The 70,956-nt window shown below is 40.1% G+C and overlaps 3 protein-coding genes across 8 annotated transcripts; 2 read left to right on the top strand and 1 right to left on the bottom strand.

The window, feature by feature from the left end:
* The first annotated feature begins 29,470 nt into the window (after positions 1 to 29,470).
* On the top strand, positions 29,471 to 38,289 carry LOC104595232 (uncharacterized). Of its 4 annotated transcripts, none has more exons than XM_088898456.1 (3): positions 29,471 to 29,731; positions 29,818 to 31,313; positions 33,372 to 37,944. In XM_088898456.1, exon 2 carries the CDS (start codon positions 30,128 to 30,130, stop codon positions 31,310 to 31,312), a length of 1,185 nt encoding a protein of 394 aa, XP_088754582.1. In that variant the 5' UTR covers positions 29,471 to 29,731; positions 29,818 to 30,127; the 3' UTR covers position 31,313; positions 33,372 to 37,944. The 4 variants fall into 4 exon arrangements, with proteins under 4 accessions (XP_088754582.1, XP_010254159.1, XP_010254158.1 ...); XM_010255857.3 differs by lacking the exon at positions 33,372 to 37,944 and adding an exon at positions 37,954 to 38,289 and having other exon boundaries at positions 29,472 to 29,731; XM_010255856.3 differs by lacking the exon at positions 33,372 to 37,944 and adding an exon at positions 37,951 to 38,289 and having other exon boundaries at positions 29,474 to 29,731.
* Positions 38,290 to 45,958: 7,669 nt separating this feature from the next.
* Positions 45,959 to 65,595, top strand: LOC104595230 (potassium channel KAT3-like). Of its 3 annotated transcripts, none has more exons than XM_088899399.1 (13): positions 45,959 to 46,266; positions 51,883 to 52,098; positions 53,136 to 53,297; positions 53,412 to 53,469; positions 53,560 to 53,877; positions 57,500 to 57,739; positions 58,442 to 58,540; positions 58,618 to 58,650; positions 60,325 to 60,510; positions 60,987 to 61,055; positions 61,799 to 61,874; positions 62,990 to 63,145; positions 65,198 to 65,595. In XM_088899399.1, exons 1-13 carry the CDS (start codon positions 46,076 to 46,078, stop codon positions 65,299 to 65,301), a joined length of 1,908 nt encoding a protein of 635 aa, XP_088755525.1. In that variant the 5' UTR covers positions 45,959 to 46,075; the 3' UTR covers positions 65,302 to 65,595. The 3 variants fall into 3 exon arrangements, with proteins under 3 accessions (XP_088755525.1, XP_010254156.1, XP_010254155.1); XM_010255853.3 differs by having other exon boundaries at positions 45,960 to 46,266; positions 60,978 to 61,055; XM_010255854.3 differs by lacking the exon at positions 57,500 to 57,739 and having other exon boundaries at positions 60,978 to 61,055.
* On the bottom strand, positions 58,371 to 67,665 carry LOC104595231 (polyamine-modulated factor 1-binding protein). The gene is made up of 4 exons (XM_010255855.3): positions 67,338 to 67,665; positions 66,274 to 66,325; positions 65,670 to 65,831; positions 58,371 to 58,628 (listed from the first exon to the last, which is right to left on the bottom strand). Exons 1-3 carry the CDS (start codon positions 67,438 to 67,440, stop codon positions 65,675 to 65,677), a joined length of 312 nt encoding a protein of 103 aa, XP_010254157.1. The 5' UTR covers positions 67,441 to 67,665; the 3' UTR covers positions 58,371 to 58,628; positions 65,670 to 65,674.
* Between the last annotated feature and the right edge of the window lie 3,291 nt (positions 67,666 to 70,956).

Below are 70,956 nucleotides of genomic sequence, written 5' to 3'. Positions count from 1 at the left end.
CCAGGTCGGCGCCTTTGCCAGGTTGCCAGTTCGGGGCCTGTGCCAGGTCGACAGTTCGGGACACCATCATCTTGGCTAAGTTGCCTAAGTGGTTTCGAGTGTCACCTAGTTGTTCTGAGATGCCATGTGTCACAATGTCATTGGAGGGCCAAATCCGCCCTCATCAATTGCCCCCCACGCCTGAGCTGAAAGTAACTCGACGAAGGGAGTGGATTGCTCCTTTTGGCATGGAATGACTAATTTGATGAGCTCGTAAGCGTCGATCCAATTTGCTTCTCAAGTCGGAAGAGTCCAAGTGTTTGCGGCCTTGGGCTCTGGGAGCGACTCGCAGTTCACTCTCATTACCCTTGATTTTTCCCATGCCAAAGAGGCGACTGGGTCTTATGTGGCGCCGAGGTCTTTTGTTAGCTCGGTACCTTAGCCCTTAGGCTCTAGGAGCAACTCGCAGTCCACTCTCCTTACCCTTGATTTTGCCCATGCCGAAGAGGTGACTGGGTCTTATGTGGTGCCAAGGTCTTTTGTCAGTTTAGCACTTTAGAATTGCAGTTGCACTGCATCAGCCTCGTTAGTGACGCCGGTCACCCACTCCTACAAAAAGCTACTAGGAGCTCGACTTACGGGGGCAACACTATTGACTTTAGGTCACCAGCTCGCGCGAGAGCCCTTGAAGGCTCGACCAGCAAGGGTGTCCATGCATTTTGTTGGCTGCCAACTCCCGCGGAAGCCACGAAGAGCTCATCTTGAAGAGGGTACCTCCCGAAGAGGACTGATGAGGCTTTATCCGAATTGAAATAAAGTCGGCAGAGCTGCTTAGTCTATTGGCCATCAACTTCCTGCTTAGTCTTTGAGTTCATAAAAAATGTAAATTAGAAAGTGAGAGCTTTAGTTTCTAAAATGTGAGAACTTAGCTTTCTGGAAGAAGAGGACCTAGCCTTTCAAAAGATGAGAACTTAGCTTTTTGTAGCGTTTCCTATAGACGGCGCCAATTGATGAATCAATTTTTTGGCTAAGTACCTCGTCATTTGGTCTGCATCCAAATGGCCGATGACTTAGAGGCCGAAGTGGAGAACTTTTGTTGGATGAGGACCTGGATGTCGAGCTGACCAGGCCGAGCTGGGCAAGTTGGGTGTCGAACTAACTAGGCTAAGCTGGGCAGGTTAGGTGCCGAACTAACTAGGCCGAGCTGGGCAGGCTAGGTGCCGAACTGACTGGGGGGCCGAGCTGGATTGATTGTTGAGCTTCGTAGTTCTTTAGAGACCTGCAAGGAATCAATGTCAGAGGACCCAGGGTGGCTAACCCGGCGAGGTCGCTCCAATGCTTAAGTCAGTACTCTCATAATAGACTGCGAGCTAAAAATCACAAAGTATGAGAGCTATAATATGTTTACTTGCCCCCCCTCTATGCCATTGGGGTTGGTGCCTTTATATAGGCGTTGTTTGGCATGGGCTTCACGCACCGCATCCGAGATTTCTGAGAGGTCGTCTAAGTGGTCCGAGATTCTCAAAGGCAACCACCATGCACATTGACCACCCTCCGGATCGTTCGGTGCGTGGGCGAACTTCCAAGGATCGTGCAAGTGTTAGGATATGCATGTCGAATTTGTCGGCGAGCACGTCTCACAGGTCGCCAAGTTGGCGCCTGTGCCAGGCCGCCAGGTCGGCGCCTATGCCAGGTCACCAATTCCGGACACCATCATCTTGGCTAAGTTGCCTAAGTGGTTCCGGGTGTCACCCAGTTGTTCCGAGATGCCACGTGTCACAATGTCATTGGAGGGCCAAATCCGCCCTCATCAATTGCCCCCCACTCCCTAGCTGAAAGTAACTCAACAAAGGGAGTAGGTTGCTCCTTTTGGCCTGGATTGACTAGTTCGAAGAGCTCGTAAGCGTCAATCCAATTTGCTTCTCAAGTCGGAAGAGTCCAAGTGTTTGCGGCCATGAGCTTTGGGAGCGACTCACAATCCACACTCCTTACCCTTGATTTTGCCCATGCCAAAGAGGCGACTGGGTCTTATGTGGTGCCGAGGTCTTTTGTCAGCTCGGTACCTTAACCCTTAGGCTCTAGGAGTGACTCGCAGTCCACTCTTCTTACCCTTGATTTTGCCCATGCCGAAGAGGCGACTGGGTCTTATGTGGTGCCAAGGTCTTTTGTCAGTTTGGCACTTTAGAGTTGTGGCTGCGCTGCATCACCCTCGTTAGTGACGTCGGTCACCCACTCCTACAAAAAGCTACTGGGAGCTCGACCTACGGGGGCAACACTACTGACTTTAGGTCACCAGCTCGCGCGGGAGCCCTTAATGGCTCGACCAGCAAGGGTGTTCATGCAGTTTGTTGGCTGCCAACTCCCGCGGAAGCCACGAAGAGCTCATCTTGTAGAGGGTACCTCGCTGATGAGGCTTTATCCGAGTTGAAATAAAGTCGGCAGAGCTACTTAGTCTGTTGGCCATCAACTTCCTGCTTAGTCTTTGGGTTCATAAAAAATGGAAATTAGAAAGTGAGAGCTTTAGTTTCTAAAAGGTGAGAACTTAACTTTCTAGAAGAAGAGGACTTTGCCTTTCAAAAGATGAGAACTTAACTTTTTATAGCGTTTCCCACAGACGACGCCAATTGATGAATCAATTTTTTGGCTAAGTACCTCGTCATTTGGTCTGCTTCCAAGTGGCCGATGACTCAGAGGCCAAAGTGGAGAACTTTTGCTGGATGAGGACCTGGATGTCGAGCTGACCAGGCCGAGCTGACTGAGCTGTGCTGGGCAGGTTAGGTACCGAACTGAATGTGGGGCTGAGCTAGATTGATTGTTGAGCTTCATAGTTCTTTAGAGACCTGCAAGGAATCAATGTTAGAGGACCCGGGGTGGCTAACCCGACGAGGTCCCTCCGATGCTTAAGTCAGTACTCTCATAATAGATTGCGAGCTAAAAATCACAAAATATGAGAGCTAGAATATGTTTATTTGCCCCCCTATGCCATTGGGGTTGGTGCCTTTATATAGGCATTGTTTGGCATGGGTTTCATGCACCGCATCCAAGATTTCCGAGAGGTCGTCGAAGTGGTCCGAGATTCCCGAAGGCAACCGCCATGCACGTTGACCACCCTCTGGATCGTTCGGTACGTGGGCCAACATCCAAGGATCGTGGGAGTGTTGGGATAAGCATGCCGAATTTGTTGACGAGCACGTCTTGCAGGTCGCTAGTTCGGCACCTGTGCCAGGCCACCAGGTCAGCACGCCAGGTCGGCGCCTGTGCCAAGTCGCCATTTCGGGACACCATCTTAGCTAAATTGCCTAAGTGGTTCCGGATATCACCCAGTTGTTCCAAGATGCCACGTGTTACAATATCGTTGGAGGGCCAAATCCGCCCTCATCACATCCCATGGCCCCTAGTTTGATCAAAGGATCCACAGACCTTATTGGGGTCACCGACGATGGCCGGCCATCGTTGGTTACTCTCAATGGTTCGAATTTCATTGCCAACGGGCACCCATCCTCACCGGTGTCCCTTTGGATATTGTAGCGGCTCCATCTACGGACAGGGAAACAAACACGGTCGGTTGTTATGTGGGTTTTGATGCCTAAGAATCGAAGAGTAGGCACGTCGTCTCTCTAGGCAAGCTCAAGGGAATTAAGTCCTGAGCATCTTTAAATTCAAAGTTGGTGGACAACGCATTGGGTGGGAGACAAAGGCAGCGACGTCGAACACGAGACCCAGATCATAATTCTGGAGAAGTCGGACTTCGGCCGTCCTTATGTTCTGTTGCTTCCCCTCATTGAAGGTTCATTCCATGCTTCTCTCCACCCAGGCGACGACGACAACTTGGGCCTTTGTGTAGAGAGCGGGTCGACACACACAAGTGACAAGCTCAAGCTTCAGGAGCTCACTGTACATGCATGTCGGAGATGATCCGTATAGTCTTGTTAAAGACGCAATGAAGGAGGTGAGGGTTCACCTAGGAACCTTCGAACTCCTGGACGAGAAGGCTCCTCCAGGAATAGTAGACAAGTTTGGTTGGTGCACCTGGGATGCCTTTTATCTTAACGTACATCCTGGTGGAGTGTGGGAGGGGGTGAAGGGTCTGGTGGAGGGCGGTTGCCCGCTGGGACTGGTGCTCATCGACGACGGATGGCAATCCATTTGCCACGATGATGACCCATCTTTGTCGCCGCTGCTGTTTCTATATCGCGAGGTTAGAGAAGAGAAACAGTACTTTTCTCCCTTCCAATATTTATTAAAAGGGTATTATGGGGATTAAAACGGTAGATTTAAACGAAAAATTAACGGAAAGGGGTCTTTGTCTCACGGTCAAAGTAAAGGAGGTTTTATCGCAAAGCAAAGTACAGCGGGTTCTTTATCACAGACCCCATAGTACAGGGGTGTCTTTGTAATTTACCCTTACTATAAATATTATTTATTGAAAATAACTAATTACTGCTTTCAGTATTTAATATTATTTAATTATATTATTAAAAATATTAATTACTGAATGTAATGATTAATAACTGATAATATTATAAAACATCTGAAAATAAAAGTAAATAAAATAACTAAAATTATTAGAAATACTGAATTTTTTAATTACTAAGTATACTAATTACCAAAAATATCAATTAATTAAAAAAATAAAAAATATTAAAATTATTGAAAATAATTTAATTAGTGAACATAACTAAAATACGATAGTTAGTTAAAATATATAATTATTATAAATATTAATTACTGAAATCTATAGTTTCGGTGGAAATTTACTGATTTAATTAATTTTCTGGATTTTTATGACTTGACCCATTAACCGAAATGTGGCCATCATCTTCACCCCGTTATAAAGAAATGGAGAGCCACGACAGTATAACTATTAGAGGAGTTGATGGTCAAATTCAAATCATGAAAAGTCTGTTTTCATTTACCAATACTAAAACACACATATACCATATTCTCTCAATGAGCACGAAATTTGGGAGACTTATTCATAGATATACCTGTTCATGGGTCGGGCCAGGCCGGGTTTTGTATATGTATCATAGAATACACTCAGGCCCGAGCTCGAGTCTGGCCTAACAGTCGGGCCTAGGTCTTGAGCTCGAGCCTGGGCCTAAGCCCAAGTCTGGCCAGAAATTTGAAAACAGAAATTTTTTTTTTATTCAATAAAAAAATATTTTATTTATATTAAAAATCTTCAAAACTAAAAACTAATAAACATCTCACTATTACTTGGAAAAAAAGAGAAGAACAACAAAAAAAAATATTGTATATATATATATATATATATTTATTAAATAAAATATATTTTTATTATTTAATATAAAGTATCAAGTTGGGCTCGGGCCGAGCTTTTTTGAGAAAGCTCAAGCCCAGTTCGGAAAAAGTCAAGCCTGGTGCTTTAGGCCCGAGCCTGAACCCGCAGGCCTAAAATTATGACCAAGCCCGACTTATAACAGGCTGGGCCGGGCCAGACCGTCGGGCTTATCTAGTCCATGAACAGGCCTATTCACAAATAAACCTGTTCACGGGTTGGGCCAGGCTGGGTTTGGGCTGGGCTTTGCCTCTTTATCAACAGAAAATGTCCAGACCTGAACTCGAGCCTGGCCTGACCTTCGGGCCTAGATCTTGAGCCCAAGCTCAGCCCTTATATAAAGCCCGAAGCCCAATCTGCACATAAAATGTCCTATTTTTTATGTAATTAATTCATATTTCCTGAATAAAAAATTAATATTTGATAATAATTTTATAAATAAATGCATATTATATATAAAAATGTATATTTCTATTATATATAATAGTATCAGGTCGGGTTAGACTTACTTGAAAAAGCCCGAGCCCGAGTTCATGGGCCTAAAATTTTGTCTAAACCCGAAAAATATCAGACCGGGCCATGGGGGGCTATCTAGCCCATGAATTGGTCTATTCACAAAGAGGTCTTCACAGTGCGTCCAAAAAACTGAATGGAGGTCTTTACAGGGAGGTCTTCACAGGTCTACATAGTGCATCCAAAAAAGACTAATGTAACCTTCATCCAAGAACGATAGGAACGATCGGACTGTGTCAATAGACTGGGTAATGTACCCCCTGTTAGTAGAGAAGAAAAAGATGGTTAAAAGCGATGCTAAGAAGGCTAATAGACTCCATCGTCTCTTGAACTATGGCAGAAAACAAAGGTAAAGTACCGCCGGTTTCTGGGAATGGAAGAGTGTCGATTTCTAGGAATGCAAGAGTGGGTAGTGTTTTATGGGAAGAAGAATGTGACAATGGCAAGATTATTGAATCCTACCGACCTACGCTACTTACTAAACATCGATTTCTTTTTATCATTACATTGATTTTGGATTTATATAAATCAGGATCTTTATTCCCTTTTCCATATATATTACGATTCTTAAAGATGCCTTTCTCTGGAACGTGAAACGTGAAGTTAGATATCTTAATAACTTGGAACGTGAAACGTGAATATAAGTTGAGATGTATAATGGGGTTGCTGATTTGGCCGTTTGAGAGTGATGGGAAAGGGGAGGAGAGAGAGCCAAAGAGAATGCATAATAAGGATAATAGAACAAGGAGATGCATGATAACGTGGACCGTCTTATAATATATATAGATAAATAGATAAGATAATCTAGGACCAGCCCCGTAGATGTTTAGGTTGGAGCGTATTTGTGTGGACTGGCCCATGGGTCCGAGAGTTTGATCTAACCCAAAATCAGTTTCTTTCTCCTTTGATTAAGCAAGATTGCAACTATAATGCATAGGCCACGAGTTTAATATATGGAATGGGGCTGCAAATAGATTGACGAATTCGGATAGGTATATCCAAATTCGATGTTCTACCAAAAGAGAATATGGAAACTCGATCTACAAAATTTGATTCATTAATTTATGTATTCAATTATAATTTAACAAAAATTAACAATTCTCGAAATTTACAAATACTTGAGTAAAATTTATTTACCAAAAAATAATAATTTGTTTTGGTAACTTTGCACATATAATTTCGGTAATATCGGTAATTTTGATACTTAAGCGTGGTACATAGTACATTATATTTTTTTTGTAAGTTTTATCATTAATTTTGAAACTATTGTAATCTATTTTTATTTAATTAATTATTGACAATTACAAAAAAAAATATCAATAAATTCTCATTATTCAATTTTAGAAATTAAAAAATTACTGCAGTTTACTATTAATTGATATTGTTGTTGTTTAACCTTTAATTTTTATTTACTGTTATTTTTTTATTTGTAATCACTAATTTTTGAAAATCATCAGAAATTAGTGAAATTTATTGTTATTTAATTAACATATATTGTTTTCTTCTTCTTTTTTTCAATTAACAGAAATTATTGTTATTTTCATTTACTATAATTATTTATTTATAATTTTGTTAAATGATCTATTTATCAAAAGTTAATAATTACCAAAAATTAGTTTAAGTAAAATTTTTACCTAAAAATAATAATTTGCTTTGACAATTTTGCAAAGATATTTTTGGTAATATTGGTAATGAATTTTGGTAATTTTGATCATTAATTGTGGTAAATTATTTTTGGTAAATTTCATAACTTTTATTTAGAAATGTCATAAACCTTTTGTATAATTTGTTTATTTAAAAATATTAATGTAGTGAAAATTCAACCAATAACTAAATATGCAAGTTTACTGAAAATTAATAGTTTGTTTTGATAATTTTGCAAAATTAATTTTGCTAATCATTTGTGGTAAATTATTTTTTCTAAATCTTGTAATTAATTTTGAAACTATTGTAATTTATTGTTATTCAATTAATATTGAAAATGTCATAAAATATCAATAAATTATTGTTATTTAATTTTCTAAAATTAACAAAATTTACTATAATGAATTTTTATATGTTATTGCATAACAAAACCTGTGTATCTTATGGGCTCCACTAATTTTTAGGAATTTTTTTGTTTTAATAATTAAATAACATAAAGATGGTCATACATTAAAATTTTGAGAAAAAAAAAACTAAAACAATAAAAGTGTTAAATTTAGTATAAGTACACCTGTTCCAATGTATCGAAACTAGACCTGGCAATTGGGTTGAGTGGGTTAGGTTCGGGTTGGGTCAAGACACTTCGGGTTGATTTCGGGTTGGGTTATCAAATGCTAGACCCTAACCCTAAATGTTCAAGTTATGGTTGACCCATGGGTCAATTTGGGTCATCCCAAAAAATAACTGAAATTTAAAAAATAAAGAAAAACTACATGAAAATTGCCAAAATTAAAGAAATTAATCTTAAAATTCCAAATTTAAAATAAAAAAAAAGTTGAACATTTAACAAGTTAAAGAGTAAAGACTAAATTGAAAAAATTAAAGAGTGGAAACTTCTAACAATGCATAAATAGTCCCAATTAGACTTGACAATCGGGCCAACGAGTTGAACCATGACCCAACCCAGTTTTTTTTGGGTTGGATTGGGTCAGGTCATTCTCACATTCAGATAGCTAACACATGAGACCCTAACCCTATTTTTTGGGGTTGGATCAATTTTTTGCCAGGTCTAATCGAAACGCAACAATCAAAAGATAACCGTTTGAGAATAATTGCCATTGATTATTGAAATGAGATGGCTTACAAGAATGATAAAAGTGTACAAACAATTTAGAATGAACCAACCAAAGATAACATTTTCACACAGTGCTTTACAAACAACTTTGGTGTTTAGAAAGGTACAAAGGGCACAAATAGAGAGATTACATAAGTTACGTGGATTTAATGCATTTGATGAATGAAAGAAAAGCAAATTACTAGCATTGCAAGTCTTAAGGTTGCTTGGTCTCTCCACTCAAGATTGCTCCACTGGTTCCACCGCCGCTGCCGCCACTGCCACTGCCACCACCTCCACTTCCACCAATTCCAACACCTACACTAATTCCTCCACCTCTTGGACCACCTACTCCCACTCCTCCACCACCTCCTGCACCTCCTCCTCCGATGCCACCACCTGCTCCTCCTCCACCACCTCCACCACTGCCTCCAATGCCAATACCAATTCCACCACCAACACCAATTCCAACACCAATTCCTCCACCAGCACCTATTCCCCCACCAATTCCTTTGCCAATACCTCCCCCGATTCCTTCACCTCCACCAATTCCTCCGCCAATACCTCCTCCAGCGCCACCACCTCCACCAATTCCTCCGCCAATACCCCCTCCAGCACCACCACCTCCACCAATTCCTCCGAAACCCCCTCCGGCGCCACCACCTCCACCAATTCCTCCGCCAATAGCCCCTCCAGCACCACCACCCCCACCAATGCCACCACCGCCACTACCACCAAAACCAATTCCCACCCCACCACCACCAGTATACTTTCTCCCTTTTTTCTCGTGACCTTTTCCGCCATTACCACCACCACCTTTTCCTATGCAGTCAGGTTTTCTTAAAATGGTCCCAAGTTTTCTAGCGCCAAAGGTTGAATCCCTACCCTTACCGGCGGCACTGAGCAAATGTTCGAAATTCAACCCATTCCACCCACCACCACCCACTCCACTACCTTCAACCCAATTCATAGTTCCTTCAAATGGCAACCCCGCCGGTTTCTTGATTTTAGCGTCGATTTTCTCCTCCAAACTTTTACATTGAGTACCGCCGAGTATACACTGCAGAACCACCCACAATACCAGCCAAAACCGCTTACCCTCTACAATTAACTCCATCGTTACTGAAAAGATGTGAGATGAGATCCTGATAGACTCCCCTATTGATTTATATAGAACAGCTAGCTACCGCCCTATTTTACTATTTTATCTTTATATTTTCGTCTGCAATTACCCCACCTTTCCAACAAGTTCGGATATGCAGACCACAACACGCTGCTGGCCACGCTCATCCAACCGTGCATTGAAAATATCAGTGACCACAACACAACTGATGTTCCATATATGTGGCTGAGTGAACGTAATCAGCAATGTGTTGTAATCAACAGATCCCGACTCCTTTCCAACATTCTTCCAGCCTGATCACCTGCATGCTCATGTTCTACGTGACAGTTCACCTGCATTCATGGCCGCCGTGATTGGCTTTCTCTTTATTAAGTTTGGGAAGAGTCAGAGAATTCATGGACATGAATGAGAATTGATGAACTAAAGGGCCATTCAATCAATAAAATTTGGATCTGGGCATGAATGGATCGATTATTAGGTATTATCATCACTAGAATAATTAATCCTGAACCAATTTTTTTGGTTGATTAATTGGCTGTTTGAAACATTTATATGAATGGTTCAATGAGATGGATCCCTCATTAGGCCACGAGTTATTGAACCCTCGGATTAGCAGTCTTTTGCTAGTCAACCACTCATGCCAATCCAAGATCGCAGCTGATCCCCAAGACAACATTCATTGAATGTTCCAATAACTGTATAACCCGTGAAGTTGGGCACTTTCAGTTAAAGGGATTTATGTTTTTTTTTTTCCTTTTACACTTAACCAATGAATGATAATGCAAGAATATTGTTAAGGGGGTTCGACTACGAGTGGGTTAGGCTTTTGAGTTTCGAGAACAAACAGTTGCAAGAGAAGGAGGTTAGCTCACGGGCTGTATTCAAAGGCTCCAAGTATCACGAGCTCTCCCAAATGATTTCATATTTTACAGTTGAGATGAGCTTGCCACATTTTACAGTTGAGATGAGCTTGCCACATTTTCCACTCGCAGCTTCTCTTCTTCTGTGGCAGTGGCAGCCCAAAAGTGTTGTCTGTGTGTTTTATTCATCATCTGTCTAGCGAGTTACGGACTTACACCCTAATATATACAAGATGGGGACATTTGGGACTTTGATCAAACGTGTGGACGCCATTGGCATTTCAGCTGCCTTCTCAGGTTTTTTTTTTTAGGCAAAAGCATAACAATTCAATTATCTCGAATCAGTAATATCAGAGGATACAAGAGGGGTAGCCACTTCAGGACAAAGAGACCAAGTACGTGGTCTATTACAAGATAAAGCCCAACGTGCTAAGCAATGGGCCACTTTGTTAGCAGTCCTCCTAACTAAAGATACCGAGATAGTTGGAAGGCGTGAAACATAGCTTCTGCAGTCAGCAATTATAGAGCTGATTTGCCACAGTGGTTGTACTGATTCCACCAACAGAAGCTAAACTATAACTGAAGCATCGCCTTCTATAACCACATGGTGAAGATTTAATTCCATTGCGAATTCCAGTCCATGGAGGAAAGCCAAAGCTTCCGCTTCAAGTGGTGTGCATGGCTGCAAGGGAATTGCTCGTGAAAACAAGTGAGAACCATTGTGGTCACGGAGCACAATACCAACACCAGCAGCCTTAGTGCTCGTAGCTCCATTTACATTAATTTTTATGCAGTTCTGGGGAGGTTTAATCCATCGACTTGAGACATTATCAGTCAGCTGCCTCTCATTCAATGGGGGAGGTGATCTTCTACTTGACTGAAGAATGGAGATGGTATAGGCTTGCGCTCTGATGAGAACCGACTGGGGATTGAAAGGTTGATGTTCAAACACCTTCTTATTTTGATGCCACCATATAAACCACATCAACACAACAGCATTGAAAAGGACATGTCGTCCTTGTTGAGTTCGATCCAATTTCCACCAATCAGATAACCTCTGCGCTATACTTTTGCTCGAGTTACAGTCCATACGCAAACCTAAGGTGGAGCCAAACCAGATTGGCAAGACAGCAGGGCAGGAGATCAGAACATGTTCCAAGCTCTCCTCATGATCACCACAAAGAGGGCACTCTGTCTCATTTACAACCCGATGCTTAGCTAAACTAACCTTAGTGGGTAATGAATCATGTAACACCCTCCAAATAAAGAGCTCCACACGGGGAGGAGTAGTATTCTGTTTCTACCAGTGCTTCCAATACAATTCTCCATCTTTCACACCCATGTTAGATGTATCTGGGTTTTCAGCTTCTAGTAATTTTAAGCATGAAGAAGTTGTAAATTCTCCATGGGGGGTGGCCGTCCAAACTAGGTTATCTTGAGCTGCAGTACCTGGTTTTGGGAGCCAAATTCTAACTATACGCCTGACAGTATCATCATCAAAAACTGAGTTTAACTCATCTCTTTTCCATGACATTGAGGAGTGATGGATAAAATTTGCCACTCGGCCAAGTCCAGGTTTCACTTTAATGCCTTCCGGATCCCCAATAACTGAAGGTATCCAAGGGTCACATCCAGCACCTACATCCCACCCATCACCTATAATCCATCTGCAGGCTTTCAACAGAATTTTTCTGCACTCAAGCATACTAGACCAGATTGGATAGATAGTACCCTTCCTTGTAGAGCTCCAAAAGGTTCCATGTTGTAAGTACTTCGCATGGAGAATCTTCACCCATAAAGAATTTGGGTTTTTACAAAAGCGCCAACACAACTTTGTTATAAGAGCTTTATTTCTCTGTGCCACATCGACCAAGCCTAATCCTCCTAACTCTTTAGGTTTAAGAATACTAGCCCAGGATTTGAGATAGTATCCCTTCTCAGTTGCCAATATGATGTTTAAGCCTATTGAATGCATAGCATACCTCTAGTCACTTAATTTCATAGAAATTAAATCTATCTTGAAATCATAGACTAATAAAAAGAAGGCAAATGTCAAATGGATCTTACATTCCAATGGGCACAGAAGATTGCCACCCACGATCCACCATTGTAATAGAATCTTCTGCTGGGAATATCAAGAAACATCTATGATGCAAATTCACAAACATTTGCCATCATTTCCATGCATCTCTCTCTGGCCCAATCCGAGACTAGCCGGGCCTAGCCCAATTATGCTTTGGAAGGGACCCAGGTCTAGAACCATTTTTATCTTTGCTCTCTCTCTCTCTCTCTCAAAAATTCCTGATATATAATTCTTGTTTAACTAAAACTCAACAAAACTAATCTAATTAAATCATTAAGTGTTTATAAGATGCATACACGATAATCATTGCTCGACACAAGGCCTTCCTAGTAGAAGGACCACTATAAAATAATTAAATAAATAAATAGTGAAAAAAAGACTTCACGCCTTTTAAGGTCCACTTGACTGGCTGAATCTATCTTGGATTTGTTAAAATTTAGGGGGTGTTATGTAGTGTGGATGAGAAATTTGTGGGTGTTGAGTAGTCCACACCACACTCAGTGGTAGGGACTAATCCACACATCACAGTTCATAGTTATTCTAAATTGTGGATAAATTGTGTGATCAGACCAGTCCACACCCACAGTGGCGTTCTATACCACACTTTTTGATTCCATGTATCTCATATACATTTTATGGGAGATCTACACAATTGATTATAAATGTCTAATTTTTGCATTTTATATGGTAAATAAATTGAAAAGGGCATCAATATGTAGGCAACAATTGCATCTTTTAAACAATTAAAAAATATTATTTTAAATATTAAAAAAAATAAAAGACTTAATATTTTAAATATTATTTTATTGATAAAAATATTAAAAGTTAATATTTAAATAATGAAAAAATTGTTGAGAAGGAGAACCGTCGGACTTGTGCCAGAATTATCATTAAAAATTATTATTTTATTGATAAAATATTAAAAAATTAAAATTTAAAATTTATTAAAAGATTATCCACACCATAGTATGGACCATCCACGAGAAAATACTATGGATGATAAATTGCGGTGTGGCCCATCCCTATCCACACTATTTTGTAGATGGGGACCATCAATACATAACAGAACACCATATCTTACCGTGGACCAAAACGGTCCTGTCTACAATATTTACACACTACCAAACGCCACCTTAGCTTTGGGGAGGGATGTTAGTTTCCTTTGTTCTAGTTAAGACCTAATTTGTTTGCAATGTAATTCCATTTGCACTAATGCAAAAGTACACACTCATTGGATGCAAGTTTTGATTTATTTTTGTTTAGAATTTTACTTTGTTTTGTTTGTTTGTAGTGTAAATCAATGAAAATAAAACAAGCAAATTAAGTTAGATTTGAAGCAAAAGTAAAATATAATTTATACTCTTCTAATTTGTACTCCCATGCATTTTTATTAGTGCAGATGAAATTGAATTACAAACAACTGGAGCCTTGAAAATTTTTTTGGTCCATGGAAAGAAACAATGGACAATATGGTTTTCCTTTTCTGGTATTCAATATAATTTTCATTGTTCATAATTTGTAGCTTCAAATGTTTTTTTTTTTTTTTAATTATCGGAAAACCCAGTTTCAAATGTTAAGTTTATGTGCAGTCAAAGACAGTTCCATCAATATAATGAGAGTTAAGAAGTTTAGTAGGGCGCTTTGAAGAGAAAAAAGTTAAGCTGTGTTTGGTTTGAAAGAAAAGGAGGGGAAAGGTTTTTTTTTTTACTTCAAATTAATTTCGTAAGAAAAAAATTAAGATAACTAGAATTTGTAGATAGATCCATGCATATGTACCAAAATGTGTAGCTATAATATAACGCATCAGGTTTAGCTTGGAAGTTGGAACGGGTTCCCAAAGGCCTCAGCCCAACACAAACCAACCTTAAATCAAGCCTGAAAATTTCCAACTCTAGCCCTAAACCAATGTTTCTTTTTAATGATATTTTTTAAAGGGCTATACAACGGAGGTAACTCATCCCCCAATCCAAATGCAAGCGAGATTCGACCCTAAGTGTCACTATACGACCGGCAGGAGACCTTAGCAACTTGCCCGCTGGTTGGCACCTTGCGCCCTAAATCAGTGTTCAATCCAAACCAAATTATTCTTCTTTCTCTGAGTTGGGCTGGGTTGGACCCACCATTTCCACCCTGTACTTTCTACGTACTCAAATCAATTATTTAATAATATCCCCTCTATTTTCCACGTATTCAATTCAATTATTTAATGAGTGTTTAACTATTTATTCAATTCATTCAGCCTAGTGCCAATCTTACAAATAAATAAAATAAAAAAGCAAAGAACTTAGTGCTAATTGACTACATTAATTTCTTAATTGGGTATTTATTAAAATTGTGTAGAGTTTTACAAACCATCTTCCCATAACAATCCAACTACATTAACTTAATTAAAGCAGTAGGACCCTTCTTAGTTCTTAATTAAAAAAAAAAAAAAAACTGCTCAAATTTTACTCCACTAGCTACTATATATATTTGTCAGTCTCTCCCCTATATGGGATCTTAGAATTTTTCTATAATCAATTAGTACACTTGAATTTTTGCACAGAAAAAGGATCAATCATACAAGGGCCCCCCATGGATGGGTGTCAGATGATTTCTACCTGACATTGGAAAGAGCAATCGCTCATATAAAGGGCCCCCATGGAATCCAAATCCTTTGATATTTATCTACTGGTCTGAAAAAAGGAGAAATTACTTGAACCTCCGCTTGTTTTCTCGCAAGCACTTAAACCTCTCCTATATTTTGAATTAAACGTCTTTTCATGTTTCAATTAAATACGTAAACATAGGCTTTTTTTATGGAAAATGCTGACGTAATAAATCTCGTTTTTGCCCATGAAAAAACTTTATTAGAATGAAGATTTAATGAATTACTCCAAAGAGGGAATTTTACTTAAACCCTCCATTTTTTTGATAAATACTTAAACCTCCTCTCCTCTGTTTTGAATTCCGCAAAAGCTTTTTGTTGTGTTTCAAATAAGTATGCAGATACATGCCTTTCACTTAGGCTGTGTTTGGTTTGAAGGAAAATGTAGGAAAATTGTGACATAGTGCTATAATAAAATCTCAGTTTTGCCCATAAAAAAAAAATTATTGGGTTGAAGTTTTTTTAATCAAATTACACCCAATAAAGTGATTTACTTTATTTAAGTAGGCTCCATTGTTAATACTTAATTTCATCGAGTGAATAAGTGAAAGGTAAATAGTTTTGGGGCAATTACACCTTCCATTAGTGCACTGTTAATGTTTCTTAGCAGAGGTGTCTATATCAGCATAAATAATAATTTTTATGACCAAATTACCCTTAAATAGTGAGTTAGAGGAAAAATTGTCTTTTTTTAGTTTTCAATTTTCTTGTTTTCTCCGCATTTTTAGTGTTTTGTTATAATTTTCAATGTTTTTTATAACTTCTGTTTTTTTACATTTTCTATTTTCTACAACCTATAAATTTTCATGTATTTTTTGTTATTTATTTGTAATTTCTGTGTTTTTCTATATTTTTGGTGTTTTCTCTATAATTTTTATTTTTTGATTTTTTTTCAATTTTTATAGTTTCTATAATTTGAAAATAATTTTTTTTTATTTTGTTTGCAATTTCGATAATTTTTTATAATTTCTATATTTTTATGTATTTTATATTTGAAAATATTTTTGAATTTTTCCTCTTTTTTCATGTCTAAATATTAAAATGATAATTGATGAAGGGTAATTTGGCCCGACCTAGTAATAGGGGGACACGTGGACACGACCTAAACTAGCAGGCTGACAGCTCACTCTGACACGCCAAGTCCGCAACGGATCGAGCTCAGATAACCAGACCACCTTGGGACAAGTCCACCTCGGGACAAGACTATCTCGGGACGGGTATGCCTCGGTGCAAGGTTACATCAGGACCACCTCGGTCCCAAGGCGCTTCGGCATTCATATTAGGTCGGATCTAATGAGCATGAGCTCGGGCAATGCTAACCAACCACCGCATGGCAACCCCGGAGATCTCGTCACCGTATTCCGCGTCTTACGGGATCATGCCTTGTAACAGTTATATTAGCTCACCCACTCCCCAATTCAGGCGAAAATGGGCAACCTTACCGGTTGGTGGCGTTATCCCCACCTAACACGGAAACGGATCCCATCATAGTGGGGATCCAGGAACTACTCCACCAAACCCGTGAGGACTCCAGTATATAAAGACCTCACCCCCCAGGGGCGAAAAAAGGCTTAATCTCTGCTCTCTAGCTCTCTCACAATCTATTATCATCTTCAAGCTCACTACTAAGTGCTAACTTAACCATCAGAGTGTCCTCGCCGAGTAAACCACCTCAGGTTCTCTGATTCATCTCTTGTAGGTTCCTCAGTTCCTGTCGTTGTTGGTAGCCAGATCACCTCCAGCTAGGAGCAGCTGGATTGCGCTACATCATTTGGCGCTGTCTATGGGAAATCGCTACTAAAAGCCTTTGTCTCCATTTCAAAAGTCTCAAACTCAGAATCAAATCCATGGCTTTCTCCAGCAACGTCGGACAAAACAACGAAGTGAACGTCTCCGGGGGGCAACCTCAATTCTCGTCTATCTGCATAGGTCAGTTCACCATACCGCTCTCCGCAGGTGGGATCCCAGCACTGACTGTGCCTTAAGCAACTATGCCCGTGAATGCCCCACTTCAGCATTACCAGCAGTGGGTGCAACTCTTGCTGAACTAGTTGTGGTTCCCCCTGGAGTCGGACAGAGCCAACTGAATGACTTGGCACACTGTATGCGGGCTATTCAAGCCCAAATGCAACAGGTCCAACAATTTCAGCATTACCAGCAGCAGGGTATGCACAACATCTACTAGCAGCAGTTCCCACTGCTGCAGCAGAATCAACAGCCAACCCCACCTCAGTGTCCGATCACACCAAACAAGCCTCGGTGTCAGAACAGTCGTCCTCCTCGCCGGGGAGAGACTTCCCAGGTCTCGTCCCACAGCAGGAGGGAAAGGCAAGTTGTTCCTCCAGTCTCCCAGCAAGTAAACAGATCGGGAGATACTCGATCCACCAGAGGTAGTCCACCCCGGCCCTCACAACCTGAAGGTTTATTTACAGGGAACCGGTTCGAGGTCTTGGTCGCGAACTCCAAACAAGGCCTTTCTGTCCACAGTAGCCAATGTCAACAGTCCGAATCACTTCAAGCTAAGACACTACTTGACGTCACGGAAGTCAGTAGCACCACTGTGGAACCAGTCAAGAAGCAGCGAAGGCGAAGTGCCACGGCACATCGAACAGCAGATCCAAGCCAGCTCGCGGGACCTAGCCGACTTGGGCAGCCTAAAGGCAAGGTGGAGGTAAGCTCGGAAATCACAAAAACCGCTCCCCTCCTCTCTGTGCCCTCTCCTTTGTCCTCCGAGCTCCTAGCCACTCCAATGCCGAAGGACTTCAGGGTGCCTCCCCTGGAAAAGTATGACAGGTCGTTCGACCCAAATGATCATGTAGACTCTTTTCAGTCCCAGATGCACCTCGTTGGGGCTGACAAAGTTTGCATGTGCATTGCCTTTTCCATGACCTTCAAAGGGGTAGCGCGCACATGGTACAGAAACCTCGCACCCGGGACAATTAAGAGTTGGACGTAGCTCGTGCAAATGTTCACCTCGCACTTCATCACCAGCAAGAAGAGTCCGAGGTCACAAGAAAGCCTCCTCAGCATAGTCCAAAGGGAAGGAGAGTCGAATCGAACCTACATCAAACGCTTTAACGACACCTGTTTGTTGATCCCAGACTTAGATCCTGTTGTAAGACTCGCGGCAACAACGAAGGGCATCACCCACAGGGAATTCAAGTGGCATGTGGTGGCAAACAAGCCTAAAGACATCACTGAATTCCTCAAGCTCGCCGACCAGTTCATCGGGACTGAAGAGGAGATGAATCAAAAGATTGAAGCCCCGACGGAAAAAAGAAAGAGGGAAGACAACAGTTCAAACAGTGGTGGTAGCAAAAGGAGGAAAAGCAAGTCCCCAACCAGGGGAGGGAACAGGTCAGATTTACGTTCCCGAACTCCCCCAGTTGAAAGAACGAACTTCATACCCCTCAACGCAAAGCAGGGAGAAATCTTCATGGCAGTCAAAGATGCCCCTTACGTAAAGTGGCCATCTCGGTTGAAGGGGAACCTGCCACAAGGAATAAAAATGTATATTGTCACTTCCATAGAGACCACGGTCACAGTACCGAAAGTTGTAGAACCCTCCGCAACGAGATAGAAGAACTCATCCGTCGCGGATACTTAAAAAAACTTTTTACAAAAAGACAGTAAGAACCAGGTAGATCGGCAAGGGGAGCAAAGGAGAGATACTCCCGAGTCCAGCAATAGACACAATGAGCAACCGCAAAGACAGTTGCCCGAGGAGAGACCAATCCACAGGATGATCAACACGATTACTGGCGGATCCATAGTCGCGGGCTGCACCTTGACAGCAGGGAAGGCCTCAGTTCGCGAACTGGAACAAAAAGAGCAGAATCCACCGAAGCGACCTAGGCCCAAAGACCCAATATTCTTCATAGAAGATGATGCACGTGGGATCCAGTACCCCCATGATGATGCACTAGTTATAAAGATGAGGGTCAATGACTTCGAGGTGAAGCGTATCCTAGTCGACTCCGGCAGTTCAGCGGACATTCTATTCAAAGACACGTTCGACCAGCTCCAGCTCCAGGAAGGCTATCTCAAGCCAACAAGTACTCCTCTGGTAGGCTTCAGCGGAGAAGAAATCAGGCCCCTAGGGCGAATTTCAGTACCTGTAGAGGTCGGCACCTGGCCTAGTATATCGAGATTCAAGCACACTTTCCTGGTAGTCGCGACTCCCTCCCCGTATAATGCCATAATAGGTCGCCCTATCACCCACGCACTCCGCGCAATGGTATCCACCTATTACTTGGCTATGAAGTTCCCCATGGACTTCGGAGTTGGGGTAGTGCAAGGCAACTAGCTCGAGTCCCGCAAGTGCTACGTTGCCACCCTCAAAGGGAAAGCCAAGCTGGCGGACGACGTCGAGCTAGAGCGACCCGTGGAGTATTTCGAGGAGTGAGCTACACCAACCGAAGAGACGGTCCATATCCCGACCTCAAAAGAAGATCCAGCCAGGACCCTCCAGGTCGGGGCGTCGATCGAAAAGCCTCTCTGTTCTCAGCTGGTAATCTTTTTATTTAAGAATTTAGATATATTCGCATGGTCTGCGGCAGAAATGCCCGGTATAGATGCAAAGATAATAACTCATAAGCTAAATACTGATCCTGTAGTCAGGCCAGTTAGACAGAAGAAACGCAACCTCACCCCGGAGCGCTGGAGGATAGTCGATGAGGAGGTCGGGAAACTCCTCGCAGCCGATTTCATCAGGGATGTCAATTACCCGAGCTGGGTAGCTAACCCCATTCTGGTAAAAAAAGCCAACGGTAAATGGCGCATGTATGTCGATTACACTGACCTGAATCGAACTTGCCCGAAGGATTGTTTCCCACTCCCTAAGATCGACCGTCTAGTAGACGTGACCTCAGGGCACAAGTTACTTAGTTTTCTGGACGCATACTCGGGTTATAACCAGATCAAGATGGACCCCGCTGACAAGGGAAAAAACAACATTCATAACCAAACTAGGATTGTATTGTTACAAGGTCATGCCCTTCGGGCTAAAAAATGCTGGGGTGACCTTCCAAAGACTTGTCAACAGACTGTTTGAGCCGTTGATCGACAATAAGGTTGAATGCTATGTAGACGACATGGTCGTCAAAACCCGATTTTTGAACTGTCTAATAAATGACTTGCAATGTGTTCTTGAAGTTCTACGCAAGTATAACATGAAATTGAACCCTAATAGATGACTTCGGTGTCACTTCGGGTAAATTCCTGGGTTACATAGCTAACCAACGTAGCATCGAAGCAAACCCCGAAAAATTAAAGGCTATCCTAGATATGAAGTCACCTCGCAAGTTGAAAGAGGTAGAGAGGTTGGATGGCCGTACGACTGCCCTAAGTCGCTTCATGTCCAAATCAGCAGATCGCCGCCAGCCTGTTTTCAAGGCGATTAAGAAAAGTAAGAACTTTGAGTGGATTGAAGAATGCCAGCTCGCCTTCGACGAGCTGAAGAAATACCTAGTTAGTATCCCGGTTTTGACCCGACCCGAGGAGGGTGATTTTTTTAAGCTGTACCTCTCCGCGAGCGATGAGGTGGTCAGCTCGGTACTAATAAAGGAAGTAGATCGGGTCCAACGACCTATCTACTATGTGAGTAAAGTTTTGCAGGACGCCGAAACCAGGTACCCAGAGATCGAGAAGTTGGCGTACGCGCTGGTCACAGTAGCTCGGAAGCTTCGTCCTTACTTTCAAGCCCACACAGTCGTCGTTCTCACCAATAAACCTCTGAGGCAAGTCTTACTCAAGCCCGAGGTATCTGGCAGACTGACAAAGTGGGCCATCAAACTCAGTGAGTACGACCTCCGGTACGAGCCTCAGACGGCGATTAAGGCCCAAGCCTTGGCCGACTTCGTTGCAGAATGCACCATCAACACCGCAGTCCCCGAACTGATTGAGCTCGAGCACAAAGAGGAGGATTCGACCAGTGCAACACCGGCCCCGGTTAGAGCAAGGCCAACCTGGGACGAGGAGCCCTGAATCCTCCATGTAGACGGCTCATCCAATCAACAAGGAAGCAGAGCCGGTGTTATTCTACACGGGCCAAGCAGGGTGAATCTGGAGTACGCACTTCGGTTCGAGTTCGCAACATCTAATAACGAAGCGGAGTACGAAGCACTGATAGTCGGGCTCACACTAGCGAACGAGGTACAAGCAAAACACGTCATCATCTACAACGACTCCCAGCTCGTGGTCAACCAGGTCACCGGCGATTACGAAGCTCGTGACCCCACCATGGCAGCTTATTTAGCCAAAGCCAGAGAAGTTGTACATAACTTCCAATCATACTTCATCACGCAGATTCCAAGGTCCGAGAACGCTGAAGCCGATGCCCTGTCCCGGTTAGCCAGCACAAGCAGCAATACCATGAAGACCGTGTACATGGAGAACCTACCTCAGCTCAGCCCACCATTCTCGGACGGGGGGGGGGGGGGCAAAAGAGGTCGCTCCTGTTACACAAATAGAGCTGAGCTGGATTGACCCACTCGCGAGCTACCTACTTCACGGAACCTGCCCGACAGATCTTAACATGGCTAGAAGGGTAGAGCGACAGGTAGCCAAGTACGTCATGATAGACGGACGACTGTACTGGAGATCCTACATGCTCCCCTACTTACGCTGCTTGCGACCTTCAGAGGCTGAGCTCGTTTTCCGTGACACTCATTAAGGCCTGTGTGGCGGACACTTGGGGGGCAGGGTTCTCACCTAGAAAGCGCTGTGACAAGGATATTACTGGCCCACAATGAAGGCAACGCACTCGAACTTGTCAAGAAGTGCGATAAATGCCAGAGGCACGCCAACATCCATCACCAATCTGCTGCCTGTTAGACAATGTATGCCCTTAACTCCAATTAGAATGATGTACATTATGACATTTAATGTAAATGAATAAAGTACATATTTGATTTATGTTATTATGGTGTGTTTCTATGTAATACCCTTAAATTGGACACATATGAGACTCGTGTTAGTTTAGAATGTTCATAGCCGTTGGATAGATCTGGGGAGATTTATCTTGATAAGGCTGACACTGATGTGCCGCCAAGTTGGTTGGGGTAGCCTATCTCAGCTGCCAGGGTGAGACCCGAGGTACATGTAGTGTAGGTTTATTTGAAACCCTGAACTGTACCAGAATTCCAGTATTGCCCTAGACCTTGGTGATTAGTGGGCAAAACTGAAATGTTACACCTAACCCCTACACTCGATTATGATACTGCACTAGGTGTTAGATTGGGCTGTCTTTGATATGCCAATGAGTGAGATCCTTAGAGGGGGTCAAAACCTGGGTATGTTGGGACAATCCGAGAATTCATTTGAGTGGGTGATCATAGTGACAGAATCAGCCCCTTTGTCGGACAAAGGTAATGATCGGGGATGCAATCTCTCTGATGGAAACCAAAGCTGTCGGCAGCCGATTTCAATCATTGAAATTTGTTTTTGCAAAATATATATATATATACGGTTTCAAAATGTTTGCAAAAGGTTTTAATTCTCGGGATCCATGTGAGTAGGGAGTGCAACAATGTTCCTTGCAGCCGAATGAGAGGTCCTCTCTTGTCGAGCAGTGTTTGATCATTATGGGCTGAGAGGTTAAGTGTAAGACCATTAAGGGTAATACCTGATGGGCTAATCTTGCATCTGCCCACAGTCCCTGGGTTTTTATGAGGTGGCTTGGCCCAATGACCATTTAGTGTAAGTGTTGGGCCCGTTAAGAGCCCATGGTGATGGGCTCAAGGGTTCACTACCCATAACAGTGAATTCGGTCAGGCCTTGTAACAAAGGCTAGGCTGAACCCATGTGGCTGATGTGTAGGTCAATGTTTGGGTCCCACGCCATATAAGAAAACCCATCTGGGCAGCAATCTGGAAGGTTAGTGAGCACATGGACTTAATGGGCCTAAAGCCCAAATCGAACTAGTCTAATTTGATTAGTTAAAGAAGGGGGCGGATCTGGGATTTGGATCAGTAGATCGGATAAGGAGTTATCTCTATCCACTCAGAGAGTCCAGATCTAAATACATATTTGGATTTGGAAACTCCTAATAAGATTAGGAGGGCTGATCTAATCTGCAAATAAGATAAGGGCTTATCCTTATCTCTTAAAGAAAAGTCCTGATCAAAATACAAATTTGTATTAGGAAACTCCTAATGAGATTAGGAGTTCTCTTTAAGGCTATAAAAGGAGGAGGAGGGCGAACCTCCAAACATCTTTTAAGATCAAATCTCAGATCACAGAAAGAGAGAAGATAGCTACAGTAAGACTGTGCCATCTTCTACTCTTGCGCCCTCCTCCTGCTACCGCCATTGCCAGTTCGATCTCCATTGTAGGAGTGATCAAGAAGTGTTATTGATATCAGTTTTTGGTGAAAAACTGATTTGAAGTCGTGCTCACATACCCTCCATCGAATTCTTGCTGAAGGATTCGGTTCTTGTGAAGAACCTGTTGATTCTGCTCCACCTTACGTTGTGTCATCTTTAGTGGGAGCAGTCTTTGGAGTTTTACTTGGGTGTGAACACCTTCATTAGGAGATATTGTTTCTTCGTATCAGGTACCTCCTTCTCCTACCTCTTGGTTTCAGATCTGGTTCGGTTCTTGGTTCAAAATTGATCATTGAAAATGCAGATTTTCTAAAACTAGGAATGTGATTCCCACATGGGAGAGAGAAATTTTTGAAATTTCGCCCTACCTACCTGTAGGATTCGGCTATCCATATGATGGATCTCTCATCCCTTCACTTCCGACCTGAAGTAATTCACTAGCCCATGGCCCTTCGCACAGTGGGGAATCGACATTCTTGGACCATTCCCGCCAGTGACAGAATAGAGGAAATTCTTGGTGGTAGCAGTGGATTACTTTACAAAGTCGGTAGAGGCGGAACCCCTAGCAACAATCACAGTTCGAAGTGTACAAAACTTCTTTTGGAAGAGTATAGTATGCCACTTTGGGCTGCCTCAAGTGCTCATCTCTGACAACGGCAAGCAGTTCGAAGATATCAAGTTTCAGAACTGGTGTGCCGAGATGGGATACGACAAAACTTCACTTCGGTAGCACACCCTCAGACAAACGGGCAGGCGGAAGTCACGAACAGAGCTATACTCCGTGGACTAAAAGCTCGCTTAGGCCGAGCTAAGAGACTATGGGTAGACAAGCTGCCCATCGTACTATGGGCTTACCGAACCACTGTCAAGACCGCCACAGGTGAAACCCCCTTCAACCTCACCTATGGTACAGAAGCAGTAATCTCAACCGAGATCGAGGTACCTACTTTACGCCTGGAGGCATACGACGAAGAAGAAAATGATGACGAGCTTCGTACCAACCTCGACCTGGTGGAAGAAGTATGGGACCTCGCATATATCCGGACCGTAGCCTACCAGCAAAGAGTAGCTCGGAACTATAACGCCCAGGTCAAGAAGCGACACTTCCATGTCGGGGACCTGGTACTTCGGAAAGTTATGGTACCTGAGCCCGGTGTAGGTAAGCTCGGACCGAACTGGGAAGGTCCCTACCAAGTAAAGTGGGTACTTGGGGAAGGTATGTACGAGCTCAAAACCTTAGAAGGAAAGCAAGTACCTCGAGCGTGGAACATCAACAATTTAAGGCGATACTACCTATGATTGTTGAATTGGAGAGCGGACTGCGAGTCGCTCCCAGAAGTCTAAGGACTAAAAGTGTCGAGCTAATAAAAGACCTCGGCATCATACAAGTCCTAGTCGCTTCTTCGGCATAGGCAGATAAGTCCCAACCGCCTCTTTGGCATGGGTAGATAAGTCCTAGTTGCCTCTTCGGCATGGGCACATAAGTCCTAGTCGCCTCCTCAGCATGGGCAGACAAGTCCTAGTCGCCTCTTCCGCATAGGCAGATAAGTCCCAGTCGCCTATTTAGCATAGGCAGATAAGTCCCAATCGCCTCTTCGGCATGGGCATATAAGTCCTAGTCGCCTCCTCGGCATGGGCAGACAAGTCCTAGTCGCCTCTTCGGCATAGGCAGATAAGTCCCTATCACCTCTTCGGCATGGTTATATAAGTCCCAGTTGCCTCTTCGGCATGGGAATATAAGTCCTAGTCGCCTCCTCGGCATGGGAAGACAAGTCCTAGTCGCCTCTTCGACATAGGCAAATAAGTCCTAGTCGCCTCTTCGGCATAGGCAAAATACTTCTAATCCCTAAAGTGTAGACAACTCGAGTGTGAGCCCTACGATGTCTAGCCCAGTTCGGCATATATCAACAAGTTGGGCCCGTTAGGGACAACCGGCATTTAGATGAACAGCTTGTGCGCGGACAGGACGGGTATGTACCCTGTGATGTCACTCACCTCAACGTACATTACGTAAAATTGCCCCTACTAATAGTGTAAGAAGACAGTTCGGGGTAACAAACACTTAGAAAATTTTTTACTTTGGTTATCGTTACTTGTTGTCCAACTCAGTAGCTCGACAATTCAGGTAACCTATACATTCGTTGCCCCGATCGGGAGTCACTCATACTTGGAATATTTTTGCACAAGGATTGCTTAGAAAAATTTATATTTCATTGATTGAAATAGTGTGAGTACAGAGACTTCGTTGTAACCCGAGCTCGGTGGCTTCGAGGCGTACATCCAAAACACAGGGAAAAGAAAGAGCCAGAATCACTTAGGAGGATTGCCAACTGGGTCGGTCTCCATGTCCTCCTGACCCGAGGGGCCCACCTCTTCGGCTTCATCATCACTTTCCTCCTCAGATGAGCTAGGCTCTTCGTTTGCCGCCTTCGCCACCTCGGGGGTAAGGCCTGACATAGTAAGGACTCCGAGATCGAGGTCGGGAAACTTCTACCGCACCAAGTATCTACACAACTTGAACCTGGAACAATAGAAGCTCGATCCATACTTGACCTGGAGATCGTGGAACTCCGAGGATTCCTTGAAGCGTTCGACAACATAGCTTCTTTCCTCAGCTCGAGCCTCTTGGATAGCGATCTTGAAGATCTAAGTCCGCTCCTGAATCATCGCTTCAAGACTCTCGTTTTCTTGTTGAAGCTTCACCTTCTCCTCGGTCAGCGTCGAAATCTACTCCTGTTGCTTCATTTTCTCCTCAGTCAGTGTGGAGATTAGTTCCTGCTGCTTCTCCTTCTGCTCAGTCATGGCCAAAATCAGCTCATGCTGGCTTCGAGCTCCATTCTTGGCCCGAAGTATCTCACCCCGAGCTAGGTCCAGTTCGCGGTGATGCTCACGTGCCTTTTCTTCGGCTTCTAGAGCCCACTTCAGACGAATCCCAAACTGGAACATCAACGATTGAATAACGGAGTTCACCTAGCAAACAAAACCGAAGTAAGTACATTTGAAATTAACAAGGAAATAAACTGTAAAGTAGGATACTTACCACCATGCAGTAACCGGCATCTCGGGCTCCGAGCAGGGATGTGGACATGTCAGCCCATTTCGCGACCTCGTCAGGGAAGGCGGCATCCCTTCTCTTGCGCATTGCGAGCTTGAGAGTCATTATGCTCTGGTTGGAAGGCCTGGGTCTCGGTGCAAAAGTACTCTCCAGCCTGCGAGGTTTGACACTTTCCCGCTCGGGTACATAAGTGCTCCCCGGTTCACGAGATTGAGCACCCTCCTCCTGGTCGTCATCCAGGTCCACAACGGGGGGTTGAGGACAAACCTCCTCCTTGGGGAGCTCGACAGAGATCGGCTCCACAGCTAGGACCTCGAACGGGGCAGGGGCTGAAGGACCGGCCTCCCGGCGAAGCCTCTTCAAAGCCTTCCTCTTCTTCCCTCTCTGAGAGCTCTTGAGAAGGTTCTCGGCATCGACCTCCGGCATGGTAAACGCGAGAACAAAAGGTTAGCCACGAATTAAAAAGAACTTTAAAATAAAAAAAAAAACCAATGTGAAAACCTACCAGGAGGGCTCAGACCAGCTCGCACAAGCTTCTCATCGGCCAAGAAATCCTTTATCTCGAGGCCGAGGTCCCTCCACGAGTTGATGACTGCCCTAGTTTCTGCATCCAAGCTCACCCCGGGATCCTTGATAGCTACCCTCCAGTGGGTTGGAAAAGACCACCCTTCAGGATTTCGGACAATGAAATACCTCCTTTTCTAGGATGGAACCTTGTTCGGGCAGCTGAACAGGATTTTGAAACCAGGCCGAGGTGAGATATAATAGCTTTGTATGAGGTCCCCGCGCAGACAAGCAGAGCTTCGCTTTTACACAGATCAAGCTAAAGGTGTCTAAGGACAGAGGCCGGTTGTATGTGTGGAACAAAGAGATAGTACCAACTATATTCTGAATAGAGTTCAGATGTAGTTAGTCGATGGTAATGTTAAAAAACTTAACTACCTCTATAATGAAATGGTGAAGAGGGAAGCGCAGCCCGGCCGCAAGCTGCTCCTCAAAGACCGCGAGCTCATGGTGATCATGAGCCCAATGGTATTGACCTAAGGGAAGGCTAAAAACCAAGCTATCGGGAAGACGATAGCAAGCTACAAGGTACATTAACCTATCCGAAGTTAGAGTAGAAGGACCGAAGTCATCTGGATCCCGAGCCCGGGAAGAAGATGGGGCCTCCATCCTAGAGGACGGACCCTCATCCTAAACCTCGGTCTCCCCGAGCCGAGATGGCTCAACTTCGGGAGCAGAAGCTTCCACTAAAGACGGTAGAGGGGAGTCACCCTGCGGCGAGCTGACCTCCCCAGCAGGGGCCGCGGATTGCACCACGACACCCTCAACCTCGCTAGAACTACCTAAAAGTCAGTCTACGCTAGAACTGGACATGATTAAAAAAACAAAGGAAGAACAGGAAAACACAGACTCACCGAAAAGAAGGATGACCTTGGAAAACAAAGAGAAGAGCAAGCTAAAGGATTCCGATGCGACCTCAGAACGGACTTGTGAATTTGTGGTGAGAAAAATGAGTTGCGGACCCCCTATTTATAGCCGCTATGTCCGAGAACTAACGGTCGAGATCGAAGCGATCCAACGGCTCCTAGGAAAACCGGTTGCGCAACCCCCGAGGATAAAATCAGTTAGTGCATTTTTTGACATCCACGGAGTTTATACATCGTGTGACGTCTACGCGTAGGCCAGACGCGACCTGGGTTTTCCTGGTTGAGCCGGGTGGCTGAACAAGTCCGACCCGTGAATCATCTGACTAGCTGCCCAGACCTCGGACTAAATCCACTTGGCTCGTCATGAACTCCCCACACCGGGTTAGGACCCCTGGCTCGGGGAGTGGGGGGCAATTGATGAAGGGTAATTTGGCCCGACCTAGTAATAAGGGACATGTGGACACGACCTAAACTAGCAGGCCGAGAACTCACTCTAACATGCCAAGTCCGCAACGGATCGAACTCGGATAACCAGACCACCTCGGGACAAGTCTACCTCGGGACGGGTATGCCTTGGTGCAAGGTTACATCAGGACCACCTCGGTCCCAAGGCACTTCGGCATTTATATCAGGCCGGATCTAATGAGCACGAGCTCAGGCAATGCTGACCAACCACCGCATGGCAACCCCGAAGATCTCGTCACCATACTCCACATCTTACGGGATCGTGCCTTGTAACGGCTATATTAGCTCACCCACTCCCCGATTCAGGCGAAAATGGGCAACCTTAACGGTTGGTGGCATTATCCCCACCTAACACGGAAATGGATCCCATCACAGCGGGGATCCAAGAACTACTCCACCAAACCCGCGAGGACTCCGGTATATAAAGACCTCACCCCCAGGGGCAAAAAAAGGCGTAATCTATGTTCTCTATCTCTCTCATAATCTATTATCATCTTCAAGCTCACTACTAAGTGCTAACTTAACTATCGGAGTGACCTCGCCGGGTAAGCTACCCCGAGTTCTTTGATTCATCTCTTGCAAGTTCCTCAGTTCCCATCGTTGCTGATAGCCAAATCACCTCCAACTGGGAGCACTCGGATTGCGCTATATCAGTAATATATTAATACCCGTTAATCTGTTTAACGTCAAGTTAATGACTTCGTGAGTTTTAGACATTTTTAAAAGTTGTGTTGAATTTAAGAGAAATTCTGAAAATTCATGATAAGTTTTAGACAATTTCCCATAATCTTTTCCAACAAAAGGGGTGACTCACGAATTGAAAGAATTTCCAAATCAGCAACTTGAGTGGAAGAGTCGAAGAGTTAAGGCATCTCCCAACTCCCATTAAGTTAGAATAAAATTCCCCAATTCTCTGTTTTGGTGCGTCCTCCACCAAGCCGACACCGTGTCCCACATACGAATAGCATTGGCGGAGCCGAACTGGGCATCGATCGTGATCGGACAAGAACATCAAGCTTTCTAATTACGTACGCTGCGTATTTTAGCACATGACCCTTCTTTTTCATCTCGACTCATCTTCTCCCCAGATGAGCCAAACTAGCGGCTCTCCTATTCTCTCTTATTGCCATCACCAAAACCCTAGAAGTAGTCCAAATGAGTGCCCTGTTACAAATAACAAGCAACCGAACAGGTTAGGGTTTCTCTAAACGATTTCTTTTTCCTCTTTTTTTTTTTTATTTCTTCCAATTCTTATTGATATTATCTTTAACCCTGCAGATAATAAATAAATTAGGGTTCTTCAAAAGTCAAAACTAGAAATTTGACTTCTTGAAAGCAAAAGGCAACGATCTTTGGGTTGGTTTCTGTGTTTGGTTTGCATTTACGGAGAGTTAGGGTTCTGGAAGGCCAGAAAGATGGGATCTTTAGGATAAGGAATTAGGGCCCTCTGATTGTTTGCTTCTTCTTTTTTGACTCAGCAGAAAGGAGCAATAAGTTCGCGAAGACAATAAATTATGGTTGCTGAGAGCGGAAAATAATTTGTTTTGGGCTTTCTTGGTTGTTGTTATTGGTCCTCAATTTTGTGGAAATGGACGACACAGAGGACGATGCGAGGTATCCTCCAAATCCTTATCCTGGAAATCATCATCAGAGCTACGGTTCTTCGCACCGCCCGAAACTCCCGGTGCGAAACGCCTCTTATCCACAGACTGTTGGTAATGAATATGGTGATGAAGACGAAGAGGAAGAAGAAGAGGAGGAAGAGGAAGAAGAGGAGGAAGAGGAGGAAGAGGAAGAAGCAGGTGTGCAGCGGGTTACGGAAGAGGCAGAAGAAGATGAAGATGAAGAGGAGGAAGATGACGATGACGAGGACGATGATGATGGTGGCAATTATCGTAGGAGGATTGAGGTCGACGAAGAATCTGAGAGGCACAGAAAGAAGCGAAAACTTAAGAATTTGGGTTATGAGTTTGCCCCCAGGATAGCAGCGCCATCTGCTGCTGCTGCTGCTCCAAAACCATCCTTTGGTGGCCGGAATTCCCCAGCTGATTGGACAGAACATGCGACCTTTGTTTTACTAGATGCTTGGGGTGATCGATTTCTTCAGCTTGGAAGAAAGAGTCTTCGATCTGATGAATGGCATGAAGTTGCAAATAAGGTCTCTGAAGAGTCAAATACAATTAGGACAGATACTCAATGTCGCAATCGTTTGGATACATTGAAGAAGAAATACAAAAAGGAGAAGATGAAGTTAGCTGAGACCGGTAATACAACCAGTAAATGGGTTTATTTTAAGAAAATGGATATGCTCATGACATCATCAGCACGTCAACCTGGATTGTCATGTGGACTGGATTCAGGTGAGTATGTCTTTATGAACCCCAGAGTTTATCTGAATCGTGCCAATGGGTTGGATGAGATGAGGGACAGCCCTGGGAATTCAGAATCATCAGAGGGTGACGAGGATGATTCAGATGGCCTTCCACCTAATAGACCAAGATTTGGAGATGATACTGGAGGAAGTTCTTCCTTTAGGTTGCTTGCTGATTCTATTCAGAAATTTGGGGAGATTTATGAGAAGATTGAGAATAGTAAGAGGCAGCAGATGCTAGAATTGGAAAAAATGAGGATGGAATTCCATAGAGATTTGGAATTGCAGAAGAGGCAGATCTTAGAGAGGGCACAGGCTGAGATTGCAAAAATACGGCAGGGTGATCGTGATGATGACGATGAAGATGACATTGATGTCTCTACTGAGAACATTAGTGGGTGATGTATGTTCTTTTCAACTGTTTGTTTTCTTTCCTCTCAATTTTAAATCTCAATGATCTTGTTTCACATGTTGAATTGCTTGCATTGTTGTATATTAGCAACTCAATTGTTCTCCTTTGGTTCTTCATAATGGATCCAGATCTGTTTGAAATTACAATATCTAAAAATGTTATTAGGTATCCTAGGAAATAGAAGAAAAATCCCTTACTTTGAGTGCTTGTCTTCTTCCTCATCATTTATAATACAAATCTATCCACCATTTGTTTGGTGGTACCTTTCCTTGTGTAGTTCTTTCTATGCATTTGGCCCTTGTTTGGGGAATAATTTCTTTTACACAACTATGGACTATTTATGCTGCAGACTCTAAATGTAGCGGTGGCAGTTTTTGTCCAAGTATTTTCAGGGATCAATATCTATGTACAATGGACTAGGTCCTCTATGTCTTATTCCTATCTCTGTGAACCATCTGAACACTCCTGATCAAAACTCGTAAATTGAACATTGGTTCATTTCTTTTCCTACTTATTTCCCCTCCATCTATTAGATACATGGGATGAAGAGTCTGGTTCACTTTGGAATGGCAGAGAATGAATAAGTTGCATCAAACAGATACGATAACAGACTTATAATGCCCCAAGCATGAACCTTTCTTCATCCTTTAAGCTACTAAAGGATGTAACAATTTTCCTCAAAGCATGTTAGAGGCTAATCTTTATATTAACAAAGATAAATATTGTTACTGGGAATTTGATGGAATGCCAATTTGGTGCAAAAACAACTCTTGGCTCAAGCATATCGAGGATGATTGGCACAAAAAAAATGAAGATGTGCTATATTTGTATTTGTGTTATGGGAGACTGGTCTATTCTGTTCTTCTGGAACTTGCCTTTGTTCATTTGCTCTGTGATATTCTATGCTTGAACTCCATTTTTTGTTTACCTTGGTGTTTGGTTACCATATCTTTGATCAAGAGTATGCTGTGCTTCTATTTGTGGTAGATGTGTCCGGTTGCACCTTTCCTTTTTAACTCTGCTGTTGGCTTCTCTTGGATATATGGTGATTAGTTTTACCAGGACACATCAAAACTAGTGGGTGGAACAATGTTTGCACTTGTGGATACTGTGCCAAACTTGACACTTGACATGACACTTTTTGTAAACATGCTGATGAAGCTCAATTCAAGTTAGCAGGAAATTTGGCACTTAGCAAGTCTTAGTTAGACAAGGTTTTATAGGAAAGAATAGATCCAATAAGGTTTCATTGCAGTATTTTTAGGAATATATAATATAATATTTACTTATGGCAATGGGTGGAACAATGTTTACACTTGTGGATACTGTGCCAAACTTGACACTTCTTGTAAATATGCTGATGAAGCTCAATTCAAGTTAGTAGGAAATTTGGCACTTAGCAAGTCTTAGTTAGACAAGGTTTTATAGGAAAGAATAGATCTATTAAGGTTTCATTGCAATATTTTTAGGCAATATATAATATAGTATTTACTTATGGCAATGTTCCATTGCTTTGATTTCTAGAGGTTGACATGCTGGACACTTGAGTTCTTGGCTCATGTGCCTCATACTAAGAAGCATACCATACTTCAAATTAAGCTTCTTTTTGTGATATTATTACTTGATTCTCCCATTACAGCCGCTTGTCTTTTTTTTTTTTTCTCTTCTTTTGTTTTCTCTGTAGGGGGATATTACATTGTATTTTAAATTAAACGGAAGGAGGTCAGCAATTATCAGTATTTACACAAATGTTGTTCTCCTAATGCTCTGATGTTTGGAAATGGCTCTGAACCATTGTTTAGAAAACCAATTGGACTGGATGGTTAGACCAGTTGAACCGTGGCTTGGGACCTTGGCCGGTTTGGTTTTGCCCCTGCTTTTACCAAAAAACTAGTGAACCAGAAAACCAGTCCCAATTTCATGGAACCACCTAGGTCTTTAACCATTTGAAATTTTAAAATGTGTTTAATGAGATTTGAACCCACGACCTCTTATTTTTATATATTGCTTAATTATCATTTAATCCACGGAATTTTTATATTTTGTCAGCCTGATTTGGTGGATTTGGCCCTCCAATGATATTGTGACACGTGGCATCTCGGAACAACTGGGTGATACCCGGAACCACTTAGGCAACAACTTAGCCAAGATGATGGTGTCCCGAACTGGTGACCCGGCACAAGCGTTGACCTAGTGACCTGGCACAGGCGCCGACCTGGCGACCTAGCACAGGCGCCGACCTGGCGATCTGTTACAGGTGCCAACCTGGCGACCTGGCACAGACGCCGAACTAGCGACCTGGCACAGACGCCGACCTGGCGACCCGGCACAGGCGCCGAACTAGCGACCTGGCAACCTGGCACAGGGGCCGAACTAGCGACCTCGACCACAATTCAGGTTGGCTAGAAGCACCTCGTCCAGGGTCGGCCTGCAGCACCTCATCACTAGCCAAAGTGACATCGACGCAAGGAGCGACCTCCCTTGAGGGTGTGCCGGCCTGATTGAGGTCCAGGTGGCGACCTGCAAGACGCGCTCGCTGACAAATTCGGCATGCATATCCCAACACTCCCACGATCCTTGGAAGGTGGCCCACGTATCGAACGTTTCGGAGGGTGGTCAAGGTGCATGGCGATTGCCTCCGGGAATCTCAAACCACTTACACGACCTCGTGGAAATCTCGGATGCAGTGCTTGAAGCCTACGCCAAACAATGCCTATATAAAGGCACCAACCCCAATGGCATAGGAGGGGGGGGGGGGCAAGTAAGCACATTCTAGCTCTCATACTTTGTGATTTTTCAGCTTGCAATCTACTATGAGAGTACTAACTTGATCATCGGAGCGACCTCACCGGGTTAGTCACCCCGGGTCCTCTGACATTGATTCCTTGTAGGTCTCTAAAGAACTACGAAGCTCAACAATCAATGTAGCTCGGCCCTCTGGTCAGCTTGGCACCTAATATGCAGCTCGACACCTAATCTATAGCTCTACCTAGTCAGCTCGGCACCTATCTTGCCCCTAGTTCGGCACCTAGTCCACTCCCAGCTCGGCCAGGTCCTCACCCAACAAAATTCTCTACTTCGGCCTCTGAGTCATCGACCACTTGGAAGTAGACCGGATGACGAGGTACTTAGCCCAAAAAATTGATCCATCAATTGGCGCCGTCTGTGGGAAACACTACAAGAAGCTAAGTTCTCACCTTTTAGAAACTAAAACTCTCACTTTCTAGTTTCCATTTTTTATGAACTCAAAGACTAAGCAGGAAGTTGATGGCCAACAGACTTAGCAGCTCTGCTGACTTTATTTCAACTCAAATAAAACCTCATCAGTCCTCTTCGCGAGGTACCCGCTACAAGATGAGCTCTCCGTGGCTTTTGGCGGCCAACGGACTGCACGGACGCCTCTGCCGGTCAAGCCTTCCAAGGCTCCTGTGCGAGCTGGTGACCTAAAGTCAGTAGTGCTGCCCCCATAGGTCAATCTCCCCGTAGCCTCTTGTAGGAGTGAGTGACCGGCGTCACTAACGAGGCTGATGCAGCGTAGTCGTAGCTCTAAAGTGTCGAACTGATAAAAGACCTCGGCACCGCATAAGACCCAGTCGCCTCTTCGGCATGGGCAAAATCAAGGAGAGTGGACTATGAGTCGCTCCCAGAGCCTAAGGGCTAAACTGTCGAACTGATAAAAGACCTTGGCACCGCATAAGACCCAGTCGCCTCTTCGGCATGGGCAAACTCAAGGAGAGTGGACTACGAGTCGCTCCCAGAGCCTAGGGGCTAAAGTGCTGAATTGATAAAAGACATCGACACCACGTGGGACCCAGTTGCCTCTTTTGCATGGGCGAAATATAAAGCAATTCGCATTCAACACGAGAAAACAAAGGCTCCGCATCAAACTCACTAGCTAGGGCCAGTTCGAAGGACACTGCGTCGAAGTCTACCTAGGTGGAGTGACCTGATAGCAGTCACACAAAACCCTCTTAAGGACGGCATGATGAGCTTCACTCTTGAGATACTTAGTCGGATCGCAAAACCTCTTGATGGTAACATCCCTAATAAGGTAGATGTCCTCGGGGTACCTACTCCACCTCTCACGCAAATGAATTCGCTCTCGTGCCCCGAAAATAAAGATGGCGAGGTCTTGCACAATGATGCAAATACTTGGACTCTTTCGACCTGAGAAGCAAATTGGATCGACGCTTACGAGCTAATCGAATTGGTCATTCCAGGCCAAAAGGAGCAATCTACTCCCTTTGCCAAGTTACTTTCAGCTCGGGAGTGGGGGGCAATTGATGAGGGCGGATTTGGCCCCCCAATGACATTGTGACACGTGGCATCTCGGAACAACTGGGTGATACCCGGAACCACTTAGGCAACAACTTAACCAAGATGATGGTGTCCCGAACTAGCGACCTGGCACAGGTGCCGAACTGGCGACCTCGACCACAATTCAGGTCGGCTAGAATCACCTCGTCCAGGGCCGGCCTGCAGCACCTCATCACTAGCCGAAGTGACCTCGGTGCAAGGAGCGACCTCTCTCGAGGGCGTGCCGGCCTGATTGAGGTCTAGGTGGCGACCTGTGAGACGTGCTCGTTGACAAATTCGGCATTTATATCCCAACACTCCCATGATCCTTGGAAGTTGGCCCATGTACCGAACGTTTCGGAGGGTGGTCAACGTGCATGGCGGTTGCCTCCGGGAATCTCGAACCACTTAGATGACCTTGCAGAAATCTCGGATGCGGTGCGTGAAGCCCACGCCAAACAATGCCCTATATAATGGCACCAACCCCAATGTTATAGGGGGGGGGCAAGTAAGCACATTTTAGCTCTCATACTTTGTGATTTTTCAACTCGCAATCTACTATGAGAGTACTAACTAAATCATCGGAGCGACCTCGCCGGGTTAGTCACCCCAGGTCCTCTGACATTGATTCCTTGCAGGTCTCTAAAGAACTACGAAGCTCAACAATCAATGCAGCTTAGCCCTCTGGTCAGCTTGACACTTAATATGTAGCTCGACACCTAATCTGCAACTCTACCCAGTCAACTCGACATCTAGCCTGCCCCCAACTCGGCCTAGTCAGCTCGACATCCAAGTCCTCACCCAACAAAATTCTCCACTTCGGGCTCTGAGTCATTGGCCACTTGGAAGCAGACCGAATGACGAGGTACTTAGCCCAAAAAATTGATCCATCAGTCAGACCAGTTGAACCGTGTCCTAGGACCTTGGCTGGTTTGGTTTTGCCCCAATAATTGCTTTTACCAAAAAACTGGTGAACCAGAAAAACCGGTCCCAATTTCATGTTACCACCTGGGTCTTTAACCAATTGAAATTTTAAAATGTGTTTAATAAGATTTGAAACCACGATCTCTTATTTTTATATATTGCTTAATTATCATTTAATCCACCCACCTTTTAACTTGTGTTAATTAATGAATCTTTATTGTATATATTACATGGTTTGAAGAAAATGTAAGTTAAGAAACTTGAACCTTAGTTATTTGCTTTAAAAATTAAAGAACTTGCCATCCATACACCATATTTAAGATTATATATTGCTTAATTACCATTAGTCCATTCACCTCTTAACTTGTGTTAATTAATGATTCTTTATTGTATATAACTATATATTGCTTTATTATGTATGTAGTTTGAAGAAGATGCAAGTTAGGAGACTTAAACTCTAGTTATTTGCTTTAAAAATTAAGGAAGTTGCCATCCATACATTATATTTAATTATATTAAAAGTTATAAAATATATTATTATATAGTATTTATATGACTTGTAATATATATGTATATGGCATGTCATCACAGTTCGACCCTGGTTGAACCTCTCACCCGTGAACTTCTCCCTTTTTTCGTTCTATGCTCGGTCCGGTTCCTTGTTTCTTTCTCATATCTCTTTTGAAAATTTGTCTGAATTTAGTTTTTTTTATTATTGTTTTATCTGCGTATCCTTTTTGGGAGCTCGTCAGTGAAAGAAATGCCCGACATGTCAAAGTTTTGTGTTAGTATAGAGGCTTTGGGTCCCAGACCATATCTTTATGGGTGGATTGCATTTTTTAGAGCCATATTCTGAAGTAATTTTTTCGAGCCATAGCTTTGATTTGACATCGTATTCTGGAGTTGAGGTTACTTCTTTCATTAGACTTAATGCCAAAGGGTTAGTTACAACTGCTACCCTGATTAAATGGTGAGTGATTGGGTTCCAAGTCTTAGACAGCTTTATTCTAGGTTCCACCAAGAATGCTGTAATGCTTCATTTTTTTGTGATAAATTTATCTATAGAACCAAGACATGCGAGTGATAGAAGACATTTGTGGCTGCCTTTTCACCGGCATAAGGTGCTTGGGTTTAAGGTCCTTCCTGGATACATGTTACACCACATATTCATCTTGTCTTATAATCCCTTAGTGCTGATTATTTTTATGTTACTAAATTTACCAAGGTAGTGCTGATTGTAATCATAGAGTTTACCTTTTCCTTTCTCCCTAGCCATCTATGTTTGTTAAGATCATTATTGTGACTGATCATTTCTGTTGGATGGATATGATTTTGGTTGTTTCTAATAACCCTTTACAGAGGTACATTTGCTCACATGCTAAACAGAATGTCATGTGAATTTGTTTAGTAGATACTGGTTGAAACGAGAGAGATGATGCCTGAACCAGAGCCAATTCTGCAAAAGAAAAATCTTTGGACTCAACACGCAGAAATGGATAGAATATCAACTTTAAGCAGGCAGTGGGAGCACCGAAGCAGTTCCAGTGCAGATGCTTTGAGCAGTTTTATGTAATGTAATCGGCTTTGAAGCCTTGTACTAAACAAATTTGTATGCTTTGGGCAATTTTATGCTTTGGAATGATGGATGGTCCATGAACCTACATTGTTATTTATGTTGGCTGTTCACATTTGTATACTCTTCACTTATCTTGGCTTGTTCCAATGTAAGTGATGTTTTTGGTATTCATGGTTGAGTTGCTGTCTTGCTGATGCGATTAACTCCAGATTCTGCGGAATTGGACGGGGCATTGACCCGGAAAAGGGAGGGTTTATTGGTCTCAGAGGTTCAATTGATGGTGTAATATATAGGGTAAATTAGGGGTGAGCAAATGGATAGGTTCTACCCAGAGTCGAATAGAACCGATTTTGAACTGGTCTTGAACCAACCTTGCCTGATCTGTTACAAGATAGGGTCTAGATTGAAATTATTGGAACCAACCCCCACCTAGGTTGGTTCTAGGGGCTAGGGATTTACACCCTATTCAAACTGATCTAATGAATCAGCCTTGGTGGAATTAGCCTTGGAACCAAACTTGTCTTGAAATAAACCCCTAAAAAATTTTAAGGATATGAAGATTTAAACCCAATCATGGTTACAAACAAGGTTCAAAATATTGGTAGGGGCGTGTTGGGTGAATCGATATTGCTTTTTGTTATGTTTTTTTTTTTCTTTTTCGCAACCGGTTCAGGGGGCTGGTTTAGGGCTCCACCTCCTGAACCGGTCAGACCCCCGATACACCCATCGTAGGGGCATATCGAAGGGGTCCTGAAACGATACGTATTGGCCAATACGGGCCAATACTTTGAACCTTGGTTACAAATGTCATGGTATTACTTGACCATTGATATCATTTGTTTTCGTTCTAATTAAATGTGTATAATAAATATTGTAAAAAGTAATATTTAGTAAACTTATAATGACAAATCTTAAACCATATATTAATATATTATGATAATCTTTATATTAAATTGCTCAATTTAACCAATAAAGATAATATAAGTTTTAAACTATACAAATTAAGTTTTTAAAGGACATGTTTTATTTTTTTTAAGGGGGAGAGTACAAAAAGAACACGTTCCATGGGTAGACCCTGGAACTGACCTTAGAACCACCAAAGCCAAAACTGACCTTCATAGGGTAGGTTCCAGTTCCAAAAACATGGAACCGGCCCCTATAGGAGATCAGCTTCCATTAGGGCAATCCTGTGCCCACACCGATCTAACAGCCTTTCCCAACCTTGCGTTGGGAGTATCTCCCCTTGAAATGAAGCACATCAGTACGGAGATATTCTCAATGCAAGGCAGTAAAGGCTGCTCGAATGGACTTTGCCCTAACTAAAGCTGAACTTCCCCTATAGGGTAGGTTCTAGGTTTTGCCATGGAACCAAACCGAACCAATCCATACTCACCCCTAAGGTAAATTGTTGAAACCTCTTCTATGTCTTACCATTGTTGAAACCCCTAAAGTTTGGTACTTGCAATCGCCTCCCCTGAACTTTCTGACATAGTTGTAAATAGACCTTGTTAGAATCCTCTAACAAAGAGACACAAAAATGTTTGAAATACCCATGCGATTAGTATTGAGGTTGGCTTTTACAAAATAAAACAATACAAACTCCTTTTTTTTTTTGCTTCATGGGGCTACACAATGGGGGTAGCCCATCCCCCTCCCTTAAACAAGTCAAAGAACCTACCAACTGAGCCACCATCAGTTGGTTACAACAAAAAGAGAGAGGGGGGGGGGGGTGAATTTAAAGTTTGGGAAATAAATCAATTTCAGAAAAGAGATTGGAAAGGATTTGGGCTAACAACAAGAGAAAATTTGGAAAATAAACATTTTGTTAAAAAATAATTGCATGGGTATTTTAATCTACATGCAATTATGTCAAGAAGTTCATGGAAGATGAACTTTAATTTTTTACTATAATGTATTATATTATTTTAGTTTTAATTTATTAATATAAAAAAGTAGGATTTGAGTGCAAAAAAGATTTTTTTAATAAAAATATCAGAGAAAATATCATAAATCATGAAAGCTTACCAAAATAAAAAAAATTTGCCCCAATCGAACAAAATTACAGTCACTAGAAGTTTGCATTATATTTAAAAAATTTAGAAAACTTGGTTTTCTGAAATTAGGGTTGGTTCATTGATTTTTTTTGGTTGGACCTATTGAGTCAATGGTTTTGGCTGGTTTTTTAACATATATAGTTTTCGAGTATTGTTAAAGCCAGCCAATGCCCACGTCTTGGTTAAGCAGTTTGACTGGCTAATCACGGGGAACATCTACCAATGACAAGTATGGGAGATGTTCCCAATGCATGCTGAGATGTGCATGTGGGGTGCCTGTCGGGCACTAATGTGAGCTCCTTAGAGCTACAGGAGATCCGTGTAACGATGATTACAGTACAAAAAATTCAACTTCGTTCTAGAGGGATAGTTGGAACCATGGTTTTTAAAAACAAACCAGTGACCGAATCGGTCAGGGGTCCGGTTACCGGTTCGAACGGTCCGACCGTTCGACCCAAACGGCTAGCCTGTTCTGACAAAAAATAAGAAAATTTTTAAAAAATTAAAAAATTAGAAAACAGTCAAAACTGTTCAAACGGTTCGAATGGTTAACCTGTCGGTTCAGCGGTTTGCTGACCAAAATCAACGGTTTTGAGAGAAAATGCGGTTTTGAAGGAAAACGGAACCGGTCAGGTGATCGGTTCCCAGTTTTTCCAATCCGACCGTCCGATCTGGTCCGATCCAATTTTGAAAACAGTGGTTGGAACGTATGTACATGTACCGTGTATATATCTTTGAATGATACAACTATAAAAGTCTATACATGTTACAACTGCACATCAGGAACATCTTCATATTTGTATGTTATTATTCATGAGAGATGTTTCCAATATACGGTGGGATATGGCTATGAATTTGGTGTGAGGAGCATTCTACGAGGAACAGATCCCAATTCCTTCTTTCGTGGATAGTGCCCCTAGAGTCCTAGTGGGAATGACTTCTTATGCCAATGTGCTAAGTCCGGATCTGCTTCTCATAGAAGGCACTTTACATGGACCTCACAGCCCCATCTCACCGTGTATTGAGAAACATCTCCTGTACTTTGTGTTATTATTGATGGGGAGAGGTTTCCAATTCAGGATGGGATGGAGTTGTGAGGTGCACCCTGTGAGGAGCAGATCCCGAATCCAATGTGCTTAGGCCAGAAAGCTTGGGCTTGTTCCTCACAAGGGGATGCCTCACACCATCCTCACAATGGTTGGTTGCACCACACATCTCTGGGTTCATGTGGCCATGTGGGAACAAAACACAAGCGGAGGGGGAGCAAACGTTGTTAGCATGGACACTACTCTCCCAACCTAAGTTTGATAGTTTTGCATTTGGTGCTCAAAACCTCTCATCCCTGTTTCTTCTCTCTTCGTGAAGGACCCAAACCCTCTTTTTTTTTTCAGGTCAGGACCCAAACCTCTCATCTCTCCGACGGGAATTAATCTCACCAGTGAGAAAAAACACCAACAAATTGATTACGACGATTCAAACCCAAGTAAATTTCTCCCAAAAACAAAAAGCTGTTGAGAAATCTGTCTCTCCTGTTGGGAATTTTTGTTTCTCTTTTTCAACTGTAGAATACTCCCACTGACGACCATTTCCAAAGTCTCATCTCGCAGGTGACCATCGGAGATTGCAACCGGTGGAGGGAGGGCTTCAGTCCTGACCTAAAGAGAGCAGACACAGAGGTGAATGTTTTGGGCACCAAATGCAAAACCATCGAACTTAGGTTGGAGGAGTAAGGGCTTGTCCATGCTAACAAAGTTTGCTCCTCTGCTCGTATTTTACTCCCATACGAACCTGGAAACGCGTGACACAATCAGCCATTATAAGGACAGTGTGAGGCGCCCGCTTGTGAGAATAGATCAGGACTCTTTAGTTGAGATGTTGGGTAATCAGAGCCCGGCCCAATTACTCGACCTTTTAATTAAGGTGGCATTTGATAAATCTGAAAAGTTAAAAAGATATTAAAAATGTCTGAAATCTGAAAAAAGGTATAGATGCTTTTTTACTTTTTAGAGGATTTAAATTCATAAGTTTGTTTGTGTTAGATCAACCCTTTACCGTTTTACCATATAAAATTTATTGATTTTATTATTTTACCTTTAGAACATACTATTTATAAATGTTGAGTTCAATTTACATGATCTCATAAAAAATCATTTTCAACCTCAAAATAATATTGAAACAATACAAATAATAAATAATAAATTAATAAATGAAACAATTAAAATTAAAAAATTAATTAATGACTATAAAAATATTAAAATAATTAATAATTTACATAAATAAAAATTAAAATAATTTTAAAAAATTAATGAAATCATTAAAAATTACTAGTTAATAAAATAATTAATAAATAACACAAGTAAATTTAATAAAAAATAATTAATGTTTAATAAAAAATATTAAAATAATTAATAATTAATAAAAATAATTTATATTAAATATTTTTACTCACCGAACCACCACTGTTGCATGTTGTAGCGGCGGTGGTAGTGGTGAAAACACTGGGGAGAGAGAGAGAGAGAGAGAGAGAGAGAGCGAGAGAGAGAGAGAGGGAGGGAGAGAGAGCGAGAGCGAGAGCCGCCGCTGCAAGTTGCAGCAGCAGTGGCGGTGGTGGGAACATATGGGGGAGAGAGAGATAGAGAGAGAGAGAGAGAGATCCGCTGCAACTTGCAGCGACGGTGGTGGTGGTAGGAACATAGGAGAGAGAGAGAGAGAGAGGTTCTTCCTCCCTGAGCGAAAGTGAGAGAGGTGTTCTTCCTCCCTGTTAAATGATTAGGTTTTTTTGGATTTGGGGGTAATCAAGGGTAACGTGCATCATTTCTAAAAAAATAGAATGGTAGATTCGACCTTGCACCGGCTCTGAAACGCATCTGACTGCGTTAAGAGCTGGCCCAAGGTCTATTATTTTCAGATCTGAATATAAGATTAAGCCATGTTTAAAGGTAAAACCAAACAAGAGGAGAGATCTGAAAAACAATATTTTCAGATTCAGACCTCTAAAAAGTACAATCAAATGACCCTGTATTAATATATAACCAATCAAGTCGTATTCATCAAAACTCAAGAGAAAGGGAGAAAGTGTTGATTGATCAAAGACATGGTTTAAAATATTGATTTATCGTACAATGTGTATTTTTTTATCATCGTACAATATGTATTGGTTTCTAAAGTCAGCGATATGTTAGATAATCATAATCATGCATTCTAGTGCTTTTAAATATTAATAGCCGCTCTATTAAATATATTGTTGAAGCATCAAGCTGAGATAATCAATAAACAATGAGAATTGACCCGTTTTGAGTATCCAGCAACCAGCCTATACTCACAAGCTTGGTAATTAAAGTGACAACGGGATTTCTTGCAAGTAAAAATTCTGCATATACCATAAAATAAAAGCACAGGAATCTAACTACATGTTGATATGCCTAAATATGATTAAGAGTATTTGCTTGTATGAGATTTGGACTCATTAAAGTGGGGCAAAATTTTCTAACTTGTATCGCACGCCCTAGACCCTAATCCCATGCATGATCATAGAATAGTGTATAATATATGCATATGTGGAGAAGGATGGCTAATGAAGTTAGAGTCGGTTTGGTTTGTAGTTAGAATCAGAACTGGAATGATTTATTCGTATAGTCTGTTTGGTTCAGACAGGAATGAGAATGGGAATTGGAATCAGAAAGAACGAGATTTCATTCCCATTTGCAACAAAGATATAATATCTGTTATGTAAAATCTTTCTCTATTTAAATATCTCTCAGCCATCTATTATTGGATCCAAAGATATAATATTATATCTAGCTTTTATTAACAAGATGTATTTATTTTTTCAGGAAATTGTTAACATGGAGGGTATTGAAAATATATACTTTGGATTTTGATGATGACTGTTGAACATCATAGAGCGAAATGATTTTTTTTTGTTATATTTTTTGTTCATTTTTGAACTATCCATTATGGATCTATGACCTGAAAGTTACAGATGTATATATAAACATTTTATGATAAATTTGTTTTATATGAAAATGATTTATTTGGTTAAATTTCATAATTATTTGATTTTTTTAATTAAATATATAATATGCATTTGATTTAAAGGGCATGATGAAATTAATATTTATTGATACAGGTCCATTTATCATTATATAATAAACAACATATTTTTTGTTGCTTCATTTTATTATTTTTTAGCATGCATGTATAAATTTATTTAGACATTTAGTGGCGCTCGTAAATGCCACTAAATCCTAAACGAATTGATTGATTAAGACTTTTTAGTGGCAATTATAAATTCCACTATACAGATAAATGTTTTTTGACATTAAAAAATGCCGTTATATAAAAAAATAAATGCTATTATATTGTTATTTGCTAGCTTTTATGGTAACCTTCTAGTGGCATTTATAATTGCCACTATAGTGGTTGCTATTTAGTGGCACTAAGAATTGCCAATATATGCTATCATTAAATTTAAAAATGGCATTTGAAACTATCACTAAAGGATGAATAAAATGCCATTAAAAATAGTTTTTATAGGCATTTATATAAGTGCCACTAGAATTTGGATAAACGCCATTGAAAGCAAGTTTTATTGGCATTTATTTCAGTGCCACTAAAAATTGGATAAACGCCACTAAAACTTTTACCGACTCAAATATCGATGGCATAATTTGAAAACGTCATAATAGCCTTTAGTGGCATTTTTACCTATCTTTAGCGGCATTTGAAAATGCCACTAAAAATCACTTTTCTTATAGTTCCACTCACTCAAATGGGGGAATGCCATTCCAACATTTATGGGAATGGGATTTCAATTCTGCCTAACCAAACAATTCGAATCAAAATACCCCATTTTGATTCCAATTCCAAACCCCTATGAACAAAATAGACTATGGGATATCTGGACCGGTGGTGGGTTGTAGGTTCACCCAGTGGTTAGTGTGATAAAAACGTTGAAAAAAGCTAAAAACCTAGGATGGTTCACCCGGTTGAAAACACTGGTACATAGCAGGCATGAAAACCCACCAATCGTTGGTGTATTAGCTGGTTTGTTCCAACGTTGACGTGGAATCAAATCCCACAACCAGCACTTTGGGAAAAAAGGCTTCAGAGGGAAGTTGTTAATGGTGCATAGCGCTGAGTACCAAAAAAAAAAAAGGCATGAAAACCCATGTCCTATGGAAAAAGTCCCTGTTTGAAAGTGCTTATTAAATAAATAAATGTTTAATAAATACATTTATAAATGTTTGGTGTAAAAGTGATTCTTTCAAATAGGTAATATAGGTATTTCGAAAATTACAAAAGCACGTTAAAAATGCCAAAATTTTAATATTATTCAAAATGGGCTTATTTTCTGAAGAAACATTTAGACGAAATTATTTTCCAAACACATGTATGATATAAGTGATTATTGGTATGATCTTGGCCTAAAATAATCAACAATTGGATAAAAATAAGCACTCCCAAAAAGGGGCTAAATAATGCATCTACCTGCCGCATCAAAATTAAAAAATAAATCATCTACGTACATATAGATATTTGATGGTTTCAATTTTCAAGTTTCTACGATTCGTTCACGGGAAACACGATCAATCTCAATTCCTCGCCATTCTCCCGGGTATTTACAACCGTTGATCATGATGACTGGTAAATTAATTCGGCCTAATTACGATTTACACTTCTGCAAGGGAGAGTTTCGTATGAATGGATGGCCAATTCAAACAAAATCATCATTCCATAATATATAAATAAATATTTGGGTTATTTTCATTAATATTTTAACGAATATAAAATTATTGTGGAGACTTTCGAAAGTCTACCGCCTTCCCTAGATGTAGTTATATGATTCTCTCTCGTGTTTCAGATGAACTGATCCAGCATTGTAAATCCGGCCACCGACAACGATGTCGACGGAGACGGAGAGTGCAACAAGGTCACCTGCGCCTCTTCTGGTTCGAACATACTCCTCCAAGGGTGAAATCAAGAACTTAGCTTCAATTTCCAGCAGCCTATTGCCTGCATTCGGAACTGTGGTCGGTGAAGGCTCTCTGCCGATTAGGAAGCACATCATAGCCCCTTACGATCGGAGATATAGGTCAGTCTCTCTCTCTCTGTTGAGTAATTGAATAATTGTTACGGATTTGGTTGTCTGTGTGCTGGAGCTTGGTTTATCTTCTTGAGTTTATTCCTGTTTTAATTCTATTAGCAGTAGACTGTGTTTCTCCAAAACAAGGAGAATGAAACCTATCTATGGATTTGTCAACACTTTGAGCAAAACGCTTGTACGTAGGGATGAACACAGATTCGATTGTCAACATTTGATTTTGATGAACATACTACGCCATGAATCCGATCCTAACGGAAAATGAATCAAAATAGGAATTGATAAAAAAACTTGGAAAAGATTAAAAAAAAGGTGAGAAATCCACAAAGCAGCGAAGGAACAGGCGAAAATGACAGAAAGAACAGACTGTGAAACATCAAAATTCCGCTAGAAATCTTGCTATTTCTCTGGAAAACGATTTTCCGGGTGAGAGTGGTCCATCATCGTCAGTGTCACTTGCTGCCTAGGTGTGAAAGGGGATGAACCAGAGCCAATTGCAAGTAGTCTTAGGCTGTTAAGTTTCAAGGATTTATGCTTTTTTTAAGACTTTATCCTTTGATCTTCAATGAAACACTATAGATGAACCAAACAAAGTTTTAGGTGATTCTGATTTCACTGTGCGAGGCAAATGGACCCTAAGAACAGTATTACTTCAAACAAAATATTAATGACAAGAGGGTCTGGTAAGCTGTTAGGTGAGGTCCCCGAACAGATTTTTATTCTCTAAGATGCCCTTTCACGTGAAAACCCATCAGGCTTGAAACATAGACAAACACATGCTCATCCATACTTAGTGCTTAAATTTAATTAATTATAATGGGGTCAGGCTAGAAGGTTTCTCTTTGTGTGAGGGTCTCTCTTTGGGCTGGAGGGTTTCTCTCTCACATCTATGGATGTGAGTTTTTCTCTCTCACACTTTGTGTGAGGGTTTCTATCTTACATCTATGGATGTGAGTTTTCATTTATTTTTCTTTATATTGGTGTTTGTTGGAGAGTTTCTTTGGATAGAATTGAGAGACAACGGTTTTGATCCAGGCCTATGGAGCAGACTTGGGATCTTTGGTTCTATTCATTCTAATCTTCATTTCCCCCTGCTCTTTTTCTTATTTTTGTTGGGCCTTGGTCAAATTTGTGTGTGGTGTGCCTTTGGGGTTTGCCATGGGTATCCATTTGTTTTGTAACGATGTTATTGTTCATGGAAAGCCTTTTTCCGACAATCTTCAAGTTCCCTCCAATGATATTCATGCTCCAACTGTTTCAGTTTGTATAACGACATGGATGGGTGTTTTTTTTGCACATTTTATATCCCTACAGTTACAAGTTACAACTTCTTTTGTGCACTTTTGGCTTTCTGTGGGGCCCATTCCTTGAATGTTTGGAAGGTAGAGTGTTAGGGAGAGTTTTGTAACAGGAGGCGATTTTGGGCCTCTCCCGCTTTCATGTTTTCAATATTGCCATGGATTGGGTGCCATGGTACCTATTTTCTCTATACCCCTTGAGGGTTTTGCGTAGTTGATCCAGACTCATTTGGTAAGGAGACACACTTGTTGGCTTCATCTCTGTTGGAGGAATTTAGCCAACATTTTTTATGTTTTTGTCCCCAGCACGCTTAACATGCTTTTTTTGTTGTATTTTTCATTGATGTTAATTTTTTTCTACTTTATAACCTAAGCATTTATGAATGAACTTGCCTTTACGTGTAAAAAAAAGGGGGGGGGGGGGGGGGGCTTGGAATACCTAACACTAAACCCCATTATAATTAATTAAACTTAGTACTAGGTATGGGTGAGATTGTGCTTTGTCAATAGGGGTATTCAACAGAAATTGAAAAAACCAATGTTTTAAAAACCAATCCGGAATTGGAACCGCTTTGGCTACCGGTTTTCAAGTTAGTAGTTCAATCATCCAATTTGAAAGAACGACCTATTCCAATTTTAAAAAAAAATTAAATAAAAGCAGCCAAAAACCATTGTTTGGGCCGAACGAATTGACGGTTTGACCGCCTAAGGCAGTAGGTTGTTGACCAAATCAACTGTTTTGGCCAAAGAATGGGTTAAGGGTGAAATGGAACCGGTTGCTTGGATAATTCCTAGGCTAAATGGTCTGACTGTTTAGGTCAACAGTGGTTCAAAAACACTGAAAAATCCAAAAAATTAAACCACAAAAACAAAACCAAAAAATTCAATTAACCAAACCAAAAAAATTCAAGCAACAGTCAGGAAAAAAACTATGAAATCATGGCCTTCAAAGTGGGGCCACAGAAATACATAAACGGCCGTGATTCACAGTTGTAGCCCAAGGCTACACCAACGGGTGTAGTAGATATTTCTCCCACACTAGCCTACTAAATCTCCACTGACTAGGTCTAGCATACAACATCTAAGCCCCTATTTAGAAAAAGAGTATCTAATAAATCCACTTATTCTGATTAAAAAAATAAGAGTAACTAATTAATACAATCATTTTACCACTTATCAAAAAAAAAAAAAATTTAAAGTGACTTGTGGGTGAGATAGTATTAGCTGAACACAATAGATGTTTGGTAGGCTGTGGAATCAATAATAATACTCCACAGTCCACACCAGTTATAAAATACGAGATCGGTTTCAGTCACTGCAAGACCCATTCGAATATGTTTGAACAGTCTTTACAGCCTTGCATCCGAAATATCTCCGTACTTCTATGTTTTATTTTATGGAGAGATATTCCTAATACGAGGCAATGGTGGTTGTTTGAACGGGTTTTGCACTGATTGAATCCCATTTCTTAGTGCAGATTGACCCCTGTATTTTATCACTAGTGTGAGGTACAGATCATGGTTTTTAAAATTGGACCAGACCGGATGATTGGACCGGAAAACCAGGAATCAGTCACTTGACTGGTTCTGTTTTTCCCCAAAACCGCTTTTTCCCCTAAAACCGTTGATTTTGGTCAGCAAACCGTTGAATCGACTGGTTAACCGTTTGAACCGTTCAAACGGTTTTGACCGTTTTTCAAATTTTTTAATTTTTTAAATCTTTTTGTTTTTTTTATCAAAACAGACCGACCATTTGAATCGAACGGTTGGACTGTTCAACCCAATAACCGGACCTCTGACCGGTTCTATCACCGTGTCGATTTAAATAACCATGGTACAGCCTGTTACACAGTTAAGGCGTTCTACTAATCCAATTTTCTTATGGGTGCAGAGATTTGAGCTCCAAAGCCTTTGATTTTAACCATTTGAAAGCATGGTAGGGACCATTAATGGTTTTACCACCATTTCAACCAATGGTAGATTGAGAAATATATCATTTTCACAAGGGTTGGACTTGCTTTAACCAAATTTGCTACACGTTTATGGGAAGCTTTGAAATGGGTGTATATGCCCTATAATTTAACACATAATCAATTGGATTTTAGTGTGGACAAAATCCAATTAATGGAATCCCACTTGGAAAAGTTATGGAGCTTTTGGACTCATTGACGTGTTTGAGAGAATCCTAATAAACAACCAATTTATGAAACTTTTGTGATCTAGCATGAATATGGTAGGACCCTAAAGAAACACCAGAAGACAAAATCGGGAACATTGTTTAGGAGTCCCACTTGACTCTATGGCCAAGAAAATCAAAGGCTTCATAAACTTTGGTTGAGATTCAGGATTTTGTGCTTTAGGACAAAAATGCTTTTTTAAAAGTAATTCTTATCAAATGCTTAAAAACACGTTTTTTTGTTCAAATTTGTTTTCAACAACCCAAAACTCAAAAAGAAAAGTTTATTCGAACGGAGCCTTTTTACAATCATTTTTTGAACGACAAAGAAGGAAATGTAAGCACGTAACAATAGTCCAAACAACTTTGATACTCTTTTAAGTCAGAAAAAGTCGAAGTCATGGTGCCTTCAACGTACACGTTTTGTCTACTCATGCATGCACTAGACCCCTTAGAATTTTGTGGCTCGTCAAGTGTTGAACGTGAATGAAGTTAGGGACGCAGACGGATAAGATTGGATTTGAATTGGTATATATATATTAATGAGGATCATGCGGTGTATGAGTTTTGTTAAATAAAAGTTAAATAATAGAAATATATAAGAGTATATAATTGTTTTATATTTTAATTTTTTAATAATTAATTTAATCGAATTCAATTTGAATTGATCGATTTTCTAGTATTTCTAATTAGCTTTGGCTTAGCAATTTTCCAATCCAACCAAGTTATGTGAGTTTCTATTTGGCCATTTGTAAACCGACTCAATCATAAATACATATTAATATTTTATATTTTAGATTTAATTTTTTAATACAGGAAAGTGAGAAAATTCTCATATTTCTTAATCTAAAATATTTTATATCATGGATTCAAGTTTTATATCTGAATTCAATCTAATCGAAGATCTAATTTGATCCGAAGAACTGATTGGATCTTACAAACGTTGATTTAAATCCAAATCCATTAAGGGTATCAGATATTTGAATTTGATCTGATCCAGTCTACTTTCTGAAAATTTTAATAAAGTATTCAAAGGAAGAAAAAATAACAATTTATATAAAGAAAAACAAAAATACAAGTAATTATTAAGAAGAGTATTTCTAACAAAATAAAAAAACAAAATTTTAATTTTTAACCGCATATATTGTCTAGACCAGATATTAATTTTGTCATCTTGGCCAAAACGTCTATACGTATTACTCTGATGAAAAGCTCCTTAAAAATATCTTTAAACTCTTTTTTAATCATTAAGGATCTGTTTGGATTGATATGTATAATGAGTAGATTTTCTTACGGTAGGTTGACAGAAGTGAGTCAAGTGACCATGTAGGGTTGGTTAGGTGAGTTGAGTCGATTCCATCCTTCCATCAAAATAGTTCCCTCTCAGTCTCCTACGATGAACAAAAAGAATAACAAGGACGAAGTAGAAATGTGAAAGTGGAATTCATTTAACTTCTCTAACTGGTAATTTTGTAGTGAAGTCATCATATTAGAGAATAAAAACGTATCCAGAGACCTCACCTTACCGTTTAACTTTTATCTTGAATAATTCCTTAATGTGGTTTTAGAACCTATTTGACCAATCGGCCTGTTGTTCAATCGTTGCTGTCCCATTATAATTATAAGGTATGGATAGGTATGTGTTTGTCCACACTTCAAACTTAATAAGCTTTTGTATAAAAGGGCATGTTGGCAAATAAAAAACCTATTCAAGGACTTTACCTTAAGGATGCAGGATTGGATCGAATTTGAATTAAAGTATATCCGAATTCGATCCAATAATATAAATATTATATCCTATCCAATCTGATGATCCAATGGGATCTCATAAAGGTCCATTCGAATTTGAATCCATTAAGGATGTTAGATATCTGAATCTGATCGAATCCGATTTTATTTCTATAAAATTTAACAAATTATTAGAAAGAAAAAACATAACAATCTAAATAAAAAAAAAACAAAAATTACAAGCATTTTACAGATGATGAACTGAACGAATACTTGCAATTTAATTTGAAAAAAAAATTAAATTGAGTTTGATTATTGTCCTAATGGCGTTTTTTTTTTAATGGAAGAGGTAGTTGGGCCATGCATATGAATTTGATTATTTGGAGGCTTGTATAACATCACGCAGGTTGTGGCAGACGTTTCTTGTGGTGTTAGTCATCTACTCTGCATGGTCATCTCCTTTTGAGCTAGCTTTCAGAAGAGTGGCAACGGGTTCTTTGCTGCCTGTTGATTTGGTGGTTGATGCCTTTTTCGCCATTGACATCGTCTTGACCTTCTTTGTGGCCTACTTGGATAAGTCAACCTACCTCCTCGTTGACGATCCTAAGAAGATTGCTCTACGGTACTCTTTCGGCTCTCTTTTGTGGCTTATTCCCTCCTACATCTGATGGGTAATGAATGTCTTAATAGAGCGGTCCAACTCTTGCCCAAACTGACTCAGTTGGCATTTTTATATGGATTACTAAATATGTATGTGCATTTGTATGTGACAGTTTTTGAACGGGGTTATATGTGGGTAGTTTTTGAATGGTTATGGACAGCTTCTAAAGTGAGTAAAGGATATATACCCTCTTTATACTAGCTGTATGCTTAGGCAAAAGGAGTAGAAAATGTCTAGTAAAATTTCCAGAAAAAAGGGCATTCACTCTTTTATAAATAGTATAAATTAGGTTTCAAATTTTGGTCATCAGTGAGCATGGGCCCAAAACCCCAAGTTTTCCTTTTCTGGGTTGGGTCCGGGCCTAGCCCTTAGATAGCCCAAGTTCAGCCCAACTACATACATAAAAACATATACTTGTTGATACATTGGCCTAAAAAGCAGCCCGATTAACCAACCTGATCAGTATATCAAATTTTAGTTTGGGTTGGGATTGCATTGGAAGGATCAAGCTTGACCTCAGGCCCGATCCAGGCTCGGGCCTTAGACCCAATGTTTAGGATTGGGCTGGGTTGACCTTAAATACCGCCCAGCCCACTCTACTTGCATCCTTACTGTCATATGACAAAACCACAGGTAAAGAGATAACAACAGATTAATACATATGAGAAGCTACGACACGATATTTGCAGTCTGTGCTGTATCTCAGAGCCCCAGACAGGTTCTACATGAATCTCCTGAGGAAGAAAGGATGAATGCGGATAACAAACTAATATCCTAAACAATGCATTTGCATGGATAGGCTACGTACTGTTTTTTTTTTTTTTTTCGCTTCATGGGGCTACACAACAGAGGGTAACCCATCCCCTTTCCGTTAACCCCACCCCCACCCCCTGGTGGCAGCGGGATTTGCTACGTACTGGTATTAACTGCTAGTTGCTGAACTCCACCCTCGATCATTCTTTGGCTTTAATTTTCTGTTTTCCCTCTTCTTTATTCAGGTATGTGACCAAGCTATGGTTCCCCATGGACGTGGCTTCGACCTTACCATTTCAGGTCATATACCGAATTCTCACCGGAAAAATGCACCAAGGTGATGTTTTTGGTTTCATCAACTTGCTCCGGCTGTGGCGACTCAGGCGTGTTAGCGAACTTTTCACAAGGTATATATAATCCATTTATAACGTTTGGTAGATTACTCGAATGCTGGCTACAGAGTTTTGAATGGAATTTGATTCCTTTCTTTTTTTTTTTCCATTTTACTTGTTTTTCTGCAGACTAGAGAAAGATACACGTTTCAGCTACTTCTGGACAAGATACTGTAAACTCATTGCTGTAAGTTCCTCTTGCTTCTACTTCTCGATACAATAGATTGCAATTGCAGGAAAGAAGAGGAGCTTAATCATTGTTTACGATCAATTGCAGGTGACACTATTTGCAGTGCATTCAGCCGGTTGCTTCTACTACTGGCTGGCCACCCATTACCCAGAAAAAAGTAAGACTTGGATTGGGAGTGCAGTGAATGATTTTGAGCAACGTAGCATTTGGCTGGGCTATACCTACGCCATGTATTGGTCTATCGTCACCCTCACAACTGTTGGCTATGGAGATCTTCACTCAGCAAATAATGGAGAGAAGGTGTTCAATATCTGCTACATGCTCTTCAATATAGGGCTCACTGCATACTTGATTGGAAACATGACCAATCTTATTGTCCATGGCGCTATTCGGACTTTTGCAATGGTAAGTCTTCTCCCTTTTCTTCCATTAGGCTGCGGAGTGTAAATTCCGGTTCAGGGTAAATTTGCACTCTGGTTCACTTTTGCCTGTGTTTGGTAATATTACATTTATGCATTGACAAATGACAGACTAATACACATTTACATTGATAATAAGATGTAAAAGTACATTAATAAAAAAGAAGTAAATTTGCATTCAAGTGGGCTTTTGATAAAAAAAAAAAAGCATATGCTTTATTGAAATTCATGTTTGCATCAATTACAACTAAAAGTTTGTTTGGTAAGAAGATAAATTTGTCAATGCAAAACTAACCTAACTTTACAATTTATATGAACCATTTTACACTCTACATATTTGCATTCACACTTATTTGCATCATTTCCAAACGCAGCCTTAGTGAACAATATCAATTCAAGGTATCAGAAGCATAAAAGGTATTGGGAATGCAATTTTAAGAGATTTATCAAGGTATGTTTTAGGTAAAGTAGAAAAATTAAGATAATATTGATATATGGTAAAGAAACTCAAATAAATTAAAAAAATATGTGAATTACAATGAATGAGAAGCTCTAGTTACTAAAAATAAGCTACAGATACATAAAATAAAAAGGTATATTTGAATGGCTTATGTGAAGTGTGAACTACAGCCTACAGAGATACAGTTAAGAACTTACAAAGGTCAGAAAATATGCATATATAAATAAAACAATGTAAATTTATTTGGTACTTGAAAGAAATCTAATTAGATGACCAATAAATGCACACTACTTTATCAAGTTGCAATGGGAGATTGTCTTTCACATAACCGACTCTAGTAACAATTCAATGGCATTTAATTTTTAATAATGATTTGAATTTGATAGTGGGAAGGAGTTAATTTGAATTAAAATTTAAATATGATGCATGAAGTAAAATTTAAATACTAGAGAATAGGATAGAACTAAATAGTGCAATTTAAGAGAGATTAGCAATATCATACCGATCAATATTTTAAACCTTGAACAGAATATATGCTTGAGCTTGCCAATTGTCATGTGGTTTTAGGATTCAAACCACCTTTAGCTCTACACCTTGTAATCAACGTTTATTGACAAGTGAATACCAGTGAAATTACAATTCATTCTTGACAAAGACAGTTGATGAGAATTTGGATTTCCAATAATTAGCCTTCCGATAAAGGCCATTACCCTTTACCATTGCCTTGGGAGGGGTCTACTGGATATGGTCCTAATTTTTTTTAAGTGGCCATTCTCAAGCTCGAATCTGTGTTCCCAGGTTTGACATACAAGATTTTACCATTACATCAAATAATGACCCTAATACTTAGCCTTCTAATATATAGCATGATATTGTAGCTAAATACATTCATCATCATTCACATTTCAATTATCGTATCTGAATGTATATACCATAAAGAAAGATACAAGGGAAAAAACCAATCTACCAGCTGGTGCTCTAGTCATTCAAGACTCAACTATACGTAAGATTCAAGGGTAAATTATAGATAGGTACTTTGAACTTTAAGGTAGTTTCAAGGGTAAATTATAGATGGGTACTTTGAACTTTGGGGTAGTGATAGATAGGTATTCTGAACTTTCAATTGCAACATTGAGTATCTTAAATTTCCAAAAGTAGACACTTAGGTCCTTCTGTTAGTATTCCATAAGTTAAACAGTATATAATATCAAAACTACCCTTCTCGTGTATTTTCAGACCATTTTGCCTTCCTACCGTATAAACCCCAAATTTGTAAACACTTGTGAAGCTCTGCAGCATGTGGATCTATCTGACGATAAATTTTCTGGCGACATAGGAGTTGGGTTATCGAGCTGTCTACAGCTGAGCTTCTTAAATCTATCTGACAACCAGTTCTTGGGGAAAATCCCATCTTTCCCCAACGGATGTTCACAGTATCTTGTGCTCTCCATTAACGATTTTGAAGGAGAGATACCTTTGCATTTGGCTGATGCTTGTTCAACTCTTATTCAACTTTATCTTTCCTCCAACCACTTGTACGGTATGGCTCCTAATAATATCGGTTCTTGTTGTTCATTAGAAATCATTAATCTCTCCAACAAGTCAGCAACAACTTATCTGGTGAATTCTCAACCGATAAAATGACCACCTTGAAGAATCTTGTTCTGTCTTACGATAATTTTATTGGTGGTTTGCCGAATTCCCCATTGCTTACAAATTTGGAATTGTTTGATATCAGCTCTAGTAATATTTCTGGGCCCATCCCTTTAGGACTGTGTGAAGGTCCCAATAAGAGCTTAAAGGAGCTGTACCTTCAGAACAATCTCTTAACGGGTACTATTCTGGCAGCTCTCAGTAACTGTTCTCAGCTGCTTTCACTTGATCTCAGGTTCAATTACCTCACACGTACAATCCCTTTATGCTTGGGTTCCCTATCTCAGCTTCGTGATCTATTTATGTGGATGAATCAGCTCTATGGTGAGATCCCACCGGAGCTCATGTACATTAAAACGCTTGAAAATCTAATCCTGGATAGTAACGATTTAGCTAGGACTATTCCTTTTTGGTTTAAGCAATTGTACTTCTCTGGATTGGGTCTCCTTGTCGAGCAATCAACTGAGTGGTGAGATCCCATAGCGGATTGGTCAGTTGAGCAATCTAGCAATCAAATTTGGAAGCAAGTCGTTCTCTGGTGCCATTCCTCCAGAGCTGGACTGCAAGAGCTTGTTATGGCTGGATCTCAACAAGAATAAATTGAGTGGGTCCATGTTGGTTGTAGAGAAGAGGTATTTGTATCTCAAGAATGATGGGACCGGTCAGTGCCGTGGAGCTAAAATTCTCCTCGAGTATGCTGGAATCCATCAAGAAGGGCTGAACAGAATCCCCACCTGCCAGTCAATGCAATTTTACCAAAATCTACTTTGGCAACACCCAGTGTACTTTCAACTGAAGGAAAGGGAAAATGATCTGAAAATACAAGAGAATGGTAGTTTTGGCATTATAGAATGTTTAATTGACGGAATACTAATGGATATGGACCTAAGTGTTTATTTTTGAAAGCTCAGGATACTCGAATATTGCAATTGAAGTTCAAGGTACCCATCTGTCACTACCGTCAAAGTTCATGGTACCTATCTGTAATTTACCCAATATTCAAAATATCCATACAACTCATACAGCCAATATGCACAACTTGTGAATCAGGTGTTTCAAAAGGCACACTCTTTTTATTTAGCATACTGGTACCCCAAAGATACAATAGCCTGATACTTTTGAAACTTGACTACATGCAACACCCAAATTCTATATACACCATCAATCAAGGAAAACAAAAAAACAAAAAGCTTTATCTAGAAACACCATCAACTGCTTTCTAGTTTCTTCTTTACTGTAAGAATTCAGTAAGTTCCATTTCGCAAATGACCATATCCATTGAGCCATTAGCCTTACAACAGAGTGCCAGACTGATATCTTAACACCTCCGTTCCGTTGACCATATGCATAACCATATTACTTCCCCAGGGCAAAATATGGAATTATTAACCATCTAGTTCCCTCAATTTTAGATACATCACAATCTCAGTCGCTTGTCAAAGTAAACAGGATACTCTTGAATTTAAAAATTAGACTAATTTCCGCTCTTATACAGAGAGATGCCGTCAATGAAATTTTGAGATATGCAAGCAAGAATCGACTTCCAGAAATCTTGAAAGATCAGATAATGGCACATGTGAAACTTAGGTTCAAAACAGCAGAGCTACAGCAAGAAGAAGTGCTTGAAGACCTTCCAAAGGCAATACGATCTAGCATCGCCCAACATCTCTTCCAGACAGTTGTTGAAAATTCCTACCTTTTCAAAGGAGTCTCTCAAGATTTTATAATTCAGTTGGTAAAATCTCTCTCTCTCTCTCTCTCTCTCTCTCTCTCTCCTGTGCAGTTATTAAGTATGATTAACCTCACCAAGAATTTCATAGCTGAAAAATCAACCACAGAGAAAACCAATATCAGTGCCTCTATCCTCTTTAAACCTACAAACTAGCATTTGCCTACCTGCATTTCACCATTAGGCCACTTGGAAGTTTCTTTTAGGGGAAAACGTCAATGGCCTTAAATCAGAAGATTTTATCAACTCTACTACCATCATTTGCCTTAACCGGATCATAGTTTTATGTAATCTGCAGGCAATTCTCTTCTAGCTTTACCTAGCTCAATGAAGTTCCTTGTTAATCTCCCAAGTTTTCTTCTGGCCTTCTGCATCATAAAGAACCAAGGCAACGAACAACACCATAAAATTTCTTATATTTCTTTCTTCCATGTCTAGAAGGTTAATCCAACTGTTTTTATTTTCATCATCTTCCTTGAGTAATCACAAAACCTTTCCAGTGGCCTGAATCTATTTTATAACTTGTTTATTCATTCTGTCCCGATCACAGCATTTATACCATCTCATATCAGCAATTTCCTAGTATTCTATAATAATAATATCGTAGAAGTTGAAGCATTAATATAAAAAACAATGATTTAGATTGCTAATTTGAACACCTTTACCTCTAATTTTCCCTTTAGCAGTTCACTGAAGCTCTTTTTACAGGTTACTGAGATGAGAGCAGAATATTTTCCACCTAAAGTTGATATTGTTTTACAAAATGAAATTCCCACGGATTTCTACATCATAGTCTCTGGAGCAGTGGTATGATAGCTCCTTTCTCACAAGTTCATTCCAATTCCTTTCTGAGATATCAACTCTAACTGTGCCCAAATTTGCAGGATCTGCTGACCTACAAGAACGGAACAGAACAGGTATTTTAAGCCATTTTGAATGATAGCAAGTACCTTCTTTATGACTAGATTATATTTCCTGGATGCATGAAGTATAAAAAGAACACAATGAAATGGTAGGAAAAAAGTCCTTTCTAACAAAGAGAAAGCAATAGATAAACTTTAAATGGTTTAGAAGAGTTAAATGTTTTACATTATTATATTAAAACTCGTCAACTTCAAGCATAAGAAAATTTAACAGAAAAGAGTGGAATATTGTTGCCGACAAAAATTGCTAATTAAATCAATACTTCCTAATATAGCCCAAGTTCGATGCCAAATGTCCTCCAACAGTAAACCTCTGACATCATAAATAGGTACGAGAAATATTATATGTAAACAAACCTTTTATTCCTATATATGTGCATTTAATGGGAAAGTCAAATTTGACCACTACAGGTCCTTGGGAAAACTTTATAAAAGAATGTTGTGCATAAAAGCCAATGAATGAAAATGTCTTGACACAAGTTTGAAATTTGTATTTTGATTTCATTTTTAAGTTCCCATCATACAAAAAAGTGTTTTAACAGTTGCCCAATTTGAAGACTGACCAGCCATCTCTATAAATTAGGCATTTGAACTTGGAATCAACAGACCAGGTTCAAATTTATTCTCCTGCAATGAAAATGTGCATGGCAATCTAGCCTGACACAAATTTTTAAGATACGGGGTTTTCAATTGGCATCAGATTACATGCACAAAACACTGAATGAATACTGTATTTGTTAACAGAAAAGATTTGCAAATATGCAATATATATTTCTCATTGTATATATTCAATCATTAAGTAGAATTTTCTTGTAGGAGATTCTAGAATTTTACCACATCATTGCTTCATGAATTTCTATCAATTAAGGAAGCAAAGAAAATGATGATCTAAATATGCGATGTGATTGCACTATCAGGCATATGGCATGTTTCCAATTTGCAAAAAGTAAAAGTATTTCAGAATTATATGTTGTGCTCTTGATACCTATCAAATAGGGGCAAGGATATATTTAACCAAGTAAATAAGGAAATAGAATCCATTTATAATAAAATCAGCAAAGGGTATCTACAGGGTGTGAAAGAATCAAAAAACAGAAAAACAAAGTTCGGTGTTATACAAGTCTCTAATGGAAAGAAGAGAGTAACAGTCTAATGATCTAAATCCTATGAGTAAAAGATACTACTCAAATGTGTGATGGCAAGTAAACAAATACGTGTAATAGGATGCTGTAAATATTCATTAAAGATTCTACTCAAATAAATCCATCACGAGCTTCAACTTAAATGATCAATAAAGTGTACAAGCACATAACTTCATGAAACAATGAAAAAGAAAGTAAAACATAAGAGGATTTAATATTGTATCTATTTAGCAGCAGCACATTATCAATGTTCTTGCTCCTCAAGCTAGAACCTAACCTTTATAACAAATAGAGAACTCAGCAGGAGAGTTATCAGAGGAAACACTGTGATAAATCTGAATCAATCTGAGTTCTATTTATGCATTCTTAATGTTTGTAGTTTGTACAAGACACTAGACCCCACAGGCTGTTCACAAGTTTCTTAAGTCATTTTGAATTTTAAGATACGATGAGCTAATTAATAACTAGGAATAGATTCATTTTTTTTGTTTACATATTGTTTACTAAGCTCTTGTGAACTTTTCAGTGTCTGTCACATTTGGGACCTGCAAGCATGGTAGGAGAAATTGGTGTCATTTTCAATATACCACAGCCTTTTACAGTGAGAAGCAAGAGACTTTCTCAGGTCATCAGAACAAGTCATCAGACCTTCAAGCAAATTGTGCAGCCACACATTGAAGATGGAAAAATAATTATATCCAACTTCATTCAGGTTTGGACTCTGTGTGTGTCTGTGCATGTGACAGAGATGGAAAGACTCAATTGAAAGTGGAGAATATCAGTTTCATTACTTTTTCAGCCATAATTTTACCAAAACCAAGGTTCCATCTTTTGCATTTTCAAAAATGATAGAAAAAAGAAGTTTTGCAAATTATTCCATTTAAAAAAGACACTAGAACCACAGGCTGTTTTCACAGCAATCTCCTAGCTCTGCTTGGAATGATCTTCTTGCATAACAAAAACAAAAGAATTCAAACAATGAACTGATAAACAAACATGGTTTTTTCCTACCATCAAAGTAAACCAATACGAGGAAAAGGTCCATTTTCAGTGCTATCAGTTTTCAGTGATATCAAATCCAATGGTCATTTCTTTAGGAAAAAAAATGTGCTTTTGATTTTCAGATCATATAACCTCATATCTGCATTCAATTTATAATACTAACTAATCTTTCTTCAGTACTTGAAGGGACTAGAAGGAGAAATACTTGATGAAATACCATTTATAACAGAGCAGCTGGGAGACTTAAATAACGAGGTTAGTCTTCATCCTGGACTGAACTAGGAAGGAAGCAGTGATGAATGATAAACGTACAAGTTTAAATTTAATATATCAGTCCTCTCAAAAGAAACCAAGGAGGACCAAATCATTAAAGGGGCTGTAGATGATTCTTTTACTGAAAGGGAAAAAGGGTGGCATTTGGTTCTTGGCTGTTGAACACAGAACTCACTGACCATAACATTCACAAATTTGTCATGACCATTCATTTGTCCTAAGACCCAATATTTGTACATTTTGCCTGCTGAGTGCAGCAAGAATTTTAACATGCACATGCATGTATATCAAGTACTAAATTGACACTTAATATAGAATTGGACACATATAAATTGTAAAACTTGTACCTACCACCTAGCAAGTAGGAAATGACAGTGATAAAAGCATGCACATAAAACATAGACAAAGCCATGGGGATATGCCTTGATCAATTATGTTGCACCATGATTGTAATCTACAAAGCCATATATCTCTTATTCACAAGGACAGTGTGAAAGGTTCTCCTATAATATAAGTTATAACATAAAGTGTTACCATGGTCCATAACTTGTAGGAATTTGTGCTTACCAGATAGGTTAGAAGAATCTTCCAAAGCAAACATAAAGATAAAACATATGTGAAGATTTATGGTGTATAGATTAAGAATATCAGTTTCACCATTTTTTAACTTCTGAATATGGGAATTATAGATATGATTAGTGATGGTAATTATTTTTCTTTTGCAGCACACAACATCCGAACAGGAAATAAGAAACCATGAAGCATCAGTTTTAAGTTCTGTTGGAGATGACAACTTAGAAGGTTCTGTCTAATCTTTTATTAATTGCTAAACTTTGTCCATGAATATCTACTTGGACATACACAGTGTATATGTTTCTGTATTTTTGGACATGCTTATGTGTATCGAAACGGGTAGATGTGTCATTATGTTATATATCAAGATATGGCCACATGGCCATTGATTGACATCACAATGCATTTACAGGCATTAACCATAGGAGGTAATTTTCTAGACGAATAAAGAGTACCAATGCAAATAAAGAAACATGATACCACACATTCATCAATTGAAACCTCCACCAATAAGCTTCTCCTTGGACTTGGGACTTTTCCATTTCTTGAAAATCCTAGGTCTCCAAACAATAGCCAAATTGGATTCAGAATGTGGCAACTTTAAATAGGACATAGTTCAGATAGCTGCAATGGTGCATATTACAATAGCTTCAAGCATGCAATAAATATCATCATCATCATCATCCATGCCTTGTCCCAACTATATGGGGTTGACTATATGAATCCTGTTTCACTAATCCATTCTATTTAAAGCCATATCCACTGTTAAACTATTAGTGGTTAAATCATTTTTTACGAATTCTACCCATGTCCTTTTTGGTTTACCCCTAGCCCTTCTAGCCTCTTCAATTTGTAACAAATCACTTCTCCAAGAGTGCAATAAAGATACTAAACTAATTTGGCCTAAACGACAGAAAAGAGAAGAGTAAGGAATACAGGAACTCCATTTCAAAATTTTTCTATGCAGGACATTGTGATTAGTTGAACGGATCTTGATTTATCAAAAATATCATTTTCAGTTACATTTTCTACAGATTTGCTTGCAGCTTGTATGTATATTAACTTATTAAGGCTCCTACTTTTTTCTATTGAATAATGGTGGAAACAAAATTATTTCAGAAGTATATCTCGTAACATACAATTTTTTTGACAATTAAATGGATGTATGTTTGTCTTGCTAAGTTTGCTTAAGCCTTTATTTTTTTGAACAATGTGTACCCATATTTGACAATGACATAAATGCCATTGACTATATAATAGTGGTTCTCATTTTTCATGAGTAAACTTTTCATCTGCAAATAAAAGCTAAAGATTATTTACAAATTCCAGCTACTCTTTTGCAGGGACAGCAACACTTTCTCCCCCATGTTCAAGTAGCTTGCCAATGAGGTTGATAATATATGGTTTTCATCCAGATGAAGCTAATAAGGAAGGAACTAGTAAGATGGGAAAACTCATTCATATGCCTGACTCAATGGAAGAGCTGCTGAGCTTGGCAGGTATTACAAGCTTGGTACCTCCCCTAAGTTTATCAAATAACTCCATATTTTAACATAAAAATTTCCTCAGCAGAAAATTAGGATTTAAACACTTTATTATTAATACAGAAAGAAAATTCAAGAATGAGATCAGCTTATCTAGTGTAGTGACTAATAGCACTAGTCACTAATGTGCTTATAGGAGGAAATAATAAGCTTCAAGTCAACAAAGCCTTATCTTAAGTATATGGTGTTAGCTACATAAATATTAAATACTTCTTTCTCATTCCACTCTATCAAGAGTCTAATCTGTTGTTAAATTATGAGTCCTTAGGAAAATGAAAGGCATATCATAGGAAAAACAATAACCAAAAGACATATGAATTTCCACAACAGACGATCAGATTTAGATTGACATATAAAGTGACTAGTAGCGCTAAACACTGCTATGATTATCAAAGGAAAACCTGTGTTTTCAAACCATTGTTGACCCAGGCTCTCCACGATAAGGTCAGTGAACTTTGTGTGCACCCTACTCTGTCCCCACCCCTTAACCCCCCCGTATTGTGTAATATGCAATACTGGAAAAAAAAAAAAAAACCACCGTCGTTGATCCAGATGGTTAAACCGTTCAATCAATCACCCAGCAGGAAAAACAGTTTGGTTTAATCTTCAACCCATTGAAGAGAAAAAAGAAAAAAAAAAAATGAGGGCTTGGTCAATGAACCATGGACCAAGAAGTTGAACCGCTGAATTATTCAAACCATTCAATGGATGACAGTTCAGCTAGTTGAGAAGGTTTTAGTAGCAAGATAACTGAGTTTAAATCATTCAGGCTTAATTTGGGAGGAGTGCAAATACAAATATGTTCAGTGTAAAACTTTGTATAGGGTATTTATAAACCTTGCATTTGCACTTTTCATATTTGTATTTGTACTTCCCAAACTGATCCTAAAAAGCATTTTAAGAAACATTTTAACTTCAAATAAATATAAAATAAATATCGTAAGGCAAAAAAAAAGGAAAAGGGTTTCCAAGATAAATCACAAATTTTCCATTGTCATTTCTACTTTGCCATTGTCACTTGCACTTTTGATGGACTAATTCACCAGTCACCATTAAACCTAAAGACCGACTCCATCTCTCACCTATTTGTGCATACTAGCAACCCAGTCACCATTAAACCTGAATAATCACCCAATTTGTGGCTACAGTTGCTGCCTCTTGTTGGTTCACCAAATACCACCCTTGCTGCACTACTGTTGCACGCACAGCCTTAGTCACCATCTCCAACAGTCCTGCCATCATTTACTTCAAGAATTTGATGAGGACTGATGCCAGCTCTCCAAACAGGAAACAAAGAGAAAAAATAAACAAGTGGTCATTGGTCTCTCCCATGTAACTGTCACCATTGCTACTATGCTACTGCTGTGCTACCACCATGCTGCTGCTGCACTACTGCTGCCACATTGTCAGCACTTCTGTTGTGGCACTTCTGTTGCTCATCTTCTTCCCCACTCTTATCACTGCTCTCTTATGTATTAGAGAACTTCCTAAGGTTTTGAAAACCTGACGATGTCACAGGTTGAACCATGCAATCAGACAGTCGAACTAATGAACCATCATCCAAGTGGCATTTCTGTTACTCATCTTCTTCCCCACTCTTAGCACTGCTCTCTTATGTATTAGAGAACTTCCTAAGGTTTTGAAAACCTGACGATGTCACAGGTTGAACCATGCAATCAGACAGTCGAACTAATGAACCATCATCCAAACAATGGGTTGGCTACTGGTCCAGGTTTTAGAACACCGAGGAAAATAACATTCAAATATTTGAATCTGATCATTAGAAATTAGAATGATTATATGAATTATGTTTAGTTACAAACATTAACAAAAATCTTCACAAAACACTAAATAGCATGGTTCCCAACTTCCCATCAGTTGCATATTCTAAAGACGTGATAATGTAAGGTCAATGAGTTAGTGAAATGGCCAAATGGAGAAAAAGAAACAAAACCATGGTTGCTAAGTAAAAGGGCTTTAATTTGTCTCAAATGTTTTTGGATGCAGAGAAGAAATGTGGCAAAAGGGGGACTAAAGTTCTCATGGATGATGGCTCAGAAGTAGAAGACTTGCGTGCTTTGAGAGATAATGATCACCTGTACATTTTTTGAAGGGAAAAGGTGCTTTTTAACTAGTATCAGCATGTGTATATATGTGTCTGTGTGTACTCAACAAAGCCTTCTGACAACTATATGCTGTCAGCAACATGAATCCTATTCTGCCATTCTCCTCTGTTCAGTGCCATATCTATTGTTAAATGTGTGTGTGCATGCACACACACACGCGCGCGCGAGTGAGCGAGTGAGCGAGCGAGAGAGAGAGAGAGACTTTTTGTAATAATAGAATAAAATGATACCTGTACATGCTCCCAAGTAACTAAAAGTATCGGAATTTTAAGTTATCATCTATAAAGCATATCTTTTACATTTGAAAAGCAGTGCATTTTAAACTAGCACTAAATAGAAATAGCAAAGCTTACAGCTTTTAGCTGACATCCCTGTTGTTGAGCATATCTAAAACAGTATATGCAGCTCTCTGGAAGTGTTCCTTCTCTTCATCTAATAGTTTCTTCTTCTCATTGGCAGATTCTTTGCACTTCTCTATCTCCTCCACTATCCCAGCAGAGTTTTGATCTATTTCACTGTTAAAAAAATCAAGAGTACATTAAATAATTAGAAAGAGGAAAGCTGTTGTCAAGTATCAATAAATAGTTAAAATAGTAATCCATGACAAAGAAAATGAAAAAGAAAACAACTATGGAAAATGGGTCTTTACTGAAAAACAAACATCTAGAATACCAAGAATAAGCACAAATACAGAGAGAAAGAGTGAGATCGTTCCTGGATGTGGAGAGTAGATGGAAGGGATTTAACCTGTGAAACTATAATTAGAAAAACGAAAGGAATCCTAATTCATTATAGTGAATCTATTGGATTTCAGTGTACTTGTCAAAATAAAGTTCATCTCCCTTTCCATGGGCAATCACTTTTATGAAACACCTGAGTTCCGAAGCCCTATTAGCAAGCAATACACGATTTATGTGTATAGTAATTTTCAGAGGTTAATATTGATAATGCACTTACTTTATCATCTTAAGCATGTTACTCATTGCTTCTTGCACCTGTTGAGAGACATCTGCATTTATCAACAAAAAGTTATTTACAAAGGAAAGGCAACAATTGTATTTATGAGGCAAAAAACCCTTAAATCCAAAACGGAAGAGTAAGCATTATAATAGCGATAAGTAAATCTACATCTCCAACAAGAAGCTGATATCAGACACTCCACCAGCTGTATCATAGTGGAACCATAAAAATAAATGACATAATTCCATCCTAAAGCAATTAGACAGTGAAGAACAGCAGCTATACAAACCTCCAGCAGCTACACATGCATGCACGTATACATACATAAATACACATAAATACATACACGGACTTCACGTAATACATTCATTTGTGTGTGTATTTTATCACCACGCATTGCAATCTTGGATCCTTCACCAACTCTAATGATGATTTGTTGAATGTTGAGTATTTAATCAAAGTTATAAGTTCGTTTTGTCTTCAGTTTTTAGCAGGTAAAATGAGATCAGAACAACCTCTGCCTTTCTTCTTTAAGGTGTAGGAAGACAACTACTTTTGGATAAAACGTACATGATACATATATAGAGACAAACAGAAGATATTTCTGGACATGCTACCATAAGATTGACAAAAATCTCCATGTCACATTTTGGAGGGAAAATTAAGTTTTCTACACATCTGCACCAAAGCCCAAACGTCGAAATTTCCGAAAGAATCTCTAAATCTTCAAGCCTGTTATAACTTTCAGGAGAAATGCTCGATTTCCTGATAAGAAATACTATCTGTAAACATAATTCCGTAAATCTTCCACTCATTTGGGCAAATCCGTGAGTTTCTCAGATCTCAAGTGAGAAGAACCAACTCTAATCTTACACAGGAAGACAAGCAATTCACTCAAATCGAAATTCCTAGAATTTTCAAGCCAAATTACTAAAACCTAAGAAGATAAAACATATTTCGGACGAACTTTCACGGATCATCAATAAATCGATCTGGAAAATGTGTTAACTTGACTGAATCTAAGAGAGAATCCATGAGGTTTATGGAAGATGAACCAGTACCGTAAATGAGATTTGAAAGCTGAAATTCAGATTCTGGAGGAGGAAGAGCTAAGCTTTCTGAGGGAGGCGAAACTGTTATCGCTAAAGATTTCGAAGGTTCCATTTCGAGAACGACAGTGAAATTGAGAGCAGGTGAAGCCGAGTGCAGAGCAGTTTCTCTTTCGTAAATTTATAGGCGCGCATTTGCCAAGTGGATTTCCCGCTACACAAGACGACGCTAACATGGGTAATAATGAGCATTAGTTCAAATCTTCTACGACGGTAGTTGCATCACTCCCCTGCGACCCCAATGAAACACGGGCACGCCAGTCGCCAGCCATGAAAATAAGGAAACGGTTCATGTTATTTTTCCTATTTTCATTGTAGTTGCAAGCAACTTGGATGGGCCCAACCCGAGCCCGGATCAACTGGGCGTCTATTTGGCATCGATGCCGTTGCTTCAGAAAATGGTGATATATCAGCACTACATTGAAAAAAACGGTGCTCTAAGAAATGTTATTTGGAACTATTTTTCTATAAAAAATGGTGCTCTAAGTCATGCCTTGAAAGTCGAGAAGACGTGATTTGGAGTAATGCCAAATTCGATATTTTCTCAGATTGAAATTCATTGCTGCCAATGAGTATATGATGTGACAGTGACGTGAACTTCCTATAATGGGTACCAAAGCTGATGTATAGATTGGAATCAGTGCCAAACATATACCCAATCTAAGGCTACATTTGGTGTTCCTGTTTTTTAAAGGCTTATCTCTTTTTTGCAGTTAAAAACTCAATTTTTATTAAGTGATAAATCCTTCAAATAACGAATGCCAAATTCAGCCTAAAATTTTATACAGGTATGGGTTTGGATTTTCGATCCTTAAATTGGGTTCAGGTTTAAGACTTTGGACATTTTTATTTTTTGAACCGGACCTAGGCTTAGTCCTTAGGTAATCCAAATCCACTCTAACCTTATGCTAACAGGAATTTGGCTTACTATACATATTCATAGTGGATTCATTGATTAAACCAATTACATCAAATTACAATACGAGCTGAACTCGGATTGAGAAGGTCGGGCTTGACCTAGGACTCGAAGGAAGTGGCAATTGGGGATGTGGTGCAATTGGATATGCTTTTTCAATGTCTGCCCAACAATAATAAGTGTTTTATTACGTTTTTGTTCTTTTATCACATAATGCCGTATGCTTGCCTTTGGTTTCATCTCTCTCTGCACCTGCAAATGCACATGTCATTCGAGACCAAATCAGCCTCTTACAAGATTGCCCCCACAACGCCCGACAGTACATCCCCGCCCTGTATTGGGATAATGATATCATTATCGAGAGATGTTTTTAATACACGACAGGAATGTGTTGTGGGACGTTGTGAGGGGCTGATTTGAACTCTAATAATATATAATAAATGATGTCCACGTGGCAAAGTAATTTGACCCACGAGTCACATCACATATGTACTACTGTGGCAAGTTACTTATTTGGATTTTGGGCACAGCCAAACTCATGCAATGTATGTCCATTTGAAGCAAAATGAAAGCAATTTGTATCATGGTTTTCAAAATTAGAGCGGAAAAACCAGGAACCGGTCAATCGATTCCGTTTTCCCTCAAAACCATTGATTTTGGTCAGCGAACCACTGAATCGGGCAGTTAACCGTTCAAACGGTTTTGACCTTTTTTTTTATTTTCTTGTCAGAATGGGCCGAGCATTCAGTTCGAATGGTTGAACCGTTCAACCCGGTAACTGGACCCCTGACCGGTTTGGTCACCGAGTCGTTTTTAAAAACCATGATTGGTATAATGGTATTTATGTGCATATTTGACCTACACAAGGTTTGAGGACTGTTAATCAAATCGATGAAACCAACCAAACTGATCAATCCAATCCGAATTGGTCTGTGTTTTAATATTTCCGGTCATCTTTGTTTCAGTTATTATATTAATTCGTTTGGTTAGGTTGGTTTTGGTTTGATTGTTTGTAAACTGATCAAAGTCAACCTGATCTGATCATAATATAAGAAAGTGGAAAATTTTCCATATTTCCTAGTTTAAAATACTTTATATTATAATTTGTAATTTTAAAATTTAATTTTTAAAATTTGAATTTCTTGAACTGACCAACCAAACTGAAAATTGACCTAAACTGATGCAACCCAAGTTGGCCAATTTTCAATAATAGTTGGTCGGTTTCGGGTGACCAATTCCCCAACCCAATTAGATCAGTTTAGTTGACCAAACAATCTGAAACTGAACCGAACCAACCCATAAACATTTCATATTAAATGCCAATTATGTATGATGCGATTTCTAATACGATTTGGATCATATAATGTACACCCCGTATTGATACCGAGAGGCGAGAGTCACCAAAATTCAAAATATCCAAGTTTAGGAGACTGTTAATAGTCATCCTAATAAGTTCACCTGTAAAATAAATATCAAACTGAAAAAAAAAATAAAAGAAATAAAGAAATATCGACTGCCAACTATTCAGCCATTGCGTTGGTAACGAGATCTACCAATCCATTGAAGGGTTTGAAACTTTGAATTACTAATGAAGGCCAGGAGCCTGATATTGCCGACGAGACAAACAGCCCCACTGATGACTGTGTTGAATAATGTGGGCTTGAGTCACATCGAGTGTATTTGAGTTTCAGATGCGGAGAGGCAGGGGCGGAGCAAGTGGATTGGGGGGAGGGGGGGAACAAATATAGATGGTCATAAGGGGAGCCAATCCATTGGAGTGAGGAATGGGGGAGGGAGAAATTTACATGAAATAGTGGGGATTTTTGGGCCATAGGGGGGATCATGGCTCCCTTGGCTCTGCCCCTGCGAAGAGGAATGGTGGTCACATATTGAGAAGACCGTCTACATCACCCGAGAGAGTACTATAGGGATAGACAAGGAGTCCAGATCTGCTCCTCACACCAACCTCACAATATATCTCAGTTGTACACTGGGAACATATCTTGCACTTGTATATTATTATTCATGGAGAGATGTTCCTAATATACGGTGAGATGTGCCGTGAGGAGCGTTCGAACAAATCCTGATTCATAGAAGAGCTGGAGAAAGATCAAAAAGGACATGAGGTGAAATTGTCATAAATTCTTTGAGGGATCCAAAGTTTAACCATGGATATGACACTGTATTTAACAGGATTTATATAGCTGACTCTATATAACTTGGACAAGGCTTAGATGATGATGATGATGTGGAAAGAGATGGTGGCAACAAGGGCCCATTTTGGTAAAGATGAACTGCACTGACATATACTTGATGGCTTTGTTAGGAGCTATTAGACCAGTATTAATGCTCCATGACAGCCATCAAGTGCATAAATTGCTTCAGGACCCTCTAACTCTAAGGTTATGTTTGGTTTGAAGGAAAAGGTAGGGAAAGGAAGGGAAAAACAGGGAAGTTGCTTCAGGACCCTCTACCTTTCCCTACATTTTCCTTCAAACCAAACATATTCTAAGGCTCTAAAGCTGGTCAATACGATATACCCAATATGTATCATGTCGAAATTTTGATTCTTGACCTTAGTATAGGCTCAAACTTGCAGAAGGTCAAGGTCATGCTCTCCATGTGGCAAATGCCATATGTTCAGAGAGAGAGTGA

This window comes from Nelumbo nucifera, chromosome 2 (genome assembly GCF_055504915.1).
Source record: "Nelumbo nucifera cultivar China Antique chromosome 2, China Antique-T2T, whole genome shotgun sequence".
Lineage (NCBI taxonomy): Eukaryota > Viridiplantae > Streptophyta > Magnoliopsida > Proteales > Nelumbonaceae > Nelumbo > Nelumbo nucifera.
This window is presented reverse-complemented; position numbering and strand designations above follow the sequence as displayed.

Excerpts from the sequence above, each read along its gene's own strand:
- LOC104595232 (XM_010255857.3), top strand. The coding sequence starts at position 30,128 with ATGGACGACACAGAGGACGATGCGAGGTATCCTCCAAATCCTTATCCT.
- LOC104595230 (XM_010255853.3), top strand. The coding sequence starts at position 46,076 with ATGTCGACGGAGACGGAGAGTGCAACAAGGTCACCTGCGCCTCTTCTG. Across the intron at positions 57,740-58,441 it reads AAGATTTTATAATTCAGTTG|GTTACTGAGATGAGAGCAGA; the intron begins GTAAAATCTCTC and ends CTCTTTTTACAG. Across the intron at positions 58,651-60,324 it reads ACAAGAACGGAACAGAACAG|TGTCTGTCACATTTGGGACC; the intron begins GTATTTTAAGCC and ends TGAACTTTTCAG.
- LOC104595231 (XM_010255855.3), bottom strand. The coding sequence starts at position 67,440 with ATGGAACCTTCGAAATCTTTAGCGATAACAGTTTCGCCTCCCTCAGAA. Across the intron at positions 66,326-67,337 it reads GCTTTCAAATCTCATTTACG|ATGTCTCTCAACAGGTGCAA; the intron begins GTACTGGTTCAT and ends TGATAAATGCAG. Across the intron at positions 65,832-66,273 it reads AACATGCTTAAGATGATAAA|TGAAATAGATCAAAACTCTG; the intron begins GTAAGTGCATTA and ends TTTTTTTAACAG.